This window comes from Salvia splendens, chromosome 4 (genome assembly GCF_004379255.2).
Source record: "Salvia splendens isolate huo1 chromosome 4, SspV2, whole genome shotgun sequence".
NCBI lineage: Eukaryota > Viridiplantae > Streptophyta > Magnoliopsida > Lamiales > Lamiaceae > Salvia > Salvia splendens.
Genome location: NC_056035.1, coordinates 16,462,331 through 16,531,795, shown reverse-complemented (window position 1 = coordinate 16,531,795; position 69,465 = coordinate 16,462,331). Strand labels below are relative to the sequence as shown.

Below are 69,465 nucleotides of genomic sequence, written 5' to 3'. Positions count from 1 at the left end.
TATATTTGATAGATCAATGATATGATGTCAACTCAGCATGTGCCTATTATATTTAGCACTAATCATAATAAGTAATGGAAGATGGGAGACAAAGCAATTGAGTTGCACACCTTTTTGATCTTCAACTCCAATTATTGTTAACATTGTCAAAACCACCAAAACAAATATTGGGATTATTTTTTTAGATTATTGTGAGCGAGATAATTTCTATGTAATATAAAGAACTTCTCCCACCGACATTATGATGAGAAATATTCTACTAATAGTGACACAATGGACGATTTGAGACTACCTATTGTACAAGTAAATTTAGCCACGACTATGTAATGTTAACCAAACTTTTTTATTTTACTTTTACACTGGATTCGCCTTTTTAGTTGGGTAATTATTATCCCCATGCTCATTGCCCACATCTTGATTCGCAACAATTTAATTAATTCCCCACCCCTTTATTTGAGATTGATGATTTCTAAAACTATGATTAAGGAAAAAAATTTATATACTGGAGTACAAAATATGTGTATTATGTTTGGAAACATATCTAAAATCATTGAACGCTAAACTGCTAAATTAGTTTTTGGAATTACAATATACTACCAGAAACTTATAGCTAGGCCATTTATTTGTTTTACTCTTTTGAAAATATGGATGAAAAAGCAACCACCAAAACTAAAAGAGTTCAAATAAAAATAAGAATGTGTATCTCAATATTATATAAAACACAAAAAGGATTAGCCTTATTAATTGCACACAAAAAATCGTCTGCATTGCCAAAACACATAAAATTGGAGCCATTTTCAGTATGGAAAACTTTTAAAATCACAATCTAGTAAAAATGAATACCTGAGTCAAAATGAGGACAAGGATTTATAAATCTACATCATTAATTTTAGGAATCATACTGTATTACTTTCCTTCAATTTCTATAATTAAATTAAACATAAAAATTTAATAATTGAAAAAACTAATTATCCCTTTTTCTGTTTATAACTAAATCAAACGCAATAATTTAGTAATAATTATGAATCAGATACTCTTCAGTCAAAATCATGACAATATAATTATGAAAAGCTTTTTGGAATATGTATGCATTTTGGGACATATCTCTTTCCTTTATACTATCACCGAAAAATCAACAAATTATTGGACTTGATCAACTCCTTTTTTCGATGGAAAAAAAAATTCATTTCGAAAATTAATGCTCATTTCCTTATTCAAACAAATATTCTTACATTTAAGCAAAATTAAATACCATAATTTCATGCGATCTCTTTAGTCGTAATTTTTATTTCTTCCATTAAGGGGAATGATAAAGGATCGAATAAAATGTATCAATGAAGATAAAAAAAAATTGATTTGTGACTAACAAAATCGTTATCTTATTAATCCAAGCCTTACAATATTTAACTCTTAACGAAAATAAATGTATTTTAAGCTTAATAAAAAGACGATCTAGTTAATAATTGTGTCAAGTATTCAATTAATAGACAGATCAATTATTGCCAGCCAATGCTGCCTCTGCCCCAACTTAATTATCCAAATTAGACAATCTAAAAATATTTGTCCAGAAAAGCATGCTCCGTGCTCATTTTTTTTCTTAATATATTATAATGTTCATTAATTTGTTGATTAGGTTTACTTTATTTAATGATTTCACGATGATATATTTTGGGAATTTTGGGTGGTTATTATTTTATTTTCTACTATAAATTAGCGGGTTTTATTCAAAGTAATGGTTTGTTGTATAGTTTTTGTGAATATTGTGCATGGGGTGCGTTAGGGTGACACCACTCTTAAAGTGACAACGTGACAACAAGTAACAAGCAATCTACAATACATATGCAAGCAATATGTGATACATAGGCAAACAATTCGGTATATGGTTCCAAGCAATATGAGATACGAAATCAAAGCACTATGGTGACACCGACACCATAGTTAAAATGACAATTTTGGCAAGCAATCTACGATACATAGGCAAGCATTCTGCGATACATAGGCAAGCAACTCGGCCTATGGTTCCAAGCAATCTAAGATACATTGGCAAGCAAGCTTGCCATGTGGCAGACTAAGATTGAATCTGCTCCTAAATCTAACGGTTGTCCTTGGTGGTACAGTGTCATTTTAAATGGTATTGTCATTTTATAGTTTTGACTTTTACTAGTATTATTTGATACTCCATTTATTTCTTTTGATTACTCTACCACAATAATCGAAAGACCCCTGAGAATTTCCGGGAGTCCAATTAATTAAATAAATCGGGCATTTATTTGACTTTTATATATGGAAAAATTGCATTTATTTATGGTTACTGGTCTTGTTCAGTCTTTGTCTAGTTTATTTGGTTAACTAGATTTCGATTGTGTTCCTCATTATTCAACGCAATAAAGTAGTTTTGATTCGGCTATACATGTTTAATTGGCTCACAATTTTTTTGGATTTGAGCGTTTTTTCAAATATTATTTGAATACAGATTCATATTTGAATACAGATTCATAATTAGTTTGCCATATTATTTAGATTTTATTGATAGTACGTCACATCAATTTTATAATACATGTGAACGGTTTGGGACCGTTTATATAGATTTCCCCTATATATAAGCATAATGTATACATTTAAGCAAATTAGTGATTTAGCATCTTTATTAGGGAGGTAAAATATAAGGCAGAGAGCACATGGCAATATTTAATGGAGAAGAACACACAGATAGGAACAAAGCATTAAATGGAAGTCAGTTTAGTGCTCCATCGAAATTAACTCTTTTATTCACTTACTCACATCGTGTTTGCTTATATTTGTCCTTGTATTTCCCAACTAAACAAGTAATTGTATAATGCCCATCTTTTTATCAACATATCAAATATTTATAAAATTATTGTCACCTCACATAAATTTATTCAAAGTTATGTGATGTGACATTAATTTTATAAATGTTAATTATAATATATATATATATATATATATATATATATATATATATAGCATTCTATATTCTAATTGAATTTATTACTTAATTCCTTATCATGTTGCATTGCATCAAGTGATATATTATAGTAGTAATATAAATATACAATCACAATCATGGCATTCTATAGTAGAATCGAATTAAAAGCAAAACTATATAGAAAGTGTGCTGGTTGGATTTGTTGTGTAATGAAATCTAATTAATTAAATAGGCCTATCAATTACTTCCACCTTCCTTCATTCCTTCCACCCAGGCCCCAAGCTATTAATACCACAACCAAAAACTACTTCACCTATCAATTACTCTCATGATCCATTCCAACATTCAACACAACACAACACAACACAAAAATCTCACTTCATTTTCTCTCTCAAACACAATGCCCAAGATAATGAAAATACCATCACTCTTCAAAACCCAAGACCCCAAACAACCATGGCAATGGTCCTCATGCAACAACCCCAAAACCCTTTCCTTCCGAGCAACCAACGACAAGGTTTTCAAGACCATCAACTCCGCCTTCCTCGACACCTTCGATGGCCCCGCCACCCCCGACTCTTGGTTCACCTACTCCTCCTCAGAGTGCGCCAGCACTGCTTTCTCCACTGACGAACACTCTGAGGACAACAACACCGACAATGACAATGACAATGACAATGACAACAAGGCGCTAGAGATGATCATCCGAGACGGGAGGTCATCGGATAGGCTCTTCTTCGAGCCAGGCGACACGAGCTCGAGGCTCCTCGACAAGGAGGCAAGGAAGAAGTTGAGCGGGCCGTTCGAGGAGAGCGTGGCGCTGGCCGTGGAGTCGGACGACCCATACATGGATTTCAAGGAATCCATGCAAGAGATGGTGGAGAGCCATGGAATGGAGGAGTGGGACCTCCTGGAGGAGCTGCTCGGTTGGTACCTGAAGATGAATGCTAAACACAACCATGGCTTTATTGTTGGTGCCTTCGTCGATCTCCTCGTTGGAATCGCCATGGATTCTTCCACCACCACCACAGCCCTTTATCGCTCCGATTCGACTTCGTATTCGTCAGCCGATTCTTCTTTTTCTTCTCCTTGATGTAGTACAATGTTAGCATTTAATTATGTATCTGTCCCTCCAACATATTCACTGTGTATACTAGGTTTTAACAACTAGGCTCTCAGAATCAATGCTTTTGGCTCTCTCCCTCTCTTACACAGATTAATTACTAATTGATAGAAAATTTATGGACCATTAATATAACATCATCATCATATATAGGATCAAATTTGATCCCTTTTCTGTTATTTCACTACTTTCTCATCTCAATTTTACTTTTATAAGTAAGATGCTAGTAAGCTTCAATAAACAGAGAGACAATTGGAACAGGCTGGAGTGGTGAAATAGTCCAATTCAAATTTCCAACTTGATTGACATTGATACAAATAGGGGACCATTTATTGTATATTTATATGGCATGTCTAAAAACACACCAATACTGTATTACATTTCTCCCTTGTCAGAAAAAAACACAACTCCAAAGAAACACTAGAAGAGATCATTTGCTTCTCAACAAATTCAGCCCCTTAGATCGCCAAACCAAATGACAAATATGAAATATTATCCATAGGTAGGAATAGACCATAATATTTTGAATAATTTTAATATAGTATTAATCGACTAGCATAGCATCAATAATTGTACCCAACGCCCTCATTGACATCTACATTTCATGGATCTCCACCTTGGCCTGGGATATTTCAGAAATGTCACGCCATTTTCATGCTAGAGAACAAGGATTGTCAGTCATAATTGTTTTTATATTCAAATTCTGATTCTTTTAGAACTACCATGTTAGAGCATCCACAATGGCGCCTAGCGCACCGCCTAGCCGAGCGCCGGCGCTAGGCGGTCGCTAGGCGAACCATTGGAGGAGCCGAAAACCGCCGAGCGGTTTTCCGAAAATCATTTTCGCCTAGCGCTAGGCGGTCAAAATCCGCTGGGCTATGCGCTGGGCGATCCGCTCGGCTCCATTGCAGCGCCCGGATCGCCCAGCGCATAGCCCAGCGGATTTTTTATTTTTTATTTTTTATTTTCGAAACACTATATATACGCGATTTGCACTTGTATTTTCATTCGCACCACTTGTATTAACGAGTACTCTCTTTTATTTTTTAAGTAATGTACTTTTTGCGATTTTGAACGTAATTTTTTTTTATTAATGTACTTTTTTAAAATTTTTGTACTTTTTTTTAAAAATTAAAATAGTATTATTAATGTTTCTCGTATATGTCTCGTAAATTAAATTCCGTATATTGTGTTATTAGTGATGTGGCTATTGATGTGGCTGGGCTATTTATGATATGGCTAGGCTATGGCTGGGCTATTTCTGATGTGGCAGGAGGATTTTTAGTATTGATGATGTGGCAGAAGGAGTTTGTGGCTAGGCTATGACTGGGCTATTGCTGGGCTATAACCAATGTGGATGCTCTTAAAGAAATTACAATTTCTGGCTTTCACAAATTGATGTGATTGTGTTTTAAGTTTTTAACAGTTCCCATAAATTTGGACAAAACATCATTGGCGATTTTGTTTGTCAGACGCTTTGAAAGATAACGATGAGGTAATACTCCATTTATAAGAAATTGGATTTGACGAGGGGTTATCAAAAATGTGTTAAACCTTACTAATTCAACAGCAGTTAATGGAAATAAAAAAAATAAAATTTGAGATGAAAATATGTGATTGTAGTTGTGATGCACGAAAATTTCGAGATCCAAACTATATGGTGCAATTACTATTTATTCACGAGCAACACATAATTCAAATACAACTAAACTAACTACTCTTCTGCAACTTGACACACACTTCGCCATAAAACAGTGACATTTGAATAAATTTTGAATTCACTGACAAAAAACAGCAGCTTTAAGGATATTGGATCAACATTCATGCAGCAAGATTTAATTACAAAACTACTTAAATGTGATATACGGATTTGAATGTTCATATATATCTATTTTATTTATAAACTTATGACCTGTTGTTGGGGACACTGGTAGAGCAAATGCAATCTTCTACTTTACTAAAGTTTCAAAAAGAGCAAGATTTTATTGTTAATAGATCAAACTTCTTAACTTAAGGACTACTTACAGGTGTGGAGCTTGACTAATGGGATTTAGGAGATAAGTAAGCTCCATCGAGAGACACCTAAATCATATATCCTCTAAAATAAAACAAGAACTATGACCGCTATGACCTAGTGAACGAAAGGATGTACTCTTGATTCTTGATACAAAAATCCATATACTCGTCAAACATACTAGCCCGACTTGTGGGGATAACGTTTTCTTAGTCGCTTAAGAACTAAAACACAGAAGGCAAAAAAAGCTATATGCATTGCATGCAACAAGAAAATGGCCTATGGAGTAATAAAGATCAGTGTGTTTCTGATTCAAACAAATAGCCAGCAGCAATGTCAAGCACAATCAGGCTCGTAGAACTATCAAGATTCAACACTTACCTTGAGACAGGTGAAAGCAGAAATTAAATCCAAAACAGGTAACTAGAAGCCAACAAGTGAAAATAACAAGTACAGACACAAAAGAGGGCTCTGAGCCACAATGACTTACAAGCAGTCAGGTATTTTTGGAATCATTCCACTTGATAGAAGCAGGCAGAATGGCTCATCTTAGTCTGAGTCATAAAACTCTCCTTCGTCGGATGGCTCATCAAAGGATCGAATGTCAAGCTGGTAACGAAGAATTCCACCAATGCCACCAAACCCTCGGCAGAACTGTGATCCTTCCTGGGATCGATTTGTCACAAACTCAAGTGAACAGCCAAAGTTTCTATATTCATTAGCAAACCACTCCAGTAATGGCATTTTCTCTTGAACCTCCAATTCTCCGGATGATGCAGCATCCTTGAAGTTGCTCGGGTCATGCTCTTGCTCCTTGTTCAAGTATTTGATGACAATCTCATTGGTCACAGTATTTTTTAGTGTAAAACGATTTATATCCATGTTTTCCCACACTATCAATGTTTCAACAGCTCCCATCTCCAAAGCTTTTATCGTATCATCCACGGAAAATACATATTTTCCGGTATCTTGACTGATTTCTTCAAAAAATTTCCCTATCAAGCGTTTTTCTTGTATGAACTTAACATTGGACAAAATCTCAGCAGATAATTCAATGGCTTGATTGAAACCATTTTCCCCACCATAGGATACATCTACCACATTCAGTATCTTGGCTTGGAGGCGAGGATCAAACATATCAGACTGACTCAGCTCAGTCTTGAAATCAGCTGACCCAGCAAGTATCAACCCTGATACATTCGGCTGACTGGTAGCAGGATTAATGTAGAATTGAGTAGCAAGCTCTGCAGTCTTCCTCACATAGTTGTGACGCTTCTCCATTCGAAGACGAGCAAACCGAAGAGCTGATTGTCCTCCTCTTCCATGTTTCTTTGGAAGATCAACTGAGAACTTGTGAAGCACTTCTCTTGTATTACCACTTAAGGTTCCAAAAAGGGTCCCATTACCATCCATGACAATAAACCCAAACTTTTCATCAGATTCCAGGAGTTGAGACAATGGCTCAGTATGAAACTTATTGTCACAAAGGTAAAGAGAAGCATTTATGGCCTTAAAAGGTGCAAAGTCGAAGGTGACCTTTTTCTCTTTTCCATCATCTGTTATTATAGTTCCAGTATAGAGCACGAGTCCATTCGGTGGGACTTTATTGTACAACTTAAGCCTCTGCTGCGCAGAGGTGATTGCACCTAGCACCGATTGACGATTCACCCTGCTTTTAATATTTGAAGCTGTTCCATACTCTTCTGCAAGCATTTTGGTGACCCGGGCTATCTGATCACCTGGGGGAATTATAAGGGATATCATGCTGGTACCATTTCCCTTAGCAGCTTCCAGAGCCTTAATCAATTTCTTTATTTTCCATATTTCAATATTCTTATCATTTTCCTGGCCGTCTGCCATGTGACTTGTATAATAAGCTATTCACCAAAGACCTAACAAGAAGTGCAATAGGAAACACTTACGAATTCATCTTCATAAGGGTTGAAAATCCAAAATAAAATAAGATTGTTGAAAAGACACATCATGATTTTCCCTGTCTAACAGAATTCGCCACATGAAATTTGGTAAAATACATCAATCTTAGTTTGCAAATTTTTAAAATAGGACCAGTGGAAAGTTGAATTGCAAATAATGTCTGATTAAATACATGATAAATCAATTCTTTTCAGTAGGAATGTAGGCAGAATACCAGCCTTTGATGTTGCATAAATATAAGCTTCTAACAGGTAACCCAGGCCTGAAACTAGCATATATCTTTTGTTACAATCAATTGAAAAAATGCTTATAAACATGACAATATAGGCTATTAGGCTCAATCAAATTTGTGCAGCTATTAAAGGAAAAGAATGCAGTAAACATGGCATAATCCTTGCTTTTACTGGATTCTGAAAAAAATAGTATTTTCATCTTGTACTCAATGATAAAGTTACCTCCCTTGTGAGCTTCTATGAAATATGAATAAAATTCACTGAAGGCCAAAATTAGAACCATAATTGTTTTAGAGGAAACAAGTTCAAACATGGAAACAGACATCATTACAAAGTCAGACAAAGAACCTCTTGGGAGGCGTTTACTTTGAGTCATGTAGGATACAGGGATAAACTGATAAAACACAGGAATAGGATTGACTATTTGAAGGATAAATAATCAACCAAGCTAAAAATTATTAATCCACTAAAGTAAATAGTGGATTAGCTTGGATTATTTTTATCAAGATTAAGAGCAATGATCTTGTCTACGCGACTACTAAAAAACACGAAAGCCACGTGTTAAGCTTTAGCATTGTGAAAGCAAGTGAATCATGTAGACAAGATCATTGACATCATAAACTATACATATGTATGATTGTGAGCCCAGAGTTGTATGTAAACTAAAAGATTGCACTATACCCCTGTTATACAGTAAATGCACACTACCAAATGCATCAACATATAACAGAAACCTACACATAGCAAATCTTCAATCAAAACTAGAAACATGTCAAAAAACTAATCCATCTACAAAGTTCAATTCTCTTTTCTCTATATCTCTATTTCTATATTTGTTCACAAAAAATTAAAACTTATGTGTATAAATTTCAACATTTCCCTTCGAAAATCCTCCACAACAAAGAGATCTAACGATAAGCATCCATTTAATCTCATCCATCATTAACTCCACGATTCTCTTCTGAAACCATCTCATCCGGGCATGATTTTACCAAATTTTATTCATATTTATCACAGCAGGTAAAAATACTGACCAAATCAGACTGATGCATGGATTGGTAAGAATAAAAAAAAAGTATTCAAAATGAATTCAAACAAAATCAATTAAGCAGCGAACCGAAGTCTGTGAAGTAAATCCAGCATAACATCAAGTCATTTTCACAGAAAAAATCAACACACACCTTTGGGAGCGAAGATAAACAAAAAAGGGTTTCGCAGAAACCACTGTGACCGTCCCCTGCGAAATTGCGGAATTTAATCGGATTAGAGATATATAAGAGTAAATCAAATAAATATAATTGACGAAAAGGAATTGAATGACTAATTTTCGTTGAGATTTCAATCGGGCTTTGACTGAAGGATTTACTCACTTGTCTCTGCTGCGGCTGCTGACGGCGAGGGATTTGGGATTGCTTTGCTTCCCTTTTATGTATCCTAGTTTTACAAAAATACGCTCCTTTCCTTTTTTCTTTTTCTTTTTAAATTTTTATATTTCTTTGTTAACAATCACATAAAATAAAATGTTTTAAATAATAATACTCCTTCTAAATTGATGGTTATTTATTTTTGTTTCTCAATGCAAATAACAAATAAGGTGACTTCACGTGTACCTACAATTACAATTAGACCCTCGTTAGCGGATCCAATAATTATCACTCATGCTGATTTATATGCATCTCAAAAAAAAAAGTCTCAGCATCTCTAAAAGTAAAGTAGTGAACGAGTCTTTCATTCAACCATGTCCATACCTCTTGAGTTAATATACGTATGAATACTATACACTCAGGTGGTGTTCCGTTTCCTAGATAAAATAGTACCAAGATACAATTTAAGATAGAGTTGTGAGATTATTTTAGTCATAGAGGGTTAGCTATTAATAATTATCTCATGATTATCCATCTGAGATTGGGTTATGGTATTGAATCTCATGAACCAAATACACTACATATTTAATCCTGTGATACAATCTTGCAAACTGAACACCTCCTCAAGAGATACTCCCTACTTCCGTCACTAGGAGTCCCAAAAGAGTTTGACACATATTTTAAAAAATATTACTATAAAGCAAAGTGGGTGAGAAAAGATAGTGAAATGTAGGACCTATTTTTATATATTAGTTTATAATAGGATGTGAGTGCAAAGTGAGGTGTATCTACCATTTATAGTGGTGAACCTAGACTCATAATAACGGACAAACTAAAATGGTAAACATGGGCTCCTAATGACGACAGAGGGAGTATATATTTTGAAAAGATAATTATACAAATATTTATCTTAATTCAAAGTTTTGAAAATAATTTTTTTATTGAGATGTTCTAAGTGAACTAAACAAGATATTTGGTGAATGAGAGTTGTATATATACATTATATGTTAAAAATCAATATTGTGAAATAGTATATGGTGAAAGGATTTACAGAATATTTCATTTGAGATACTTTTATAATAGAGTGAACTTTAAATTAGATCTCAGAAAAATGAGTTTGCCACTTCTAAGTCTAATTCGAAAGAAAGAGAATATCATCAAGTCTCTGAAAAATCATTTATAATATTTCAGATTATACTTAACTTCTTCTTTCCGATTAAACACCTAAATCACTTTAGGACATAATTAAAATTATCAAATGGACTGGGCTGAGACAGGCCCATCTCTGAAGCTAAGACTGATTTTAACAAGGCCCGTTCCGTACATTAGGGATTAAGAAATTAAAAGTGATGTAATGGTGAGTGAGGATAAATGCATGGGAACTATACATACTTCTCGAAGACGGTCCAAAAATTTGAATTTCATGCAAAAAAGCGTAATAAAAAATGGAAATAAAGCTAAGTTTGAAACCTTTGAACTCCTTTATTCCATCAATCGATATTTAGATTGCTTTATTCGTTGGCCTCTTTAAGAAAGATGATGATAATACTAATAATATACTACTCGATCTTGAATTTGATCATTTCCCGAACCCTTCAAACAGACATACTGATCACACCCTTCTCTCTTTTCAGTCTCTTCTCTGACTGTTCCCTCTCTTCTTTAACACATCTTTTCTTTTCCTTTTTTCTCTTTTTGGCCAAGCCCAAGCCCGATTCATGTAGTAATTCACATTTTTTTGTATTGCTCTTCACTCCTCATTACTAAAGCATTATAAAATGCAATAAATTCTTTAAATTTTGTGATGAAATATCTTGGATCTGGCCTTGTAATCATTAATTAAGTATTAATATATGCTTCAAATATTTGTTCTACAAAAGATATGAAGTCTAACTTTATATTTACTCATTTTGTCCCATTAAAAATGCAACGTTTTTCTTTTTGGGTTGTCTCAATAAAATTGAAATGTTTTCTAAAGTGGAAATAACATCATCTCTATTTTTTACTATTTCTTACTTTACTATCTTTTTATTAACTCACAAAACAACACTACATAAAATCTCGTGCCGAAAACCTAATATTTCATAATTATTGGGATGAGTTTATATTGTTCATCAAGCCCACCTTTATCCCTAACAAAGAGGAAAAAAAGCTAGAGAGACAACTTAGCTTTGCCTCCCATGGCATCCACTTTTTACACTCTTAACATTTATTTTCTCTTTAAAAAAAAACTTTAGCATTCACACAAAACCAACTATAACAAAAAAGGCACAAACCCAATACCAATTCACCCCTTATATAGAGTTGGAACAACAATCATCATCAATTCCTCCCATTTCAAAACCACAATATTCTCCTTCTCCCTCTTTCCCCACACACAATAAAATCATCTTGTTTTTAAAGATTAATAATAATAATAATAATAATAATAATAAAATTAAAAAAATGAGAAGCGGAGGAGGTTACAGCCTTCACCATTCACTAACAGTGGAAGCCACGGCCATCGTGAAGCAGGCGGTGGGCCTGGCAAGGCGGCGCGGGCACGCGCAAGTGAGCCCCCTCCACGTGGCGAGCGCCATGCTGGCATCCCCGGCCGGCCTGCTGAAGCGGGCATGCCTCCAATCCCATTCCCATCCATTGCAGTGCAAAGCCCTCGAGCTCTGCTTCAACGTGGCCCTCAACCGGCTCCCCACCTCATCCCCGGCCCCCTTGCTGGGCCCACACTCTCATCTCCCTTCCCTTTCCAACGCCCTCGTGGCTGCCTTCAAGCGGGCCCAGGCCCACCAGAGGCGCGGCTCCATCGAGAGCCAGCAGGAGCAGCAGTCCATCCTTGCCCTCAAAGTGGAGGTCCAGCAGCTCCTCATCTCCATCTTGGACGATCCCAGCGTCAGCAGAGTCATGCGCGAGGCCGGCTTCTCCAGCACTCAGGTCAAGTCCAATGTCGGCCGCCACAAGGCCCTTCCTCCTCTCGATCTCACCCTCCACAGGTTTTTAATTCTACTTCTCAATCATTTTTTCCATTTTTCTATACTTTTGTTGATTAATTTGACTTTCTAATGTTTTTTATATAAATTCCAGTGGCATGCATGATGAGAAGAAGCAGATGGCTTGCTGTTGTGATTGTACACAAAGTTTCGAGAAAGAGGCCGAATTAGCTGTAACGAGCGGTTCATCCGGCGCAATGCTGCTGCCGTCATGGCTGCAGCAGTACAAGGATGGCATGAAAAAGCAACTAATTAGTAGCAATCAGGTTAGATTTCAACTTTTTTAATTTTCAACTATGTATGTCATGTAGCTTTCCATTTATTCTAACATATAGTGATACTACTTTAATTTGGTATACATAGGAATCTGACAAAATAAAGGATCTTAGATGGAATCTATCATCCTCGCCATCGTCTCCATCCACATCGGACGAACGCACCAAGTCTCAAATTCTTCTCAACTGGCCGGTGATCGCCAAAGTTTCCAAACCGGAACTCCTATCAAACCCTAATTCAAGCCCCAATTCAGCTTCCTCAAGTGAAGCAAGCCAAGACATGAAGCTCCCTTAAAAATTCAACGAGCTCAATTCGGAAAATCTGAGGATTCTCACAGCTGCACTGGAGGAGAAAGTCCAATGGCAGAAGCACATCGCTCCGGACATCGCAACCGCAATCCTCCGATGCCGGTCCAGGAGGGGGAGAGATAGCTGGTTGGCGTTCCTAGGCGGTGACGATAACGGCAAGGTATTGATGGCCAAGGAGGTTGCTAAGGTCGTGTTCGGATCCGAACACGACTTCGTCACCATCGGCCTCAGCCGATGGAGAGATAATTCGGCGGAGGAAGTGGCGAGCGGAAGGAAGAGGGCGAGAAATGAGCATGGAGGAGAGATTTACGATAGATTTGCTGAAGCGGTTCGAGATAACCCGAGGCGGTTGTTCTACGTTGAAGATGTTGATCAGATGGACTACGGCGGCGTGAAAAGGTTCGAGAGAGCCATGAGAAACGGCGGCGTTTCGATCGGGGATGAGTGTTTGCCGCTCAAGGATGTCATTGTGGTATTCAGCTGTAGTGCGGTTGATAATGGAGAAAGAGAAGAAGAGGAGCATTGTGTATCGTTGGATTTGAACGTTGCGACGGAAGAGGGGAGTGGGATTAGGATTATGGATTCAGTAGACATGAAAGTGATTTTTGGAATCCAAGTATTGTAAATTAGATATTTTTGTTGTATTTCTTACTAAATGTTTACACTTGGTAGGGTTTGTTGACATGTAAGTTCAAATGTAATGTTGATTAACTATGAATTAGTAAAATACTATATTGTACTACTCTTGATTTCTGTTGGGGATCGGTGATGTCCGAACTCCACATTAGTATGATATTGTCCGCTTTTGGCAAAGCCCTCACAGTTTGCTCTTTAGGTACTTCCTAAAAGGCCTCATACTAATGGAGTTGGGGTAACCCATTTATATATTTACAACTCTTGTTCATTCTCCAATGTGGGATATGGTTTGTTTCCCCACAAATTCTTTGCACATGTGTTATATGTATCACAAGCGATCAATCATGAAACAAATTCGTGTTATGCGTACTATAGTATTGTGTGCTTAGTGAATTTGTTACGTGACATTCATAATAAGTTAATAATTGTATACTCATCATAAAATGTCATAATTTTATTGAGTTATGATCTTTTTTTGTAGTCACAAATCTTCAAAAATCTTGTCCATCATTGTTGAGAATCCAAACATAAACTTTCAATTATTACCTCAACATTGGTAAAAATATCTATCGAAACCTCACTTTATTTTACAAGTAAAATTCAAGTTAAAACGCGCCATAATTTGCGTAATGCAGCAAATAAAAAGTAACGACTTCCTTCCTTTTTGTAAAAAAAAAAAAGAAGGAAAAGAAAAAGAAAGTTGCCGTTTAATTTATTGCTTTCCTTGGATAGGAAAACTTGAATTTTTCTTTATAAAAATTAATAAGATAGTGGATGAGACACTTAAACTGAGGCTAATATCGAAATAAGAGCTAGTATTCGATATTTGAGTCACAAAAATCAAAGAGGACCTCTAATTACTTTGGAGTCAACAAAATTAAAGAAGACAATGAAGCCTAAACTTGGATTCTAGAACCAACAAAAGAAATGTTAACATTTTAAGAATGACATGTAGCCTATATGCGAGGGTAAAATAGAATATTTGTCGAAACCAGTCTCAATACAATAAGATCCCAAAAAATTCGATAAAAGTAGTGGTATATGGTTGCACTCTTTCCAAGAGAGTGTGCTTAAATATCATAATCAAAATAATCAAACAATAATTAAAAGAAAATGAATCAACTGGAATCCTCCAACTTTCATAAATTATTGGAAGCGATCGGATGATTAATGGCGCTTGTCTTTGTCAACAGCAGACATGACCTCGAGCTTTGTTCCCATTATTTGTTATGGACTCGACTCAATCATATCATCAACAATTGTGCTTATGATATAAATCAAGATATACATTTTTTATATTAATGATTTAATTGTTAATCAGCATTTAATCTTTCAAATTTCAGTCAGACCGTAATTCTTATTGTGGATAAATGATTCAATTAGTTTACTTTTTGTTTTTTACATTGTAATTTTCTTTTGTTTTAGCTCCTTTTTTCATTGCAATAGATACAATATTTTTGTACATGGCATTGTGTTGCCACCCAATTTTCTAACAAATGTATTAAATGTTTTCCTTTCGGCGATCGGCTTCTCTAGTAATGCCAATATGATGGGATTTAATTAATGCCATTAAAAGGCAAAAGCGAATATAAACAAAAAACAATAAGAGATTATATAAACAATATTTCCTGATCTGTACATGATACATTATATTTGGAGAAAGTTAAAAGTAGTAAAAAAGAAAATAAAAATTTAAAAGTTGTATACTAATACGACACAGTTTAGGAATAGTAAGAAATGGAAGTGTTTAATTTGTATACATAAAAGAGCATGTGAGGGGTGTGTATACACATTTGGCATCTAAAAACAATGATTGAAATATGATCTTTTTGGAAATATGATTAAATTATAATGACAAGTAGCCATTCAAATAGAAAAGGCAACGATCAGCTAATATAATCTATAAATGATTACGAATATAGAAAGTCCCAAATTAAAGGCCCCTAGAAAAGCAAAAGGTGCCACTGAGTGTCTTCCCTTTCGAAGATACTTATATTAATATTTTGTTTAAACCTTACAACTTTGTTAAGGCAGTTCAACTTTTCTCACTATTCATGTTACACTTCCAATTTCTGCCTTCTCTCTATACACAGACATCATATGACTGTCTATGTGTGTGTTGCTTTAGTGAGCATAAGCATTGGCATGGAGAAAAAGTTTCCACACATTGATCTTTTGCAGTCTTTGTTTAGGAAAAGACAAGTGAGAAATGAGTCTTTCAAAAATGGTTGCCTTTCATAAAGCTTATTCCTTTTATTTTGTATTGCAAGTGATTTATGCATGAAAGTAAGGGTTGCCTCGGATCTCCAACCCCCTCTCTCTCTAGTACTCCTATGTATAATCACACAAATAATGATGAATGCCTTGAACCATTCTTAAACGTAGAACAAATGCCAAACGGAGGTCGTTAGATCTTTTAATCCAATGGTGTTGATTTGCACAACAATTTCCCATTATAACCAAAACTATTATTAATGGGTGAATGCAGATAAGTGAAAAAATAAAGCATGCATGGACTCTTCTTCGTTTCATTCATTCTTCCATCAACATGTGAGTTTTTTCACATGTTGAGTCCGGAATGTCGTGAAAACATAGTCTAATATGTATGATTTTTAATCTTGACCGTCATTTTTTCCTCATCCAATGAATAAAATATGTAGAGTTCTAGGTTCTACACTTAAGAATGGTTCTATCTTTAACGCAACCATATATATATATATATATATATATATATATATATAGACGTATTCATTTCCTTTTTGTATCTTTTGTTCTTTATTTTTTTATCTCAGCCCCACGATTTTGGCATCCGACGGTTAGATTGGTGCCACGTGTCATTTAATAATGCAGATTTTCAGTTGAATAATGCACACCGACTAATAATGCACCATTATAGTGTAATAATGCAGATTTTCAGTTGAATAATGCACACCGACTAATAATGCACCATTATAGTGTAATAATGTAAATCATCTGGACCGTTGATGAATGAGATCTAACGGCCCATATTAAGAAGAATAAATGATGTAAGGGATTAATAGGAGAATAACGCTCTCCTATATATATATATATATAGAGTTGTGATCATATGATAACCTCCAAATCATATATATAGGGATATATATATATATATATATATATATATATATATATATATATATATATATATATATATAGGGTTTTGATCCATGCAAAACCATTCTTAATACAAAAATGCAGAACCAAGCATACAAAAGTCATTTTTAGGTCATTGTAAGCTTATTTTTACGTCATTATAGTAAGGATGACATGAAATGATCTTAACATGACCTCAAACCCAAAGTTTATAATATGACCTAAAACTGCTTTACAATGACCCTCCGTGTTTTTGTTTAATTATTGACCATTGGATTGTCAAATCTCATGGTCAGGATTTGGTCTGGATTTTGTATTGAGATCAAGTTTTGTATTGATCATTTTCCTATATATATATATATAGTCGTGATCATATGATAACCTCTAAATATCGTAATAACCCTATAACCAAATCTGGACCACACATATATGATACTCTGAGTGATACTTTTGATAAAATGATACTTTTGACTGACTGATAAAATGATAAAATGATATATGTTAGGTTTATTGCATAGAATGATAGTTTTTCCGGATAGAATGATACTATGAGTTGATAAAATGATACTTTTAGCTTATAAATGTTAGGTTTACTGCATAAAATGATAGTTTTGCCGGATAAAATGATACTTTCAGCCGATAGAATGATAGTTTTGCAGGGTAGAATGATACTTTCAGCCGATAGAATGATAGGTATTTTTGGTGTATAAAATGACATTTTTGTTTAATAAAATGATACTTTTACCTGATAAAATGATAATCTAAGCAGATAAAATGACAGTAACCTTATAAAAATGATACTCTAAGTTGATAAAATGATACGTTTACTGCTTTGTAGGTTTGTATATTATGTATTGTGCCGATTATATTAGGTTTATTGCATAGAATGATAGTTTTGCCGGATAGAATGATACTCTGAGTTGATAAAATGATACTTTTGACTGACTGATAAAATGATAAAATGATATATGTTAGGTTTATTGCATAGAATGATAGTTTTGTCGGATAGAATGATACTCTGAGTTGATAAAATGATACTTTTGATTAACTGATAAAATGATAGGTTTATTGCATAGAATGATAGTTTTGCCGAATAGAATGATACTCTGAGTTGATAAAATGATATATGTTAGGTTTATAGCATAGAATGATAGTTTTGCCGGATAGAATGATACTCTGTTGATAAAATAATACTTTTGACTGACTGATAAAATAATAAAATGATAAAATGATATATGTTAGGTTTATTGCATAGAATGATAGTTTTGCCGGATAGAATGATACTCTGAGTTGATAAAATGATACTTTTAACTGACTGATAAAATGATAATATGATATATGTTAGGTTTATTGCATAGAATGATAGTTTTACCGGATAGAATGATACTCTGAGTTGATAAATGATACTTTTGACTGACTGATAAAATGATAAAATGAGCGAAATTCAGAAATTAAATGAGCGAAATTTGGATACGTAAATTTTATCATGAGCGAAATGACATATTTACCCCCACGCTTTTTTTATGAAGTAAATCTAAGTTTGAATCTAGACCGCGTGATTTTAAAAATGTGTGGTCCAAATTTAGTTATAGGGTTATTACGGAAATTGGGGTTATCATTATAATGCACCCCTATATATTCGTCCATATATATATTCATCCATATATATATTCATCCCTATATATATATATATATTCATCCCTATATATATGATTTGGAGGTTATCATATGATCACAACTCTATATATATATATATATATATATATTCATCCCTATATTCATTCCTATATATTCATCCCTATATATATTCATCCCTATATATACATATATAGGGATGGAGTTGTGATCATATGATAACCTCCAAATCATATATATAGGGTTGAATATATATATATATATATATATATATATATATATATATATATATATATATATATATAGTTGTGATCATATGATAACCCCTAAATATCGTAATAACCCTATAACTAAATCTGGACCACACATATTTCTAATCTTGTGGCTGAGATTCAAAGTTAGATTTACATCATAAAAAAAAGGCGGAGGGGTAAATATGTCATTTCCCTCATTTAATTTCTGAATTTCGCCAAATATCACATAAATTGATAAAATGATATATGTTAGGTTTATTGCATAGAATGATAGTTTCGCCGGATAGAATGATACTCTACTTCATAAAAAAAGGCGGAGGGGTAAATATGTCATTTCGCTCATTTAATTTCTGAATTTCGCCAAATATCACGTAAAATGGTATATGTTAGGTTTATTGCATAGAATGATAGTTTTGCCGGATAGAATGATACTCTGAGTTGATAAAATGATACTCTGAATTTTTCCAAATATCACGTAAAATGATAAAATGATAGGTTTATTGCATAGAATGATAGTTTTGCCGGATAGAATGATACTCTGAGTTGATAAAATGATACTTTTGACTGACTGGTAAAATGATAAAATGATAGGCTTATTGCATAGAATGATAGTTTTGCCGGATAGAATGATACTTTGAGTTGATAAAATGATACTCTGAATGATAAAATGATACTCTGAATTTCGCCAAATATCACGTAAAATGATAAAATGATAGGTTTATTGCATAGAATGATAGTTTTGCCGGATAGAATGATACTCTGAGTTGATAAAATGATACTTTTGACTGATAAAATGATACTCTGAATTTCGCCAAATATCACGTAAAATGATAAAATGATAGGTTTATTGCATAAAATGATAGTTTTGCCGGATAGAATGATACTCTGAGTTGATAAAATGATACTTTTGACTGACTGATAAAATGATAAAATGATAGGTTTATTGCATAGAATGATAGTTTTGCCGGATAGAATGATAGTTTTTGCCGGATAGAATGATAGTTTTAGCCGGATAGAATGATAGTTTAGCCGGATAGAATGATAGTTTTTGCCGGATAGAATAATAGTATATGTTAGGTTTACAACATACAATGATAGTTTTGTCGGATAGAATGATACTCTGAGTTGATAAAATGATACTTTTGACTGATAAAATGATAAAATGATACTCACAGCAGATAGAATGATACTTTGAGTTGATAAAATGATACCTTTGTCGGATAGAATGATAGTTTTGCCGGATAGAATGATACTCTAAGTTGATAAAATGATACTTTTGGCTTATAATGATAGTTTCGTCATTTTTTAGGTTGAAGTATCATTTTATCGGCTACGAAATTAAATGAGCGAAATGACAGTTTTACCCCTCCTCTTTTTTTTATGAAGTAAATCTAAGTTTGAATCTCAACCGCATGATTTTACAAATGTGCGGTCCAGATTTAGTTATAGGGTTATTACGATATTTAGGGGTTATCAATATAACGCACCCCTATATATATATATATATATATATATATATATATATATATATATATATATATATATATATATATATAGGTGTGATCAAATACAAACTATACAAACTATGTCACCGGAGTGTACAAACTCTGTCACCGGAGTGTACAAATTATGTCAACGGACTGTACAAATTCTGTCACCGGGGGTCGATGTCAATGGAATGTACAAATTATGTCACCGGGGGGATGTACGGAGTGTACAAATTCTGTCGACGGGGGTGTCCAAATTCTGATTTTTCGATGTCAAAATGTTGACATTAGAAAAATCTCTTATATTAACCGTTGATTAATTGTATTAAGTGAGTATGATTAAAGTTTGTATAGTTTGTATTTTAGAGAGTTTGTATTTTATCACACCCCTATATAGGGGTGCATTATAATGATAACCCCAATTTCCGTAATAACCCTAAAACTAAATCTGGACCACACATTTTTAAAATCACGCGGTCTAGATTCAAACTTAGATTTACTTCATAAAAAAAGCGCGGGGGTAAATATGTCATTTCGCTTATGATAAAATTTACGTATCCAAATTTCGCTCATTTAATTTCTGAATTTCGCTCATTTTACCATTTTATCAGTCAGTCAAAAGTATCATTTTATCAACTCAGAGTATCATTCTATCCGGCAAAACTATCATTCTATGCAATAAACCTAACATATATCATTTTATCAGTCAGTCAAAAGTATCATTTTATCAACTCAGAGTATCATTCTATCCGGCAAAACTATTATTCTACGCAATAAACCTATCATTTTATCAGTCAGTCAAAAGTATCATTTTATCAACTCAGAGAATCATTCTATCCGGCAAAACTATCATTCTATACAATAAACCTAACATATATCATTTTATCAGTCAGTCAAAAGTATCATTTTATCAACTCAGAGTATCATTCTATCCGGCAAAATTATCATTCTATGCAATAAACCTAATATAATCGGCACAATACATAATATACAAACCTACAAAGCAGTAAACGTGTCATTTTATTAACTCAGAGTATCATTTTTATAAGGTTACTGTCATTTTATCCGCTTAGAATATCATTTTATCAGGTAAAAGTATCATTTTATTAAACAAAAATGTCATTTTATACACCAAAAATACCTATCATTCTATCGGCTGAAGTATCATTCTACCTGGCAAAACTATCATTCTATCGGCTGAAAGTATCATTCTATCCGGCAAAACTATCATTTTATGCAGTAAACGTAACATTTATAAGCTAAAAGTATCATTTTATCAACTCATAGTATCATTCTATCCGGAAAAACTATCATTCTATGCAATAAACCTAACATATATCATTTTATCAGTCAGTCAAAAGTATCATTTTATCAACTCAGAGTATCATTCTATCCGGCAAAACTATCATTCTATGCAATAAACCTATCATTTTATCATTTTATCATTTTATCAGTCAGTCAAAAGTATCATTTTATCAACTCAGAGTATCATTCTATCCGGCAAAGCTATCATTCTATGCAATAAACCTAACATATATCATTTTATCATTTTATCAGTCAGTCAAAAGTATCATTTTATCAACTCAGAGTATCATTCTATCCGACAAAACTATCATTCTATGTAATAAACCTAATATAATCGGCACAATACATAATATACAAACCTACAAAGCAGTAAACGTGTCATTTTATCAACTCAGAGTATCATTTTTATAAGGTTACTGTCATTTTATCCGCTTAGATTATCATTTTATCAGGTAAAAGTATCATTTTATTAAACAAAAATGTCATTTTATACACCAAAAATACCTATCATTCTATCGGCTGAAAGTATCATTCTACCTGGCAAAACTATCATTCTATCGGCTGAAAGTATCATTCTATCCGGCAAAACTATCATTTTATGCAGTAAACCTAACATTTATAAGTTAAAAGTATCATTTTATCAACTCATAGTATCATTCTATCCGGAAAAACTATCATTCTATGCAATAAACCTAACATATATCATTTTATCATTTTATCAGTCAGTCAAAACTATCATTTTATCAACTCAGAATATCATTCTATCCGGCAAAACTATCATTCTATGCAATAAACCTATCATTTTATCAGTCAGTCAAAAATATCATTTTATCACTCAGAGTATCATTCTATCCGGCAAAACTATCATTCTATGCAATAAACCTATCATTTTATTATTTTATCATTTTATTAGTTAGTCAAAAGCATCATCTTATCAACTCAGAGTATCATTCTATCCGGCAAAACTATCATTCTATGCAATAAACCTATCATTTTATCAGTCAGTCAAAAGTATCATTTTATCAACTCAGAGTATCATTCTATCCGGCAAAACTATCATTCTATGCAATAAACATATCTTTTTATCATTTTATCATGTTACGTGATATTTGGCGAAATTCAGAAATTAAATAAGGGAAATGACAGTTTTACTCCCGCGCTTTTTTTTATGTAGTAAATCTAAGTTTGAATCTCAAAAATATCATTCTATGCAATAAACCTATCATTTTATCATTTTACGTGATATTTGGCAAAATTCAGAAATTAAATGAGGGAAATGACAGTTTTACCCCCGCGCTTTTTTTTATGAAGTAAATCTAAGTTTGAATCTCAACTGCATGATTAGAAATATGTGTGGTCCAGATTTGGTTATAGGGTTATTACGATATTTAGGGGTTATCATATGATCACGACTATATATATATATATATATATATATATATATATATATATATATATATATATATATATATATATATATATATATATATATAGTCATCTCTATATATTCATCCATATATATATATATAGAGTTGTGATCATATGATAACCTCCAAATCACGTAATAACTCTATAACCAAATCCGAACCACACATATTTTCTAATCTTGTGGCTGAGATTCAAATTTAGATTTATTTCATAAAAAAAGCGCAGAGGGTAAATATGTCATTTCCCTCATTTAATTTCTGAATTTCGCTCCATTCTTTCACTCTCTCTCAGTTCGATTCTCTCATCTTCTCAGCGATTTTGTTTCCATATTTTCTTCCGATTTGGTTCATCATTCCATAATCTCTAGATTTTGTTTCCATATTTCTCGCTTAAATGTGACCGGGAAGATGTTTTCAATTTTTCTTTCTTATTTTCATTGATTACCTGTTCAATTGCTGTCAGAATTTGCTTCGATGGAGTCTATAGCAAATAACGAAGGTAACAATCATTATCTATTATTTAGCTTATTGATTGTGTTCATATTTTAATTTATTGATTGTTTTGCTTCATGTATTGAATTTGATTTTAGATTAATATTAGCTGTCGATTGGTTTATGTTTCTGATGTACTGAACTTCTTATTTAATTATATTATGTATTGGAGATTATGTGTTAAGATGATACTTTTGGCTTATAAATGTTAGGTTTACTGCATAAAATGATAGCTTTGCCAGATAGAATGATACTCTGAGATGATAAAATGATAGTTTTGCCGGATAGAATGATACTCTGAGTTGATAAAATGATAGTTTTGCCGGATAGAATGATACTCTGAGTTAATAAAATGATAGTTTTACTTAAACCTGACAAAATGACATATAAACTGATAAAATGATACTCGCAGCATATAATATGCCAATACCCTGATAAAATGATAAAATGATACTCGCAGCAGATGAAATGATACTTCTGACCTATAAAATGACAAAATGATAGTTGCAGCAGATAAAATGATACTTCTGTCTGATAAAATGATAGTTTTGCCGGATAGAATGATACTCTGAGTTGATAAAATGATAGTTTTGCCGAATAGAATGATACTCTGAGTTGATAAAATAATAGTTTTGCCGGATAGAATGATACTTTGAGTTGATAAAATGATAGTTTTACTGATTTGTAGGTATGTACATTCCTGTTTGTGATGATGCTTTGAAGCCAATGATTGGTATGAAATTCAATACATTAGTCGAAGCAGCTGATTTCTATGAACATTATGCTCGTTCAGTTGGTTTTTGCATTCGTAAACTGGGCAACAAATCAGTTCATGGTATTCTCAAGTGGCAGTATTTGGCTTGCAGCAGACAAGGCTCTAAGAATTTTATACCTGGTCATCCATCCCAATCAACTGAAGTGTCTGTTAAGAAGCGTAGGTGTCGGTCATTTAGGTGTGAATGTCTTGCTAAGCTCAACTTGAGATATTTTTCAGATGGCATGAGCAAAGGGTATGAGGTTTATCAGTTTGTTGAGTATCATAATCACTTAATGGTTGCGGATGAGCATAGGCATTTTATGACGGCCAATCGCAGTCTGGATCCTATCCATCGGAGGTTTATGGAGGATTGTGGCAGGTGTAATATTGGTCTCACTCTCACATTCAAACTTTTGAAGGAGATAATGGGTGGACCTGAAAATGTTGGATGTGATATTATTGATATTAGAAATGGTTATCGTGATATTATGTCCAATATTGATGGTTCAGATGCTCAAATGATTTTTGATTATATGCGTTCTCAAAAGGAATCATCTGATGCCTTCTATTATGAAATTGAGATAGGATCTCATGGAAAGTTAACTAAACTCTTCTGGGCTGATGCTATTTCAAGACGAAATTATCATATGTTTGGAGATGTAATTTCATTTGACTCAACATACAACACTAACATGTATATTACTTTTGTTGCTAAAAGACATAAAATGATACTTTTTGCTGATTAAATTATATTTCAGTGGATAAAATGATACTTTTGGCTGATAAAATGATAGTCATAGCTGATAAAGTGATACTTTTCTGTATGTATGAAAATATAATTCATTTTTATGTTATGTTCTGAAGGTATTGCATGATTTTTGCTCCATTCACTGGAAAAGATAACCATTCCAGAGCAGTTACATTTGGAGCTGGCTTGTTATCAAGTGAAGGTAGAGACTCATATTCTTGGTTGTTTGGCTGTTTTGTTCGATGTATGGGGGTAGCACCCAAATTGATTATCACTGATCAAGATTGGGGGATGAAACTTGATGTTCAACAAGTACTTTTACAAACAAGGCACCAATGGTGCATGTGGCATATTATGGTTAAGGTGTCAGATAAGTTGCCCAAATCCTTGCTTGGCAATGAAGATTTCAAAAAAGAGTTGAATGCATGTGTTTGGTCTGATTTGTTAGAGCCTGATGAGTTTGATATAATATGGAATGATATAATGGAACGGTACGGATTAGAAGACGTGCACTGGTTTGGATCGATGTTTGAAGATAGAGAATTCTGGGTTCCTGCTTATTTTCGAGATTTTCCCATGGGGTCGCTTCTTAGGACTACATCGATGTCTGAATCAGAGAATAGTTTTTTTAAAAACTACACAAAGCCTCGTGCAAATCTTGTACAGTTCATCAATTTCTTTAACTGTGCTGTGGGAGATCAAAGGAATGCCAATTCACGATTGAACTACTTGGATTACTCAACTATTCCTGATTTGTCAACCCAATTGACTATTGAGAAGCATGCATCTACAATCTACACTGATTCTATTTTCAAACATGTACAACAGGAAATAAGTATGGTATGTGAGATTGTTTCTATAACTGTTGAGGATAACATCAAGATGCATAAGGTCAAGGACCAATATGGTAGAACATGGGATGTTAAGTATGATTGTAAGCCAGACACATTTGACTGTAGTTGTAAGAAGTTTTTCAGAATTGGTTTGTTATGTTGTCATATATTTTGTTTGTTGAAGAATAAGTCTGCTAATCTCATTCCTGAGAAATATTTTGGTCGAAGGTGGTTGAAGAGCTCTTTACTAAAGACAACCCATGGTCTACCATCTAAGGAGCAACAACCATTTGAACGTGTGCTCCATTTGTAACTTTATTTGTAAAAACTCTATTTTTCAGTCAGAGAAATGATAGTATTTATTGTAATAATGTTATCTTTTACCTTGCAGATTTGGATGAAAAGCAAGAAGTTATGAAAAAGTTGTTCTCCAACTTTTATCGATTAGTCCAAAAGTCTGAGGGAAGTATGGATCATCTGTCTTTGTTATGTGCTGGTCTTGATGATTTGGAAGAGCATATATTTGGAAATTGTGCAATACCTTCAGCCATTGATAAGAAAGAGAAGGTTGAGGAATTTTATGGAATGACAGTACCTGATGTAATTGATGTACATCCTCTAGACGTTGTTAGAACCAAAGGATCAGCTAGTGACAGGGTATCAAAGAGGGAGAGTGCAATAAGGAAAACAAATAAGCCTCTACGACGGTGTGGTAAATGTCATGAGATGGGTCGTCATGATTCAAGAAATTGTGGTAGAGTCAATGAGAAGACAGATTGAAGCCATTTTATTTTATATAAAATGACACTTTCAGATGATAAAATGATACCTTTCAGCTCATAAAATGATGCTCGGTTTGTTTAATAAAATGATACATTGGGCTTATAAAATGACACTTTTGCTGATAACATGATACTCTTTTTGTTAACAAAATGTTACTTTCAGCGCATAAAATGATAGTTTTACAGGATAGAATGATACTCTGAGTTGATAAAATGATAGTTTTGCCAGATAGAATGATACTCTGAATTGATAAAATGATAGTTTTGCCGGATAGAATGATACTCTGAGTTGATAAAATGATAGTTTTGTCGGATAGAATGATACTCTGAGTTGATAAAATAATAGTTTTACTGATTTGTAGGTATGTACATTCCTGTTTGTGATGATGCTTTCATAGAAATGATACATTGTTGATAAAATGACACTTTAACCTAATAAAATGATACTCTAAGCAGATAAAATGACAGTAACCTTATAAAATGATATATAAGCTGAAGAAATGGCATATAAGCTGATAAAATGATACTTAAACCTGACAAAATGACATATAAACTGATAAAGTGATACTGTAACATGAAAAAGTGATATATAAGCTGATAAAATGATACTCGCAGTAGATAATATGCCAATAACCTAATAAAATGATAAAATGATATTCGCAGCAGATAAAATGATACGTCTGACCTATAAAATGACAAAATGATACTTGCAGCAGATAAAATGATACTTCTGCCTGATAAAATGATAATCTTGGGTGATTATATTCGAAACCACTATTACAAAACACTAGTATCAAGTCATACAAGTTACTATTACAACTACTAGCTCTCTTTAGGGGGTGCAAATTCTCTAATCATCTTTTCAACATCGATGTCCCCTTTTTTGCTATCATTCTGAAACTTCTTTTGTATCATTGTAAATGTCTCCAAAGCCATCTTGTTAGTATCTCCAATAAGCAATGCTTCAGTATATTTGGCACGGAGTTTTGTGAAAGACTCTGTCCCCTTCTTCGTTAAACCCGAATCCAATTACGAACATGACCACCCATGTAAGTCTCCATATGGCGCAGAACATAAACTCCACAGTCAACTTTATTTGTATCGTTCTGCCATGACATTTTCATGTGTCTGATTTTTGACTGTTTGACAATTCTCCCCATTGATGAATTAACTCCATTTCCAAGATAAATTCAGAAGAAATGTTTCTATTCAAATAACACAAAACATACTTGAGGTTGATTAAAAATGATATTTATTACTGGTAAAAATGATATTATGTTCCGTACTAAATGAAATTCAATGCATTTTAACTAATAAATATTGAATGCATTTAACTAAACATACCAGAATACTTGGTGCATCTCCATATTTCTTCTTAATCAACTCTTCACTAATCAGAGCATTGTCAATCACATCCATCATTTGCATTTTGAGATTGAAGCACATGATATAAAAATGTTCGTACACCCAGATCGGAAAGAATATCTAATTTTCAAAACATTATATACAAATGTCATTTTCAAAAATATAGATATATTGTTCTGTAATGTATATCTCATTATGACTTACCATGTCATAATTTTCCCATTTGAAATTTTCAATCTTTGACACAAATTCATTTAACGTTGAGCAGAATCTTTCTTGAGCCTCGGCTTCAGTCCAATCAGATTTCCTTGCAGTAATATTGTATACCTGTCATGTTTACATTTTTGTAAAAAATTTAACTTTTAATGTAACACTATTATTTATTTACTCGTTTATTGTACCGTAGGTGTGGTGTTGATGAAAAGACGACTCGGTGATGCCTTTGATTTGAATTTTTCATGGTAGTTGAGGTACACAACCCATGCGTCTATGATGTTGATACTGAAGTGTGTACGTGGAGCAAGGCTGTGGAAATCAATCTTGAACATGCTCATCATGTTGTTCTCATAAACTATCTCATAACTGATTTCAAATTCATATTTAATGTTAGTTAAAAGAACTTAATAAGAATATAATTATGTAATTCAAAACTTACTATTCGCTTTCTTCATGTGTTATCAACTAGTACACTATTTCTTTATCTTCTTTATTCAGTTTTCCTTTTAGATTTACTGCTCTGACATTGTAGGGAGAGCACAATGCTTCAACAATTTTCTTTGTTGTTCTGACCACTTTCTCCTTTTCAACTGAAGGTTCTTAGGAAACCATCTTCTTCCCTTTAGCCTTTTTCAAAATTTCTTCTCTCTCTTTTAAAACTTCATCATCTCCTATTTCACAATGTATCTCCTATTTCAAAAATATAAATTTTTATTGACATAAGGGATATTATTTTACTCAATGGAACTCATATTATCAGCCAACAGTATCATTTTATCAGCCAAAAATCTAAAACTATCATTATGAAACAAAAATTTCATTTTATCACTGAACCTATCATTTTACCCACTAGAACTATCATTTTATTCTCCGAAACTATCATTTTATCATTTTATGCAAAAGTATCGTTTTATCATTTGAAACTATCATTTTATGATGCAAAAGAATCATTTTATCACTGAACCTATCATTTTACCCATTGAAACTATCATTTTATTCACCGAAACTATTATTTTATCATTTTATGCAAAAGTATCATTTTATCATTTGAAACTATCATTTATCCCCTTACACTATCATTTTATGATGCAAAAGTATCATTTTTCAAATAAAACTGTCACGACCGCCCTCACTAAGGATAGTAAAGACGGGGAAATCGTGACTAGGGAAGGGACGAAGGAGCAGGGAAGAAAAAGGGGAAAACAATAAGAGACAACATCTTAAACAAAGCTTCAAAAGAAGAGTTTTAATCGATTAAACAATTAAGGAGCGGGTTAATATCTTAAGGTAAATAATGTTAAAAAGTAGTGTGGGGCAAAATGAAAGACTTTAACAAGAACGATTCGAAACACGGCAGCGGAAAAACAAGTATCAGAGGAGAGTCAAAGGATGACGCCCATGTTTGAAGACACGACGCATTCGAGAATTCCTAAAGCTCACTCAACATCCGCCGCAACATCACCCCTCAACCTGCACATAAAGAAAAAGGATATGCAGGGCTGAGTACTTGTTGTACTCAATGGGCTCATGCCGAAAATATTTTATAACAGTTATGTCATCCATACCTGTGAACTCGAGTTTTTACGTTTATTTAAGAAATATCACGAGTATCACAAAAACACTTTTCACAGACCGGCCGGTCAAAACAATCTCCCCACTTTCTCATCAATCAATCAATCACATCCTTTTACCATAGTGCGACGAAAGTGTGGCCACACTATTCACCCACGAGACCGGCCGACTAGCAAGGACGGCTCACGATCCCCTCTGTGTACACAGACTGATAGGGTTTGCGGCCCTACTCAGACCCGAATTCATTTATCATAGCCCTATAGCCTAATGGAGCGAACTCACAAACTAGGCATCAAGCACAATCTCAACATAGCCCTATAGCCTAATGGAGCAAGCTCAAACGAACTAGGCATCAGGCAACAATCTCAACATCAAAACAATCACGGCATGACATAACACTTTAAACCACCCTTATAGCTCCACAATCATACTTTGGAAAAATAAAAGAGTTTAGTTAAAGAAAGTCCACCTCGTTCGCTTAACAATTCACAATCCAACTTATGGCAACTCTCGTTCCTCGAGTTCACGAATACACAATCACCCTTGTCAACGACAACACAAGTCAGCCTTCCACAAAAACATATTACCATGCATGTCCTATCGTTTCTTTCACCGTTCTCTCAAAATTACCCAACCCAACGTTCGTCACAAAGATGGAAAAACACACCATAGTATATTTCGACGTATCTCACGCGATCACATCATTAAACACGTTCCTTGGATATACATGCATCATATAATACTTTTAAACTTGAAAATAAATATCCTTTTATCAAAGCGGAAAACTGGCAGAACTGCGCGACCATTTTATAAAAATCACTAAATATTCACCCGACCTCATATGAAGCTAAATTTTGGTCACAACACAGAATACACATTCAAGTTCATCCTGACAAATTTTCACACTGAAATCACGTCGTTTAGTCAGTCAAATCAATAATTAAACTCTTTGGTCGGAACATAAAATTTCTAACAGCACTGCGCAGTTCATTTGAAAATTTTACCATAAATTCATCCAATGCGTAAAAAGGCTGAAAATTTTACACGACTTAGAAGACACTTCAAATTTTACACGACTTAGTTCAAGAATCACATCAATCGGAGGTCATTTGGTCAGTCAAAAAGGAAACGAAACATTCTTGGCGAGAACACAGGTTTCTGGCAGATTTGCGCAGTCAACTTCAAAAAATTATTAAAAATTCATTTTTCGATAAAAAGGGCTGAAATTCACACGAGACACGGAAAACACCTTGAAGTTTACTCAGTAAAAATTTCATATCAAAATTCGTTCGTTTGATGAGTCAATTACAGATCAGAAGCTACTGGTCGTGCACCACAGATTTCAGGTTCATAGTTTCGAAAATAGGGTTTTCATCTTCCATCAAACAAACCCCAACTTTTCATGCTGGAAAACACATAATCATGCTTAAAAGGTTCTCATAATCATGTTTGCCCATAAACTCACATCATTCACCAAAGATTCAAATCAAACTTCACAAAATTGCATTCAAAACGCATACATAAATGCAAACACAAATTCCCCACCGATTAAATCCTTAGATTTGAAATCCCTACACTCACTAGATGCATGAGGGAGTCGAAAGAATGTTTGGATGGAGAGGAATGAAGAATAGAGGTTTGATTGTACCTTTCTTGAACGAAACAATCGGTAGAAACGAATATAACTCTTGATTCTTCAACAAACTCTTGGCGAATCGAAAGGATCTTGAGTAGAGTAGAAAAACAAGTGTGGGAGAAGATGGAGCAAGGGGAGGGGCGTGTGATTTGAGAGGGAGGCGTGTGAGATGGGTTTAGGGTTAGGTTTTTGGTTTTATTTATAGAGTTAGGAAATAATATATCCCACAATTAATTGAAGATTTAGGAAAATAAATCAAATAAAGATTTGAGAGATTTGGGGGGGAGAGGGAGGCGTGAATTATGGGGAGAAATAAGGGGAGGATTTTTGAAAATCATAGCTATTTAATTAGCTTATGATTTAATTTGGTATTTCACGGAGTAGAATAAAATAATACGGAGTAGAGAAATTTGTAAAATCCTCCAAAAATAATGAGAAGTGGGCGTGTGGTTTAAGGTTCCTCCCACCAGAAAAATTTCCAAATCTTTAATAGAATAAAGTAAGGCAAGATTGGCTAGAATATTCCAATTCATTCATGGAAAGAAATAAGTAAGAAATCAATTATAGAATACTTAATTTCTCCTCTCCCAAAAATAGGAGATTTCAAAAATCATGGAAAAATAAATAAGAATATTTTGATTTAGGATTTAATTTAGATGAATATCCCAAAATAATTAAATAAATCCAAGAAAGAAGATATTACTTCCAATAAATAGAAATGCCGAAAAGAATTTGAATAAGGTAACTGGCACAAATATGCGTGATCCTATTTAATTAAATCCCACCAATTGGAAAACGTATCATGTTATTCCACATAACTCTCAACCATTAATTTCACATCGTTAACACAACCTCATAGAAATCAATTTCCAAAAATGCATTTCCAAATCAACATCCACATTAATAAAACGAAAATAAGCCATCAAATAAAAAAAGTCAAAAATTTTCCGGGGTGCTACAAAAACAAAACAACCAAAAAATATCATCAAACCTAAAAACAATCATTTTATGTACTTAAACTATCATTTTTAAAAGTTACCTCATATTCATCATTGAGAAAGAATTGAACTTCTTTCTCTAGAACTTTTTCCTTCTCTTCTCGAGCTGCTTTATTAGCCATTTCCTTTTCGCTTTCATTCTGTTTCTCTTGCTCGTTTTCCTCATCATCATCTTTTTCCTTCTCCATATCCTTTTCCCGATTCAAATTTTGATTCTCATCAGGAGTGTAGTCATATTCCGATATCAGAGTGAAGGTAGGGAACGCATTCCTATTTTTCAGTATACATGTCCTCTCAGCAGCTTTAGTTAGCTCAATCATGATATCGATCCATTCAGGATCATCAATTTCATCATTGCTCATAGCATGTGTCATTGTTTTCTGACTTTCTATAACATTCTGCACACCTTCCTCTCTCAATACCATTGCATTTCTTGTTGTATCACAGATTATCTTAAAGCTATTAAAGTTCCTGAGTTCATCCGGCGCTGCTTCAAGGACATCAACCATCTTCAACATTGAGGCTTTACAATCCCTGGCAGCTTCCTTCCATTTATCTATGAAAGTCTTTTCTTGACTTCCACTGGTTGTCCCCTCTTCATCATGATCATTCATCTTCAAAGCTTCTACATCTTCAGGTTCATCATCTTCATCTTCAGATTCATCATCTTCATCATTCTCTTCATGTGGTTGCTTTTTATATCGGTCATGCTTATGACCCAGACCAAAATCTGAATCATTCAGTTCTACTCTTTGTCTTTCTTTCAACAGTTCGGCAGTCCATCCTTTAACTGTTGGATAACATCTTGGCACCATTTTTTTTTCATAGACAATTCTGTCCGCGTAACAAGCCTACATTAACAAAAACTAAATATTAGTTTTTCTGTAAATAGATTCATAGACAATGGAAAATAAATATATTCTTACCACTACAAAGATAACTTGTCCGGTAAATATCTTTGCTGTGTTGTTTTTCCATCTCTTTTGTGCTTCATGCAATTTAGATATGACATAGCTACATCAATTGTATTGTTTGATCTTCTCAACATCAGCTATGTAATCTAAAATTTGTGGGCTCACATTTCTATCAACAGGAGTGTTAATCAAGGCATACTCCACGAGAACCATAAAATTCCATTTGAACCACTCACCACCTTCTTTGTCTCTCTCCATCTGCTCTACAACATACTTTGGCACCATTTTTTTCTCTCCACCTTTACAGAATCTAGCAATTTGAGTTTTGATGTTGATATTTTTCTGAAATTTGATCCTCTTCATAGGTAAAGATCCGATCCGGAACTCAAGAGTTATGTGAACATCTTCATCATCTAAAAACAGTGATTCCCTGCTGTTCAATTTAATTGATGAACTTTTAGGGATAAAGTTGTAAATTAAATAATATGTCAATGCTCTTGGGAAACTTCTTATATTGAAGTTTAGGAGTGCACCAAACCCAATCTCTCGAACAGCTCTTCTTTGATTCTTGTTTAGAGATTCAAGCATGTCAACGAAGAAGTCAGTATTCCTTCTTCCCGCCAAACTCTTAATGACCGATAATCTTGAACAACTATTTCCATGCCCTTCTTTGAAGCTTCCTTACCATTAGTTGCATCATCATTCTTTCTCTTCTTCTTATTTCTTATATTTTCTATTTCATCTGCTAATAGTCTATCATCATTATCACGAATGTTCTTTCCTAATAAACAAAAGATTTCAGTGTGTTAAACGGTTTATGTCATTATATAAAGCAGAGAGAGCATAACTTGTCACTTAAGTAGAACAAAACACTACTCACAAAATCAGCACTAAAAAAACTGCTTCTAAACCAAAGCATTTTACGAGAATCTTTGGCAAAATGATAAAATCGAGCAAAAATAAAAGTGAAATAAGTAATAAACTTCATCCAACCTTTCTTTGATGATGCTTGAGCGTTTCCCTTCGACATATTGCAGAATTTGGATGATTTTCCTTCGAAACTGAAGAAGCAAGGGTTTGAAATGCGTTTCGGAGGGTTTGAGTGTGAGAGAAATTGAAAGTAGCGTTTAATTGATGTTTTCTTCTTACGCGCCCAATTTTATAACGAAATGACAATTTTGCCTTAATATATCCGAAATATGATAGTTTTATTTGATTAAATGATAGTTTTGTCGGATAGAATGATACTCTGAGTTGATAAAATGATTGTTTTGCCGGATAGAATGATACTCTGAGTTTATAAAATGATAGTTTTGCCGGATAGAATGATACTCTGAGTTGATAAAATGATAGTTTTGCCGGATAGAATGATACTTTGAGTTTATAAAATGATAGTTTTGTAGGATTTAATGATACTCTGAGTTGATAAAATGATAGTTTTGCCGGATAGAATGATACTCTGAGTTGATAAAATGATAGTTTTACTGATTTGTAGGTATGTACATTCCTGTTTGTGATGATGCTTTGAAGCCAATGATTGGTATGAAATTCAATACATTAGTAGAAGCAGCTGATTTCTATCCCTGTTATCATTTTATTATTTAAAACTATCATTTTATCCCCTGAAATTATCATTTTATAATTTAAAACAATAATTCATCATGGAATAAGGTATGAATTGATGATACAAAACCAAGTATGAAGTAAATTCAAAGTAAATTCATCATGTTGTCATATGTAACTCTAAATCTACACTAAAAAACTATAGAATCTAAAAAAATGAGAATCTCTGGCAAAATGATAAAATCGAGCAAAAACAAAAGTGAAATGAGTAATAAACTTCATCCAGCCTTCCTTCGATGATGCTTGAGCGTTTTCCCTCAACATATTCCTGAATTTGGATGATTTTTCCTTCGAAACTGAAGAAGCAAGGGTTTGAAATGCGATTCGGAGGGTTTGAGTGTGAGAGAAATTGAATGCACCGTTTGATTCACGTTTTCTTCTTACCTGCCCAATTTTATAACGAAATGATAATTTTACCCTTAATATATCCGAAATATGATAGTTTTATTTGATAAAATGATAGTTTTGTTAGATTAAATCCAGACCACATATTTTTAAAATGTGTGGTGGAGATTTAGTTATAGGGTTATCACACAAATTGGAGTTATCATTATAACGTGCCCCTATATATATATATGGGGAGCGTTATTCTCCTATTCATCCCCTAGATAATTTATTCTTCTTAATATGGGCCGTTAGATCTCATTCATCAACGGTACAAATGATCTGCATTATTACACTATAATGGTGCATTATTAGTCGGTGTGCATTATTCAATTGAAAGTCTGCATTATTACACTATAATGGTGCATTATTAGTCGGTGTGCAATATTCAACTGAAAATCTGCATTATTAAATGACACGTGGCACCAATCTAACCATCGGATGACAAAATCGTGGGGCTGATATTAAAAAGAATAAAGAACAAAAGATACAAAAAGGAAATGAATACATCCCTATCTCTCTCTCTCTCTCTCTCTCTCTCTCTCTATATATATATATATATATATATATATATGGGAGCACTATTCTCCTTTTCCACTCTAAGATCCTTTTCTCTTCTTGCTAATAACCGTTAGATCCTTTCAATCAACGGACCACGTTAATCCTTAATAATTATTTCCGCGTTGCATTATAGAACCTTTCGTTGTGCATTACGGGGGTAATATAGTAAAGTTGGGAAAATGGAACCGCCATATTTTTGGCAATCGCGAATTTTAAGCGATTTTCTATCACCCGACTCTTCATTTTTCTCCTTCTTTACTCCAGCAGCCGATTCGACTCTCCCCACTCCCTCCACTCTCTAAAACCCTAGTCGTTCGCCAAAGCTGAGGAATTGACAGCCTCCGCCCCAGATTTCGGTGATTACACTCCACCGGTGGTTACATCTGCCACAAATCCACAGGCGTTGACGCGTTTCGTCGAATATTCTACAAATCTCGCAGGTATGTAAATGTAAAACGTTCAACTTTGCATATGCCTAGGCTGTTGCAAATCGGAATTACCCACTTATTCGTCTAGGGTTGTCTCTGATTATTAGTGCTGGACATTGTGTTGGGTTAACCACGACTCGATTCAGGTATCTTATATTTTTTGGTTTATGCCAGATTTCAACAAATCTTGCATGTATGTAAATGTAAAACATTCAACTTTGCATATGCCTAGGCTGTTGCAAATCGGAATTACCCACTTATTCGTCTAGGGTTGTCTTTGATTATCAGTGCTGGACATTGTGTTGGGTTAACCACGACTCGATTCAGGTATCTTATATTTTTTGGTTTATGCCAGATCAAATATGCCAAAAAGAGGTCGTCCGCGCTCTCAAGCATCACAGGATGCAGGTATATTTCACTCGTTGGTTGTGCTTTTCAATATCGTATCTGTTGTTTGTGAGGATTGCTACTTGCATGTCTATTTGTTTCTCATTATACATTGTAAAAAGGGGATTACTGGACCATGTTATGTAAATGTGTTGAGGTCAATTGCTTCGTTAAAATTTTGTCTGTGTTTTCACTGTTTATGAATATGCATAGCATTATTTAGATGTCTAGTTTCATGACTTGCAGTAAAGAATGCATTTTAGGGGTATTTGGATGTGTAGTGCTTAAGAGTATATGCATATATTGGTTGTTCGGATTAGTGCATTATGTATATGTTTGGAGATTCATTGTGTGTTTTAAATTGTGCATTATGTAGAGTAGATAGTGTGCTGCAGAATACAGTATGTAAGAATTCTGTGTGCATTTTTTACGCTAGACAGTGCATTATGTATCATGATGTATGCATTATGTTGCTTTTAACATTGGTCATTGGTTGTATTGGTTTGTTGCCTCAGATTGTTGCAGAGGAATCTGTTTGATGATTAGATATAAAATGATTAAACGTGCATCCACAATGATCATTATTTGCTTTATCTTATGCATTATGGGTAGGGTTTTATTCATTATTTGTTCCTAATGCATCATGTTTGTCTTGCTGTAAGTAATTATCCCGACTTATTTCTTTTGATATTGTCTTTTTAAATATGTAGTGCATTATGTAAGAGAATAATAGCATACGTTGCAGTATATGGTGTATTTTAGAGGTGTGTGTAGTGTATTGTGTGTTTTACAAATTAGTTTTAAGACAAATAGTTATGTGCATTATTGAACTTAGCCTCTGCATTATTTACCAGGATATATGCATTAAAGTCTGAATATTAAGCATTACTATTGGTATTAGCTGTGGTGGTTAAGAAAAACACCTAAGTCATTATTTGTTATGACTTAATGCATCGTGTTTGTTATGGGTATGGTTTTATTCATTAATTGTTCGTAATGCATCATGTGTGTCTTGCTGTACGTATTTATCCCGATTTATCTCAGCTGATGTTGTTTTTCTAGATATAAGGTGCATTATGTAAAATAATAATAGCATATGTTGCAGTATATGGTACATTTCAGAGGTGTATATAGTGTATATTGTGTGTTATACAATTGGTTTCAAGACAAATTTTTATGTGCATTATTGAACTTAAACTGTGCATTATGTACCATCATATATGCATTATAGTCGGAATATTAAACATTAGTATTGGTATTAGCTGTGGTGGTTAAGAAACATACTTAAGTCATTATTTGTTATGACTTAAGCATAATATGTTGTTATATATGCATTACTCATTCTGTAAACTCTGTTCATGATGTGTTGTTTGGGCCATTTCAGATAAGCAGCTTAGAGTAGACATAGAAGATGCGGTCGATGACATTATTCCCGTGGCGCTTGCAAAGAAATTTAGGCATAGATTAGCCGAGAGACCGGCCAAGTTCAACTTTGAACAGTGGGTCGAGAATTATGGACTGTAGGGATTGATGGTTCGACTATAGAGTGATGGATGTTATTGACTTCCTTGATTGCTTGGTTGACTTTTTACGTTGGAACTAACAGCTTTCCCAACTTTGTAGTAGCTTTTTGATATTGGACAATGATTTTGGGAAGATGGATTATGAATGGAGTACATGCCATTATTCATCCGTATACTGTGTGCCTAACGTTTTTGATGTTGTCTAATTTTATTTAAAAAATCCTCATCGTATTCCACGTAATGTAAATTACACAGTAACTAATGCACGGCATAACACAAATAATGCACTTAATCAGAAATGTGTTCTGTGCAGTACGTGTATTTATGCAGTGCATTATGTATCATACAAAGGCATTATTTACAATATATTATGCATTATGAGAGTTATCCTGGTTATATGCGTAAGTTGGTTTTTTGGTTGTCCTTAACAGGCGTGTACTTGTTTAGTTTTTTGCGTACTTTTGTAATTGGTATATTACATTAGTGAAGCATCACCGTCCATATCAGCCACAAAAAATTTGGCATTACTTATGTTATGTGATGCATTGTTTTTGGAAAAGTGGATATAGTTACGGAGAGTAGATATGTACATTATTTATTCAAAAGAGTGCATTATGCATCAACAAATGTTGCGTGCCTTATTGTTTTGATGTTGTGCATTTACTTAAAGGATCCTTAATGTATTCCAAGTTATGCAAAATAACACAGTATATAATGCACGGTATAACACAAATAATGCACTTATTCAGAAATGTATTATGTGTAGTACGTTTGTTTATGTAGTGCATTACGAATACTTATTAAACCATTATTTACAATATATTATGCATTATGAGATTTATCCCATTTATATGCGTAAGTTGGTTTTGTGTAGTCCTTTACAGGCGAGTAATTGTTTAGTGTCTTACGTACTTTTGTATTTGGTAGATTACATTTATCCTGGTTATGTGTGCATTATTGAACTAAAAGTGTGCACTATGCATCAACAAATGTTCATTATTTTGCATGCAGTAGGTAACACAAGTATCCATGGCATCATTGAGTTAACTACACACATATATACAGTACTCGACTTATATATAATCCAATAATTAACCAAAAAATTCTACTAATGCAACAACCACTTGTTTCAACTTATAACAGTACGTCAACAAATTTGAACAACAATACTAATAAAGGCCAAACAAAAGCTGTGATGCGCTGTTTAAATAACATAACTCAAGTTGTTCTTTTACCCTTGCGCGCATCTTTCTCCATCGTCATCTCTTTAAGCAGTGGACAGTTCCTGGAGTCATGATGACCCATCTCATCGCACGCCTTACACCGTCTAAGAGGCCTTGTCGCATCCTTTATAGCCTTCTCTCTCTTCGAAATCAGACGACTCGCAGAGCTGCTGGCATGGCCCTTCGTCTTCATGACATCCGGATGATAAACCGCAACAGATTCAGGCCTTACCATTCCATAAAACTCTTCAACCATACGCCTCTTCTCAGCAGCTGAGGTTGCCGGAGTACCAGTTTGAAGAGAGTTACCAAGTTCTTCAACGCCACCTACAAATGCACGTGATACATCGATGTCGGTCTCAAACCGTCTAAGAAAACCATAAAACATTAAAATCGCCTGCTTTAGGGGTGGCAAATCGTGCGTGTCGGGTCGTTATCGTGTCGACACGATAACGACACGAACACGATAACAACAAACACGAACACGACCCGTTAAGAAAACCTCAAACACGAACACGAACACGACACGAAACCTTCAGACACGAACACGACACGAACACGACATGAACCCATTAACGACACGAACCAATTTGGGTCAACACGACACGATAACAACACGTACACGAGATTACACGATAACGACTCGATAACAACACGACCTGATAACGGTTAAACCTATTAAAAATGAAAATAATAAGAATTAATAATATTAAAATATTATTTGTTAACGGATAACACGAACACGACACGAACACGACACGGACACGTATTGTTAACGGATAACACGACGACACGAACACGACACGAAATTTTCATGTCCTTAACGGGTCGACCCGATAAGGACACGAACCCAATAAGCTCTGACCCAAACCCATTATTTTCGTGCCGGTTCGTGTCGTGTTATCGTGTCGTGTCAAAAATTGCCAGCCCTAGCCTGCTTAGACATAGTTTGCCTATCGTCAGAGGAGGAATGGGTATGCACGGGATCCTGCAACTCCCCATGTACAGCCTTGGCTAAGGGAGTCTTCATCCATCGGTTGTCACAGTATTTATCCGGGATTTTTTTCACCTCATTGTTCTGAAACAAGAAAAATATATGGCTGCACAAATAACCATGCCGACCAAATAGTTTGCATTCGCACGAGTAAGTATCATCAGTCTTGTCATGACGAACGAAGTATGCATTACGCTTGCTATCGCCAAGCTTGTATGTGTCAACCGTTTCTCCGGACATAAAACCCAGCACACGACATCTGTCATTACCCTCTACAATTTCTTGTTGTATTTTCTTGAACATACTATCGGTAAACAATGTGGAAGCATGTTTCTCGAACGGCAGATTAGTTGCTAGTATGGGTATGGCAGTGGCATCGTGGTAGTCCAAAGCTGTTCTACTGTTCCGCTGGAATTCTATGGCGTGGTTGAAATTCAAGTAGAATTCGGCTATGTTAGCTCGGGGCTTCAGAAAATTTTTGTAAAAACTGTTCTCTGATTCAGATATGGACGTAGTCCTAATCATCGATCCCATAGGAAAATCTCTGAAATACGCCGGTATCCAGTACTTCCTATACGCATACAATGTGTTGAACCAGTCGATGTCCTCTAGCTGATGATGTTCGACCAATCTATTCCACTCCTCCTCGAATTCGTCCGGCTCAACTAGGTCCGACCAAACACAAGCGTTAAATTCCTTTTTGAAATCTTCATCCCGCAACAATCTGTTTGGTACCTTGACAGCCAGCTTATGCATTATATGCCACATACACCAACGGTGACGTGTGCCAACTAGGACCTCTTCAATCGCTGATCTCATACCCAAATCTTGATCGGTCACAATCATCCTGGGTGCTACACCCATCCAATCTACAAAATGTATGAACAACCAAGCAAAAGCCCCCGTTTTCTCGCTGCACACCAATCCGGCTGCAAATGTCACAGGACTACCATGATTATCCTTTCCAGTGAAAGGGGTGAAGATCATTCAGTAACTGAGTAAATCATATTAACGTGGCATCAGAGATGTAAACATATCATAATGCAATGTGCGGAATTGCATAATGCAGTGACGTACAGTAATAATGCACACGGTATAGAACAGTGATATAAACTACAAGGTAACCAACACATTAGTTAGTTTCAACCTGTTTGTGTTGTACGTGGAGTCGAAGGACACAATATCACCAAACATGTGGTAATTCTGCTTCATCAAACCGTCGCACCAAAACAGAGCAACCAACTGATCGAATTCGTTAACTTCGTAGTGATAGGTGAACGCCTCGGACATGTCCTTCTTCTTAGCCATATCATCCAACACCATTTGTACATCAAATCCTTGTGCGTATGCTTTGATGTCCCGTGAGACATTCCTGATATCCCCAACAGTGCAACCAACTAGGTCAAACCCACCAAGAATTTCCTTCAATAACTTAAATGTGAGCGTGAGTCCTATATTAGCCTTGGAACAGTCGAGGATGAATTTATGATGTACATCATCCAACTTCCGATTACTTGACATGAATTGTTGATGTTCCGTTTCAACCATGTGATGGTTATGAATCTCGTTGAACTCCTCAATTATGTAACCTGACAAGCAATCTTTCGAGAAATACCTAAACGATATACTAGCCGTACAACCACACCGCTTAGATAACTTCCTACGCTTGATAGTGAAACCAGAACGTGCATTCAACTGGTCATCTTCATCACCCTTCTTCCTTCCTTCCCTATTGCATACAACACGATACCACGTCGTGACATCATCAACCTTCCTCATAGCTTGTTTGCGCGTATCAAAGCCAACAGCGCGGGCATATACCTCGTAGCAAGCGAAAGCGAATTCCAAGGATTGGAATTTCTGACCTACAACAGGCTTCAGATCGGGAGAACATTCAGGTACAACGACCACTGTACATAATTAAAAAAGGGGTCAGCATAAAAGTACCACTTTGCAATGTAGTAAGCAGACAATTAATGCACAATTTTCATTAATTTAATGTGTAAGATATTTAAATTGGACAATTACGTGATTTTTGTATACGTAAAATGCATGATATTATTAAACGTTGTTTGTAATGTGTACGTACTATACCCTACCCCCTAGCCTTATTAAACCCTTAGGGGAAAACAAGAAACGTGTGCAAAAAATAAAAAATAATAACTGATATTTAAGCCCTATACAAACGACACATACTAGCGGTCCTATCTTAATTGGTACAACATACACATTGCAAATATAATCCATTACGCATATTCATTTGGTGCATTATTTGTACGAACATTATTCAGCATACAATGTGCATTGGACACTTACGTGATTTATGTATAGGTCAAACACAAACTATGCTTAAAAGTTGTTATTAATGTTTACGTACTATACCCTAGCCCCTAGGCTTATTAAACCCTTAGGGGAAACAATAAACGTGCGCCAAACATCAAAACTAATAACCGATAACTAATCCCTAGACAAACGAGACATACTAGCGGTCCTATCTTAATTGGTACAACATACACATTGCAAATAAGATGTTATGCATTATACAGAAAATATAATCCATTACGCATATTGATTTGGTGCATTAATTGTACGAACTTTATTCGGTATACTATGTGCATTGGAAACTTACGTGATTTATTTAAAGGTCAAACACAAACTACTCTTACACGTTGTTAGTAATGTTTACGTACTATACCCTAGCCCCTAGGATTATTAAACTCTTATGGAAACCAAGAAATGTGCGCCAAACATCGAAACACAGACAAAAAATTTAGACCCTATACATTGCTGCTCAGGAATTATGCATTATATATGCTGAAATATTCATTATACGTGATCAATTTGTGCATTACATGCATCGTTTTAACCAACTGCTGTAGATATACCGAGAGCGAAACCCTGAAGGAAGGCGTCAAATTCATCGCTGATTAATTACTCTATCCTGAACATTGCTGTTCTTAAAAAATCACAGCGAGCGATCAAATGATCACAGCAAGCGATCATATAATACCATGACAACACACTACACGAATTACTTGCTGATTAACTATCAAATAATCAGACTGCTACAACTAGTACCCTAACATCCGAAACAAAAAAACAATACGGCTAATTCAGAATTACCTTCTTCCATTATTATTGCCAAAAACGATTGCTACAACGCCAATTAGACAAGCTTGAAAGACCACTTATTGATTCACGTCAAAATTGAGAAATGTGAGAATTGAAACCTTGTTGCTAATAATCGGAATAAAAAACCTGTACGCCTGACTAAAACCCTTCCTTCTTCGACGTGAGATGTGAAAAAAGAACGTGAATATCTTCAAGGAGAGAATCATGGAATTTCCATAACTGCAACATAATAATTTACCAAATCTGCCCTTTTTAGATATTTAATTGATTATAATTTAATGTGATCTGCGAAATTTTGCATCCATCGGATTGATGTAATTGACGGTAGAGATTAAGAAGGAAAAATGAGGAAATATAGAAAAAGGAAATGAATACATCCATATATATATATATATAGTGTAATAATGCAGATTTTCAGTTGAATAATGCACACCGACTAATAATGCATCATTATAGTGTAATAATGCAGATCATCTGAACCGTTGATGAATGAGATCTAACGGCCCATATTAAGAAGAATAAAAGATCTAAGGGATGAATAAGAGAATAACGCTCTCCTATATATATATATATTCCTGATCAAGGTAGGTCTCATGACTGGCTGGTAAAAAAGAGCATTTCAAATACAATAAAAAGTTGTTTTCCCCATTTTTTTTCTTATTTTTTCCCTTTTGTTTTGTGGGAATTAGGATATGGTTTGATGATACTGTTCACAATGATTGTTTGGTCATTCTAGCTTGTCCAGCAGGAGAGGATGTGATGTGATGTGATGTGATGTGATGTGCATGTGCACCCCATATCATATAGACTAAAGTCCCAAAATGATCCCTAACATTTGACCATTTTATCTTTTTGGTCCAAAACTTTATCTTTTGGATGTTTTGGTCCTGCACATATGAAAATTTGATCATTTTGGTCCTAAACTAACAGATCCTTCAAATATTTAACGGTCAACATGTTTAAGTCTGATTTTGACCCATTTACCATCTTTAAGTATGATTATTAACTCTCAAATTATATCTTTAATTATTATATTAGACATTATCATTTTAAAATACAAAACAAATATATTAAAGAGTGAACTGCATAAAATAACCCTGACCTTTTCAAAAGTTTCACTCCAGACCTCTGACTAAAAAAAATATCGCCACATGCCTCTGACCTAAACCATAATCACAAATAAGGTTTTTTCGGACCAAAATGCCCTTCAGCCCTAAAAGGGCTTTATTGTCATATCACCATGGGTCTGCATTGGCGGCCCTGTATCCCACCTGCCACACTGCCTGATTTGACGGGCCGCACGTCAGATGTGTCTCAGTAATGATGGTGCTACAGTGGCAGTTCAAACGACCATTCCACACGATGGCGGCCACGTATTCAGGACACCCTGTGTGAATTATGAAATAAGTTTCAAAAATTTCACATACCATTTTTTCGGCCTTCCATCGTCTACCCGCCTAAAAGTCTAACAAAATAGCAAGTTTTCCCACTCCCGCCTAAAATTATAACCATTGTGAAACCCAACAATTCTCAACATTGTTTTCATCTTCATTGTATCTGCACTCTCCCCGCTGTGAAAACTATCTTGCATGAATGGCGCCTAAACGGAAGCGCGGTGAATCGTCGTCACGCCGTCGAAGCAAACCCACACCCCCGCCACCGCCACCATACCGCCGACCACCACCAGTGGTCATAGATGTGGAAGAAGAAACCTGGGATATCCGAGATCCTGACCTGGAGTTTTTCGTCCCAGAGGATGAATACAGTAAGTGAACTTTTAATACTCTGGTTGTGATTTACTCTTACAAAATCGATTTTGTGTGAATATATTTTTGCTCATCCGGATACTGATTTTGTTATTCAGGCTCCACAAATGTATTTTCGTTGTGTATTTATTTTTGAGTGATTTGTTCTGTGCGCTTATTGTCCGCCTTAATAGGGGATGCACCTGGAAGATTTTCAATTGCTTTCCATCATGGAGGTTCATTCTTCAGTATGAATGATGCGAAAAAGTATGTTGGTGGGCAATTGACGTACTTCGATCTCTGTAACATAGAAAAATTCCAGCTTATAGACCTCTCGAGCATGGTACTAAAGCTGAAGTATGATAGGAAGATTATATGTGAGTTCTATTACTGTGATCCGAAGTACAGTCATGAGTGCACAGGGGTTTTAATCGGAGGCCCGTTGTTGCCCATTGTCGAGGAAACACATCTGCAGGATTTCCTCAAAGTGGCGTCTACAACGACAAAGTTAGTTCACATCTACGTTGTGGAGATAACCCGGGCTCAAGCCATACTGAAAAAAATGAAGGATGAGGCGCAAGAGCTTCTTAATTTAAGGGCTTGTAAACCCCCCGGAGTCATCATTGAAAAGATTGAGGAAGCCACACCGAATGTGCAAAGGCAAAAGCCTATACCGAAGAGGAGGCAACGGTCTCAGTTTCAAGGGCAACGACATGAGCCTTTAATGATTTGCTGGTATGCTAGGGATGTTGAGTTCGAGGAATATCTGACGAAAAGTTTAGAAGATGATCGTGCTCAGAGAAAGATGGCCGACGAGGTAGCCAGGCAAAATTTGGCTAAAGCATTTGAAGCCGTATCCCCTGAAGCACCGGTTTCTGAGGTTGGAGAAGTATCAATACACGACATGGAATTTGTTGCAGAAAAAATATGTCTAGTTGGCTCTGTCGGAGAAGCAGAAGTTGGAGGTGGAGACTCTCATGCACACGTACAAGAGGTATTGACATGTGTGATTTACATAATGATTTAGTACCTCGTTTGTGATTTTTATTGTCGTTTGTAATTTAGTCCTGCATTTGTGATAATGCACTTTGCAGGATGTAGTTAGATCTCCACCTACTGACCATTCCAATCCGATTGTCGACGTCGCTGAACCGATGACTGAGACTGAGGATGTAGTTAGATCTCCACCTGCTGACCCTTCCAATCCGACTGTCGATGTCGCTGGACCGACGACTGAGGCTGAATCTGTAGTACACCAACCAGATTCGGCCGGGCCAGGATCATTTGCAAATGAAGATGTGTACCGACCAGTTTTGGACCGTGGTAGTCAGCCACAGCCAGACATACGGGTAGACAATGATTTCATGCCAATCATTGAGGACATTACCCATGAATTGTTCATGGCCGCCGCTGACACCGACACCCAATTGCAAGAGTCAGCTCCAGCTTCAGCTCCAGATCCAGTTCCAGACCCAGCTCCAGCTCAAGCTCCAGATGAGGCTTGTGCAGAACCCATACCCGCGGCAGGAGATGTACCCGATGTGTATTGTCCGTTGTTCGATTATGTTCCTGATGGATGTCATCTTCATAACGAGGGAATTAATGACGATGATGATGCTGATGAGGTTGACCATTTTATCTCTTTGGCCAACATGTGTCGTGATGAACAAATGTTTACTTCATACTACGAGTCGTTATGTCAGCAACAACAAGGAAGTGCAGAGCCACACACCGAAGCACACGGCTCTGCCCAGCAGTCTGGTGAAGGCAGCGGAGGGTCTAGGAAAAAGCGAAAGTTCTCCCCTGTTGTTGAGAAAGGGAACTTGTCATATACAAACCCCCTATACGAGCCAGATGCAGTAGATGAGCTACAAGATATCCAAGATCTAGAGGACTTGGAAGGCTTGCGTAAAAAAGGTATCAAGTACACCCCCTTCAAGCTGACAAATGAGGTTCCAAATTGGAAGCCCGGTGATTTCTTTAAGGATAGAGATTATTTCTATCAGGTCATTCGCCAGTACGCGATAATGACCAGACGACCTGTACACGTAGCGAAGAATGATGGCAAAAGGCTTCGTGCCATTTGTAAGGGAAAGTCATGTGAGTGGTATGTTTATGCAAGGAAGATCGAAGCCCACAACAATACTGATTTTGTGGTAGTGAATATGCAGAGAGACCATGCTCACACATGCTCTCAAGTGTTGGATCAGCGATGGCTGACGTCCAAGTGGCTAGCCGAGCGATACATGGAGAAAATCAAGGCAAATCCCCACATCCCGTTGGCGGCTGTACGGCAGTGTGTTGATGAGGAATTCGGACTCAAAGTTGGCAGGATGAAGGCGTACCGCGCAAGAGATAGTGCACTGGAAGGCATTTTTGGCAAGGCAGGACTACAGTATCGGAGACTATTTGACTACAAAGCATAATTGGAACGGACACACGCTGACTCTAGTGTGCATATACACTACGAGAACTTCAGGGATCCTGAAGTTGTGGGCCCGCGATTCTTGAGATTTTATTGTTGTCTTGAACCGCTGAAAAAAGGTTGGATGCATTTTTGTCGTCCAATTATATTCTTGGATGCCTGTTTCTTGCGAGGCATGTACAGAGGGCAACTTATGACGGCTATGGGAATTGATCCAAATAACGGTTGGTGGCCTATTGCGTGGGCTGTGACGGAGGCTGAGAGCTACGAACAGTGGAAATGGTTCCTCACCTATCTGGCAGATGACCTCCAAATACACGAGAATGCCCCAAGATTTGTATTCATGTCTGACCAGCAGAAGGTACGACTAATGTGATTTCATTAAAACGTGTATACTTCAAATGTGATTTCAAAGTAATAGTATTATAGTTGTGATTTGGCCTATGCAGTAGTAGTTTGAGTGTGATAAAGCGATTTTCTAGGGCTTGTACTAATTTGTTGGAAGCCACATTTGATAGGGTCTTGCAAAAGCAATCCTCGAGGATTTCCCACAGAGTGAGCATCGCTTCTGTGTACAACACATATACAACAACTTCAAGAAGAGATTCATTGGGGAGAATTTTAAGGAGATGCTGTGGGAGCTTGCGTCGAGTACAACCCCCGAAGAGTATGTGGAGCGAATGGATGCACTGCGGATTATATATCCCCAGGCACATCAATACCTACTCGGTGTTGCTCCTAAAGAAAAATGGGTGAAGGCTTTTTTCTCGCCGCATGTTTGTTGTGATATAATCCTGAACAATATATGTGAAACCTTTAATTCGAAGATAGCAATTGCTCGGGAGCTGGCCATTGTGACCATGCTGGAGGAGATCCGGACAAGTCAGATGGAGAGGATACAGATTAGAGGCCAATGGATCAACACATACGATCACCCACTGCCGCCCGTTATCAAAGAGATAGTGGATAAGTATTTGACGAGGGCTTCTTCTTGGAGATAAACTTGGAACGGAGAGGCTTCGTACCAAGTGTCGGGACCGTCAGGTCAGTATGTAGTCAACATGCGTGACTTTACTTGCTCTTGCAGATTATGGCAGCTGACTGGGATCCCATGCACTCACGCCATCGCAACAATCAACAAGAATGGGAAGAATGTAGCAGACTATATATCCCGCTACTATTTACGGTCCACTATGACGCTTCTGTACGAGAATGTCCTCTACCCAATCAATGGGATGGGTAATTGGCCGAAGTCTTCAGATGTTGGATTTGAACTGGCACCCCCGAGGACAAAGCGACAATGTGGACGGCCAAAGAAACTGAGGCGTGAAGAACCCCAGGTTCGTCAACATGCGAATGGATCAGAGTCTCTGAGACAAATCTATGTAGTCAGGTGTCGTCGGTGCGGACAAGATGGGCATAACCGAAGAACATGCACTAATGATCCCCGCGTAGATGCCCGAACCGAGGTTGGCCAGAGTTCACAGCCCAGTGAGACCAATACGCCAACCACGACGGACGGCGGTGACAGGCCTGCGGCGTCCAACCTGGAGGTATTTGTCTAGATCTCTTTTCATTTCATAAACATTGCAAGTAGTATTCAAGAGCAACCTTACACTTTTAGAACCCTAAAATCAGGACAATTTGAACTGTTTGTTGTTTGTTGTAGACCAATACGACTGTTCCAAGGCCTAGCACACGCCGGACCAGGACACAACCGCAGCGCTGTGGCCGTCGAGGGGATCGGGATTGAATACGCGATCTTGTCTAGTTTGGGAACCTTAAAATGGGAGAAAATGGTGTTGGTTTTTGTCGGTGTTTTGTAAACAATGGTATCTGGTATCTTGTATTTGCTACGCATGTGGTATCTTCAAGGCTTTTTTGTCAAACATTACTCAGATTTCACCTACGGTGGTTGTTATAGATCATCCGCATAATGCACTTGTATTTGCAATGCATGTTATGGATCCAACATTATGACCGATTTTTTTTGGGATATGCTAAAGGAGAAGGCCTTTGTACTGCATATGTCAACTATGTACGTATGGTGGTATTTCGGAGAAAGTTTTCAACGTGGTGTGTTATTTCAACTAAAGTGTTGTACGCATTGTGGTATTTCATCATAAGATGCGTACTTCATTGGTGATTAACTAAAACTATAACTAAAACTTGAAATGTTTAGCTACAAAATTCAAATGTTTAGTATCTACCTAGGCGGGAACCCCATTCGACTGTGTGAAACTTATTGTTGGGATATACTTACATTAGAAATTCAAATGTTTAGAACTAAAATTCCCATCATATTGGAAGAAAAAAGTGTTGCCATCACATTAGAAAAATAATTACAAAGCATAAAAACAATATTACAATTTTCAGCATTCGGGGCGTTTTTTTGGTTCTAAAAATTTCTAAATGAAGACCTGCACACTCCTCGGTCTTCAAGCTCAATTTTCCCTTCAGATCTTCACATTCGTCACTTTTCAACCGGAGTTTGTCTTCAAGCTCACCATGAGCAACACTCTTGCATCGGAGCTGTTCTTCAAACCTGTCTCGTTCGAGCTTGATTCGTTGAAAGTAAGAGTCTTGGCTTGGCGATAGACCCGCATCTAACCAACGGAAGAAACGGCAATCATCGTCCTTCCAGAATGGACACCGATAGTAACGGCGGCCAGGATTGGCCGTCGTCCTTGACGTCACAAGCTCAGCCGCGACATCGTGACTACAGAGAACAACAGGTGGACGAGGCCATTCCCAATTCCAACTTGAGCCGAACGACTGCGAACTTGAAGACGACATTCAATAGCCACCTGAATTGGAAATTCAAACCCAAACAAAATGTCATTATTTATGAAATTACTTTCCACAAAAAATTGCACCCCAAAGCCGAACACACATAACCCTTAAATTGAAAATGAACTGACATAAGCCGAACACGCATCAGACGAAATAAAATGGGGGATGAATGAATTGAGGTCAGAGAATATAACATAATTTCATATCCTTAAAATGTAGAGGAAATTACAAACCTCGACCCAGCCAAACAACCAAAAACGACGAAGAAACTGAATGTCGCCTAATGTGAGAGAATGAAATGAAGTGAGAGAAATAAAGTGGGAGAAGTGAACAAGATAAATTCATTCAAACTATAATGAACACCGCAGTATGTGGAACATCACATTTGAGTTGTCACTTTTGCAGCCTATTGTCTGCAAAAGTGACCATGACGGCAGAGTAGGCCTGCAAATTGACTGAAATTGACTGAAATGCCCTTCAAGGCATAAGGGCCTTTTAGTCCGAAAAATTACTACAAATATCTCATTTGTGATTATGGTTTAGGTCAGAGGCATGTGGCGATATTTTTTTTAGTCAGAGGTCTGGAGTGAAACTTTTGAAAAGGTCAGGGTTATTTTATGCAGTTCACTCTATATTAAAACACAAAATGAGCTGTGGAGCTGTGTTGGGAGTCTTGGGGAGTGTTTGCTGCTGTGATTTCTTGGTTTCTCTTAGTGAAGAACATGGCTTCAGAAAATGGAAGCGTTTCGGCTTGAAACCCAATAGAGAGAAGCAAAAATTGGGTCTTTTCGAGGAGCTGCGATGGAGGCGGATGGAGAGGTGGAAGAGGAGAGGCTGACGCACGGCGGCCTTGGCGTCGCTGTTCTAGTTAAAGCAATGGAGGGCATTTTATGGGAAGGAGGTGGGAAATGGGAATGAGTGGTTATGATGATGAAGGATAACAGAAAATTGGGATGTAGATTTTTTAAACTGCTCCCTGCGAGCATAGCGAAGGGGGTCTCTTGGGCGATGGATTTAGCCATGCCCATGGCGATGGCGGTTTTGCCGGTCCCGGGCTGGCCGGCGAGGAGGACTGCGCGGCCGGCGATTTTTCCTTCCTGGACCATTTTGACGATGACGCCGGCGGCTTTCCGGGCTGAAGTCTTGGCCGACCATGCCCTCGGAGGAGGAGCTGGCCTCGAGGGCGGAGTCGAGGCCGAGGCCCCGGATGTGGGAGTGGGCGCCGATTCGTTCAATTCGGGTTAGGTCTCGCGTCTCTAAGAGCTTTATCTCCGCCATGGCTGAACTACGGAGACAAGCGATAGAATTTGGGTGGAGATTTAGGGATTAGAGGGAGAAAGTAGGAACTTGAAAGAGGAATTTGTTAGCTTGGTGAAGAGCTTTGGTGGAGATTTAGGGTTTAGGGATTTTGATTAAGGATAAAATTTGTGTTTAAAATAAGAAAAATATTAATTATTCTAATTTAAATCTCTAATTTAGTCAAAATTGTTTAAACTGCCGTTGACCGTCATCTTTAAACGAATCTGTTAGTTTATGACCAAAATGATCAAATTTTCATATGTGCATGACCAAAACATCCAAAAGATAAAGTTTTGGACCAAAAAGATAAAATGACCAAATGTTAGGGACCATTTTGAGACTTTAGTCTATCATATATATATATACACAACACAAATATAAGGAACTAATTCATCTCATGCGGAAACTAAAAAGAAACAGCAATTTGACATTAGAATAACACCCATCTTTAACTAACTTGAAAGCATTGATCAACCTATAGAACAAAAAAAATAGGAAAATAATCGCAGGCATCAAGCTTCGAGTTAAGAAAATTAAGAAATAGGAAAATTACATTCGAAAAGGTATGCTATGCATACACCTTACAAGAAAATTATCCACCAAAGACAAATGATCTATCAAATTACTTGGCTATACAAAATTACAACACAAATAGTTGCCAATTCTGGTTAATAATGATAAACAATAATACATATTATTGACACTTTACAAAACAAATGCTTTCATATATCCTACATCAGCAACAATACACCTTATCTGAAGGAGGCATCAATAGAGCCCATTGTGGAAGAGTAGAGTTCACATATGATCTAACGCTTAGGTTCGTTCAAGGTTTTGCCCTCGAAAAATTCACCCAGCATGTGTTCAAGATCCTCAGGTGTGTATCTGATGTATTTCTGGGGATTCTTACCATTCTCAACCAAAGGCCTGTTCAATATCAAAAGGGCATCTCAGTAACACAAGACTCATAGCTAATGTAATTTTGAAATTAACTCTAGTTTTGATGCTGAGGAAATTATAGATTGATTAGAGAGAAAAATCACGTTGCAATTTTATTGAAAGAAAGCCAAGAACCCACCCAAACCGTTTAATGAAAGATCGGTAAGCAGGAAGCAACACTTCAGCAACAGCAAGCCTCAAAGATTCTCGAAGCTCAGTGTCTGGAACTGTCCATTGAGATTGTCTTTGATGAAGCTCTTCAAATTGCACGTTGAATGTCTTTAATCTAGAGGGACGTACAACAGTGATTAGTCAAACCAGTCAACTATAACAAAACATCAAACTAAAAGCACCTGTCCTTGACAATTGCTCTAGAGACTCCACTACTATTTCCTCCATCGGCACCAACCGAACTACCACCTCCTGATGATGTCAGGCCTTGAACAGAGAGACACTGCAGAATCTGTGGAACACATTAAGTTGTAATTTCAGATGGACGCTTCTGTGGAAAAATTTGTGAATTTTAAATGGATCATTGTTCATCAAGTAGTTATTAATACTCCCATAAATAATATTCCCTCCGTCCCAGTAGAAATAGGCTGAATTTTCTTTTTTGTCTCTCCCATGGAAATAGTCCATATCTATTTATGGAAACCTTTTCTCCTTCTCTTTTACTTTATCATTTATGGGCCCCACCATCCACTATACTATTTCAACTACTTTTTCTCCTTCTCTCTTACTTTACCAATTACGCATTAAATCCCATGTCATCCCAAATGGTCTATTTCTATGGGAAGGAGGGATCACGACAAGTAAACTTTTAGCAACACATCCCAGCAGATACTCCATCCGTCCCATGCTCGTAAATTTGAACATGAGTAATTAGTGTAATTAAATTAAAATTTTAAGTACAATAAGGCAACACTTATAAAGGAAACACGAACTGACTCTAATATCTTAATTAAATACCATAATTTTTATCTAAAATAGAAATAGTGCAAATAGTTTAGGACAATCCGAAAATGAAATGTGCAAGTAGCATGGGACGGAGGAAGTATTATACTTAAATATGCTAAAAAAATTTGAGCAATTTCACCAGTCTTAGCTAACTTGTCTCTCACATGGGGGAGAAAGAAAAAGAAAGAGCTCAACCTTTGCCCATGCAATCCGCTTATATTGGTTTGCATGTTGTTGGACAACTCTCCTATGTCTCTGAACCCAATCATCCCCTAACAAATCTTTGGCTTCAGACCTACAGTAACCAGAAACAAGCAACAATTTTACCAATCACAAGAACCAGCTAATAGCATGGTTATATCTAAATACAAGTCTCATATTTACAAACCTGCGTACAGATCTGACCATATAATGGATGTTGTTCATCAGAAACAAATGAGTCAGAGAGGTGTCTCTATATTGCTTGGATTTCCCATCCAAATTGGTTTGGAGAGCCTGCATGATTCGCATTGTGACAGCAGCAAGCTGAGAATTTGAGTCATCTTTATTTTCAAATTCTTGGAAAAGTTGCTTCAGTGTTGATTGGTAGCTGAACATGGTAAAAATAAGTACACTCAAAATCATCGGGTGCCCATTATCTATTTAAAAGCCAAAAAACTGTAGTCTTGGTAGATACAATAGGCATACTTTGGAATAACTTACTCAAACAAGAACTTCACATAGTTTATGACATAGCTTGTCAGAGGGTGGACAGTCCCATCAGCAACAGCAGTTTTAGTAGCATCCTTTTCCACTGCTTCTTCAAAGTCGCCAAAGGTCTCTTGTGCTGTTTGAGCAAGCCTTTTTGTCAATCCTAAGGCAGAGTCCCTGATTTCAGTGCAAGCTTTGCCTCTAAAAAGTGCTTCAATCTGTCAAAACGATTCATCATTTGCCAAAATCAAGACATAGATGTTATACAGTTGTTGTTCTATTGAAATTTATCCTTACCTCTGAGTGAAGCTCTCTCATAATTTCATACATATCTAAGAGAACAAATAACTTTTCAGGGGATCGCTTGCTTTTGGCAATTGCATCTCCAAAACTAAGTAGTACAGCAACACTCCCAGCAGTAACTTCAGCAAAGCACTGATCCATGAGGGGATCAAATCCTTCAAAAATTTGATCGCAAACTTTACGCTCTCCAGCAAACAGCAACTTAACCTGTATGAGGATGATTGTATTAGTTGTTTCAGTTAGATCCAATGATATGCACATAAGCATATTTCACTAGAAAAAAGCATCATGAACAAAATGGCTTACAGCTATTCGCATAAAATGTATCCAATTCCCAATCTTAGCTTCTAAAATTTCCCATTGCATCTTTTGCACATCATCTTTGCTGAGCTTTTCCACTCCCAGTTTGCGTAGGCTTTCTTCTAAAACAACAGCACGGATATCCCTACATAATATAATGCAAATTTATTATACGGAGGGAAACATGAGTTAGATACAGATAAATCTAAGCTGATACAACTCTATGCATGTATGTGAAGCTGTTTTCGTTATCCAAAAAAGTTAGCAGACTGAGTTGATGGAAAAACTTACTGCCAATATAAAGTTGTACAGCATCCTACAATATCAAATGTGTGGGATCCTTAATACAATTAATATCTCTGAAGTTCAGTTTACTGGAAAATTTATCTCAATGAAAACTTAATAAGAAAAGACAAACAAAAATTACCACCACACTAGCTACAAGGCAGAAAATGAGACTTTTACCTATATGTTTTTTGTAACTGCTGTTGATTCCCAGCTTGTACCATCTGCAATGCTAAATCATGCAACAGAGGTAAAATTCGAGGTGGAATTAAAGCTGGTGTAGTGTATGCAGAATTTTCGGATGTATTATTCTGATGATCGTGGTGGCTATTTGATGATGGAATCTTGCCAGTAGAATGTCCAGGTGATTCTGATGGTCGCATAGAATTGGGAAGGCACTCAAAAAGTCTTTCAGGTTCAACAGGTTTGCTGGAAAATTTAAAATTTCTTAGATAGAACACATATAACATGCAAATGAACAGTCAAATATATTTGTGTAAAATAATATAACAAGTGCTCACAAATGGGCAGCAAAACAAAAAAACAATGAAACTGGAGCATAAGCTAATGACAAGGGTCCACCTGATGAGCTATATCAGTGAAATATATACTCTCAATCGTGAAAATGAATTAGTGCAGAAAAGCATGCTTTAATAAAGATCATACATAAAAGGCTGGCAGAAAACTGACGTTTATTGATTAGTGATATGTTTCTTCCAGATGATCAACTTATTTGTCTACTTTGGGATTATATCATACCTGTCCATTTCTCTTGAAGATATCTATGTTGGGTAGTACTACTATATAATTAATTTAGATTTGCTACAGAGTTGTGGGCCTGATGCCATCAATTCTATTATATCCTAATTAATGCGGACTAAACTTAAGTCTTATGTTTATTACAATCAAGCAAATATTACATATTGATCATTTTATTTCCCACAGTTTTGGTACACACTAAGTCAAATGCAATTACCACAATAATATTTCTGTGATTCTGTGGTTTTAGTGAACCCAAAGTATGCATCAAGCAAAGGAAAAAAAGAACATTAAAACATTGATACTAAGTGTTTAGAGACATAAAAGGAAGAACTAACCTGTAAGACAATAACAGTTGTTTGAACTCCTCTTCTAGCTTTGATATAGCCTTGGCAAGTAAATTATTTGTGTGGTTGAGGACTCCATCACTACTCTTAAAACTTCTGTTGTTGCTGAAAAACTGGACATTGTTCCTTAACTGCTCAATTGCTTGAAGATAACTTTCTAGGTCCTCATGTGGGCCCTTCAATATTTTAGCCTCAGCCTGTAGACAGACACACAGAAAAAATAACTTTACAGAAGCATAAAAACCAGTGTCCGCAAATAATAACTGAGGTTGAACATAGCAGAAAAAGATATATCCAAAGTTAAAAAGGGTATACTGTAAACCCTGTTGGATTTTCATAGCAAAAAGCTCTACTAGGTGATCTTCTAATACATTGGTGAAACAAAATCTGGATAACTTTCCCTCAAGAAAATACTCCTGATAACTGATTTTGTGTAGGTTTTTATCAGATGCTGCTTAGTCAAAACAATATTGCTATAAAATTCACAAGCTACTCACACTTCAGTGTCGAGCATGCAATCCTTTCGTATAATATAGCATAACAATGCATTCTATAATATTCACCATTAGTCAGTCAGGGAATCAAAGATAAGTATGACTATTAATTTTTCAAACCATTTTCCTCTAATATTCCTACAGACACTAAGGTAACACATTTTCAACCATCAGACTGCCATATCCATTCCATATGATATCAACTTGATTTGCTGCTCCACCTCTTAGCTTCAATTCAGCAAGTGATATGTAATAATAACAATAATAATGAACATCAAAATAATAGCAAGTGTAAGAAACTAATGCCCTTTATCCTTGTATCCTTAACATTTTAATAATATTGAACTCGGTAATAAATTATGATGGTATCGTTAGTTGTGAAAGGATATAAAGGCTATTCCGGAGATGATGCATATGTCTCCTCAAATACGGAGTCTTACCTGGCGAGAAAGATCAAACTGTGACAAGATGACCTCAGCAGCCTTCAAGGTTTTATCAATATTCTCATGAGCTCTCCGAATAGCATGTGTTCTAAGCTACAGAAAAGTAGTGAAAGAAACTAGTAAATAACATAAATTTATAACATGCATATCACTTACACATTCCAAATATTTATAAGGGGAAAAAAGTGTTTCCCAAAATAAGTTTTGTTTAACTATTACAAACAGTAAAAGAGCCAACAACAAACATAAGTGAACATTATATCAATGCAAAATGTGATCAAAATGTCCTGGAAGATATTTGGAAACAGCATTGAAATAAAATGTTGTATCAAAATTTCAGGAAGATTTGTGACACATGCACCAAGAAATCCTCATATTTATATTACCAAATGCCAAGTCGTCCACAAAATAGCAGAGGTTCACTAAATTCAAGTAAATATGTTTCCTCGTGAATTTTGAAAATAAATCAAAATGCAACGGTATGTACTAAAATTTGCATGATGTTCCCACTCAACAATATTCTTCAAGTTTAGGTTGAAATTAAGTCATTTAAGCAAGGCTGCAAATTTAATCTTTTGCGCTCAATTGTTCTTTCTTATTACAAATAAATGGCAATTAAAACACTGACAAGTCCTGACTCCTAATTGAACTCATTTCCAAATGAGTTAGGGTTCCATATGAGTAATTAAAAAAATGCTGGAAGTGAAGATGACATAGTAATGTATTTACAGATATTCCAATCGGCAAGTAGAAACATTCAAATATCTAATGCAAGAGAAGACAAGATAACACTGAATAACAAGAAACCAAGTTTAAGATTATTGAATTTTCATTAAGGTGAAGATTCTACAGTTTCTGGCTCAAAACAAAGAAAAAAACTAATCTTAGCCTACAAAGAAACTGAGCACATTGACATTGCTAAACCCGACAAGCATAGATTTCTAAAACTTAAGCAGTTAAGGTCCTACTGTTTAAATAAGCATGAAAACCTTTAACTGTCAAAGGTAATTATGTTCGGAATTCGAATACTAACTTCAAATACACGATACAATTTGCTAAAGATCTCATATTAGTTGATCAGTTTAAATCATTACAAAAGTATCTGGGAAGCGAGAAATTGGATCTTCTTTCTAGTTCATTGCGCACTCATCATTTCCAACCAATTAGAAGGATTAAAATTCAAAACTTCCACTCAGAAATTAACTTGCCGAATCACGAATGGAACGCATTGGCAATCATTAATAGCGCAAAAGATGAGAAGAATTAGAGAAAAAGTGAGTTGTACTTGAGTTGGACGCATGGCGGTTTCGAGAGCGGAAAGGCGGTGGTCAAAAGATCCCAAAATAGAGACCATATTATCTGTGATGGACTGACTCTTCAGCAGAGCTTCCCTCATCTGTGCTGCTCTGTCACTCAGTGTATCCGCTCCCACTGCCACAACTCCTCCGCCGCCTCCTGCCCCGCTTCTTCTCGTCGGAATCCCCATTTCTTCTTTTTGTCAGCCTGAATTCCTGTTCTGTTCAGTTGGGGAGAAGTCTAGAGAGAGAAACACGCAGTAGTGTTCAAAAGGGTGAGATTTTTCTGTTTGGGAAAATTTGTTTTGACATATTGCATACGGGACCTCGTATTTGTGTGTATTTATCTTTGTGGAAGCTTTGTTATGAATAAATATGAGTACAAAAAACCAAGAATAGATGCTATTTTGATCATTATAAAATTGTGTATGGTTTAATTATCTTCTTGCAATCTTTAACTTCAAATAGCGACATATAAAAGGATACATAATTAAAAATAAAAAGTTTTACTATGAAATTACCATCCAAATTGTATTACGGAAAAGATAATCAACCTAAATCATTGTCATATGTGAAAATATCATCCAAATTTGATTCGACGTGAATTAAATTAGGGTAGAAGAAAGCGGCAAACGAATTTTTGAAGGTCTCAGAAGCAGGAACGACGCGCGCTAATAGGTCTACATAAAGTAACATAATTGTCTCAACCACTCACAACCCACGAACCCTAGTAACTCTTCCTTTGAAAAAAAAATGTCAAGAAATCTTGAGACTATGTCCGATTCTAGAGAAGAAGACGATGAGGTCGCTTCCGAGGAAGAGTCCAACTCTGGATTGGAACTCCAACAGACTCAATCTGCGATTGCAAGGCCACAGTTGCCGCACATATAAATTTGTTGTACGTAAAATTTGGTTATGGTTTAAGTGAAGTTTGAAAGTATCGATTACATGTAAACTATTATCATGTATGCGATGCAATGTCTCCCAAAATTTTATTTACGTTTAAGAGATATTCAGAGATAAAAAAGCTTCAATGTCAAATTATATGTATATAGTTAAGAGTGGATATATTGAACAAATGAATAAGTAAAATAAAAGAAAAACAATTGAGTTGAGCGGTTGCATAAACTAGGGCTGGCAATTTTCGACACGACACGATAATCTGACACGAATCCACACGAAATTATTGGGTTGGGGTCAAGTCTTATTGGATCCGTGTCTTTATCGGGTTGACCCATTAAGAACCCGATAATTTCGGGTTGGATTCGGGTCGGATACGGGTAACCCATTAAGAAATAATATTATTATTTTTATTATTATTTAAAAATATATATATTACTTTAATTTTTTAATTTCTTATAAATTAGGTTTAAATAGTATAAAATGAATTTTAATTGTGTAAATTAGGTTAAAAATTAAGGTTTAATCGTGTAATATTAGGTTTTAATCGTGTAATATCAGGTTTAGGTTGTTATCGTGTCTTGTCAACCCATATTATATCGTGTCGATAACGGGTTCGTGTCGGGTGCGGGTCGTGTTCAGATTTGAAGGTAACAGGTCGGGTTCGTGTTCGGATTTACAGTTTTCTTAACAGGTCGGGTTCAGGTTAGGCCTTATTGGGTTGGGTCATTATCAGGTTGACCCGATAACGACCCAATCCGCACGATTTGCCAGCCCTAGCATAAACATACAATTAAGGAAGGTTCCTATTACAGTTCAAAATTTTAAATTGAAATGTCGCATGAGACATTGATTAGTGACTGCTGTAAAACATTAAAATTAATTGCTAAAACATTCATGAATTTATGAAAAACTGTTAAATATAGATATAAAATTGATACTACAAGTTGTATTTTTAGTCATTCAATTCAATAAGAAAAGTAGACCTATGGTATTTTTCCTGAAATTCAGACACTATAATATTTATGAATTACTACTAATTTTTTAATTTCTCATATTCAGGTTGATGATTTGTATCGATTTTCAAAGCTATTTCTCAGATTATTTTACAAAACCTATTTATATAGATATATTTCAAAATAAAAGGAGCAGAAATAAATAAATGTGAAGTTGAAGGGGCAGGATGACAATACAACATAGTTGTTAATGATGAGGTGGCCTACAGTTAGTTGATTTGGTTTGGACAGGTAACAAGTCATTTCCCGGACAGGGTGGCCGAATTTAATTATTTTACTCTAATCATAACGGCAATAATCAATCTATTAGCATAAGAATTAGACCAATATCTTTTTCTCAGAAATCTCGAAAATTATTCCAAAATCATATAAGAAGCAAATACTAAAGGAAAAGAATCAAGTGAGGCGTTTCTATTCGGACTTATTTTGCAAAAATAATACTAATAAATAATCAGAGTAGAGATAAAATAAAATAAGTAAGATAATAATGTATGTATGACTTTCTTTTATATTATTATCTCTATTACTTTACTTTCTCTCACTTGAATTATTTATTATCATCTTTGCAAAACAACGGCTAGAAAGAAACGTCTCACTTTGTACTGGGACAGATGGAATATTTGATAAAAGAGTGTTAATTTTTATCTCTAAATTAAAACAAATATTTGTATTACATTGAGGTAAGTGCCTTAAAAATTCTCTCAGTATATAACAGAACAATTAGTTGTAAGCTACCATTATTGTGAATAAAGCTGAAAATTTTAATCATCCAGATGTTGAATTTGTAAAGATCACGAACAAGAACGAACAAGAACGGGAAATAGAGAAGCAAAGAACATGGTATTTTACATGGTCCAGCTTACGCTTACATCCACGGGCAAAACGTTGTGACTCCTTTACTGATTTGATCTGAAAACGAAGATGAATACAAGCACTCGTGCTCACTATCGATTACAAGATGATTCACTCAACTCTCTAAGAACAAAGACTATGAAAAACGCGATTCAAGACGCTCTCTGTTTCACAAGGTTGAAGAACTCTTTTTTTCATCTCTAATCTATTGCGTTGCGTTTCATCGAGCACTTTATATGCGTGTTGTACACAACTGAGTGATCCATAACAAATAACTCCCATCTCCGAGTTAGTTACTAACCACCAACGGCTACCTCACTCAGCCTTGAACTATCTTGAGCTATTCTAACGGTCATATACTTAAGCCTTGGCTCCGTGCATTTGCTCAGCCAAAACACTAACAAATCCTCCACCTGGTTGATCAAACCAGCTCGCAGTCACCAACACCTCACCATTCATATTCCTCCTTTAGAACTTTCGGACAAGACCCACCAAATCCAAGCAATATCTGAACTTGGATGTTGGCAATGCCTTTGTGAGTGCATCTGCTGCATTGTGATCAATACTCACCTTCTCTATCCTTACTTTCCCTTTCTCCACCTCATCTAGTATGAAATGAAGTCTCACATCCATGTGCTTACTTCGCTCATGGAATGTCTGATGCTTTAATAGGCAAATTGCGCTACTACTATCACACAATAGCATCACTTCCCTGCTTCAAGCCAAAGTCTCCAATGATCCCTTTGAGCCAAAAACTTTCCTTCGCAGCCTCAGTAAGCGCCATATACTCAGCCTCGGTGGTCGACAAGGCTACCACAGACTGAAGCCCTGACTTCCAACTCACTGCTTCACCAAAAAGAATGAAGACATAGCCAAACTGTGACCTCCTATTGCCTACATTTGCTGCGTAGTCCGAGTATTGTCTACTTTTGCTGCATAGTACGAGTCACAAAACCCAACTAGTGCATCCTCATTGACTCCACTTCTTGCTTTGAATAAGATCCCAAGATCATTGTGAGCCTTCAAATACTTCAAAATTCCCTTCAAAGCCAACCAGTGCTGCTTCCCCGGGCGGGCCATGTACCTACTTGCTACACTGATTGCATGAGCAATGTCGGGTCTGGTATAGACCATGGTGTACATAATACTACCCACAATATTAGCATAAGGGATCTGACTCATTTCCATTTCCTCAGCCTCACTTTTTGGACTCTGATCTTTGCACAACTTCACCTGCTGTGATATGGGAACAAAAACTGCCTTGCTGTTTTCTGTTTGAAACTTCTTTACTACATTGCTGATGTAGTTCTCTTGAGACAACCACAATGTTCTATTCTTCCTGTCTCTAACTATATCCATCCCCAATATTCTTTGAGCTTTACCCAGATCTTTTATCCCAAAACCCTCAACCAGTAGCTTCTTCACCTTCTCCAATTCTTTCATGTCAGGCCCAGAAATGAGAATATCATCAACATACAACAATAGATATGTCATGGACGTTCCATTACCTCCTCTAAAATATACGCAGATGTCATACTCAGACTTCTGGAAACCTATCTTTTCCATATGTTCATCAAATTTTAGATGCCACTGTATGTTTGCCTGCTTCAACCCATACAAGCTTTTCTTCAGTAAACAAACTTTACTCTCATTTCCATGCATTAGAAATCCCTCTGGTTGATCCATATATATAGTATCATCTAGATCTCCATGCAAGAAGACTGTTTTTACATCAATTTGCTATAACTCCCAATTGTTTTGAGCAGCTACTGCAAGCAAGATCCCGATTGAGGCATGCTTCACCATAGGTGAGAAGACCTCATTGTAATCAATGCCCTCTTCCTGTGTGAAACCCCTTGCCACAAGTCTAGCTTTAAACTTGATCTTATTTCCAGCCTCCACCTTCTTCTTGTACACTCATTTGCAGCTAAGTGGCTTCTGTGTAGCTGGTCTATCTACCAATATCCAGGTTCTTCTATTTCCTCCACTGTGGCCTTCATCCATTGTTTGCTCTCATTTGAGTCCATAGCTTCCTTGAAGTTTGAGGGCTCCGAATACTTAATTTTTTTTGCAATGCACAAAGCATATAAAACATACTCAGCATCACTGTACTTTGATGAGGGCTTCACATTTCTTCTAGCCCTGTCTCTGGCCAACATATAGTCCCTCAAAACATTCTCTGAGCTTGAGCCTTCATGCTCAGGAACACTCTCTGCAGCTGCTCTTACTTCTTCATCTTCAGATGGCACTGCAATCTCAGCAGAATCTTCTCCGACTCCACTCTCTACCTCCACCTGAACCAATTTCTCTTATTCCTTTTCTTTCTACTTAGAGCCAGCCTCAAGAAAAGGCATCCTATTTTCTTCAAACTGAACATCTCAGCTAATAACAATCTTCTGCCTATTTGGCTCTATGCACCACAATCTATAGCCCTTCATCCCCTTCTAATAGCCAACTATGACACATCTGAGAGCTCTAGCTTCTAGCTTACTTTGCCTGATGTGAGCATAAGCCATGCACCCGAAAACTCTCAAGTTTGAGTAGTCTCCATTTCTTCCATACCACTTGCTGTCAGGAGTCTCAAAACCTAGCAGATGAAGGACTCCTGTTGATCAAAACGGCAGCCATTGCTACAGCCTCTCCTCATAACCTTTTAGGCAATCCAGAGCTGAAAAGCATACATCTTACCCTCTCCAAGATGCTCATGTTCATTCTCTCAGCCACCCCGTTATGCTGTGGATTACATGGCACGGTTCTATGCCTTCTTATCCATTTCTCTCTGTAGTACAGATCAAATTCTTGGCTCAGAAACTTAAGGCCGTTATCAGTTCTCAAATACTTTACTGAACTTCCCTTCTCAACCTCAACTTCCTTGCACCAATCTCTAAACTTTGAGAAAGTCTATGATTTCTCTTTCAGAATGTAAACCCACAGTCTCCTTGAATAGTCATCAATAATGGAGAGAAAATATTTACCTCCTCCAATAGTCAATGGTGTAGCTGGCCCCCATAGGTTACTATGAACATACTCTAGTGGAGCTGATGATGAAGTGTGAACTCCTTTAGGATTATACCAATTTCTTGCTTTTATAGAATACACTCTTCTCAAACACCCAATTTTCCTGACTCATCTTTAGGTTGAATCAGTTGTTTCTTGATTAACTCTTTCATCCCATTTTCACCAAGATGCCCCAGCCTCAAATGCCATTTTCTAAGATCAGCTTTCTGCACAACATTCACACTACCAGAGATCACCTCCGCCACAAGATAATATAGGCTGCTGCTCTTTCTTTCTGCCATCATAACTACTTCTCCATTCTTCATGACTTTCATTATTCCACCAAGCAGAAACAAAAGAGCACTCCTTCTTCTCCAATATTCCAAGAGAAACAAATTCCTTTTTTATTTCTGGAATGTATCTTACTCCAGTGAGCAGTCTCCTTGAGCCATCATGCATCTTGAACATGATGTTCCCAATCCCTTCAATGCCACAGATTTGGTTGTTTCCTAGCAGTACTGAACCCTTGCTATCTGATCAGATTTGGTTGTTTCCTAACATGACACATATGCAGACTGCATCCTGAATCCATAATCCATGGACCCTCCTCATCAGTCCCGGCTACATTCAGAGCTTGAGGAATCTCAAGATCCTCAATACAATTTGTAGTCACCTTGGCTCCTGCCTCCTTTGCTTGTTTCCTCTTCCATGAGAAATAATTCTTTTTCAAGTGGCCACGCTTCTTGCAATAATGACAAGATCTAGTTTCCTTTTTGGTTTCTTGGCCTCTTTTCTAATGTTGAGGTTGCTTTGACCCATTGAACCTCTTCTTGAATTGCTTCTTCCCTTTGAAGCCTTTAACATTTAAGCTTTCTGCCATAGGATCTACTGCCTTGACCCCTTACTTCTGCAGCTCCTTGCACTTAAGAGCAGACTGAACCTCCTCAAGAGATATAGTAGCTTCTCTCCCATAGAGCATCGCATCCTTCAGCTGCTCATAGGACTTAGGCAAGGCATTTAGTAATATGATTGCCTTGTCCTCATCCTCAATTTTGACATATATATTCTCAAGATCGTCTATAGCTTTGTTAAACAATTCAAGCTGTTCATCAATGCTCTTTTCTTCACTAACCTTGAATGAGTATAACCTCTGCTGCTTCATGTAGAGGCGGTTTGCCAACACTTTGTCATGTACAGAGACTCCAACTTCATCCAAACGCCAGCCGCAGTTGTTTCTCCACTAACCTTGAATGAGTATAACCTCTAAGAACCTTGTCACCAAGATTCAAGATTATAGCGCTGTGAGCTCTCTCGTACATCTCATCCCTCTTGGCTTTCTCCACCGGATCAGTAATCTCCTCCTTCGATTTCTGATCCTTCAATGCCTCCGCGAGACCTTGCTGAACAAGCATTGCCCTCATCTTCAATCGCCACAACCCAAAATCGTTTTTGCCCGAAAACTTCTCGGCCTCATATCTCGAAATCGCCATCCTCAAATGTCTGTTTCCACAGACGGCGCCACGTTGTGAAGATCACGAACAAGAACGAACAAGAACGGGAAATCGAGAAGCAAAGGACACGGTATTTTATGTGGTTCAGCTTACGCTTACATCCACGGGCAAAACGTTGCGACTCCGTTACTGATTTGATCTGAAAACGAAGATGAATACAAGCACTCACGCTCACTATCGATTATAGAATGATTCACTCAACTCTCTAAGAACAGAGACTATGAAAAACGCGATTCAGGACGCTCTCATGTTTCACACGGTTGAAGAACTCTCTTTTTCATCTCTAATCTGTTGTGTTGTGTTTCATTGAGCACTTTATATGCGTGTTGTACACAGTTGAGTGATCCATAACATATAACTCCCATCTCCGGGTTAGTTACTAACCACCAACGGCTACCTCACTCAGCCTTGAACTATCTTGAGCTATTCCAACGGTCATATACTCAAGCCTTGGCTTCGAGCTGCGTTTGCTCAGCCAAAACACTAACTGAATTCCATATATTTTGTTATATTTGTGCGTCATTCATTTTTTCATAACAGGAGAGCCAAACAAAAATGTTTAACCAAACTTTATCGATTTTTAAAATACGTAGAGATATACAAGAACTAAATAAAAAATCGTTTATAAAAGGGAACATCAAATTTGTATTCGTAGAATTCAAGGTTATATTTGAAAATTGAACCTCCAAGACATTTGCGTAAAATCCATATCTACCTTAAAAGTTTAAAACTTGAGAACAAAGGAAAGGAAGACAACGACCGAATTGCATTCACTATACTGGGAAACTCAATGCGAAATGGCAAAGTTAAAAAAGAAATGAAGAAGATAGCAAGATTATTGACTCTTTCCAAATTTTAAAAAAAATTAATACTATGTGTTTTGACAAAAAATGAAATTGAATAAAAACAAAATCTTAGTATACTTTGTGTATAAGAATTTAATGAAACGAAAAATTGTAAAAATGACCAAATGAAACAAAATCCGTTAGTAGAAGGACCTACTGAACCAAAAATTTATAGAATTTAATAAAATTAAATGTATTAGTGTAAGGATCTCTAGATGTGTATTGTCATAATTCTATGGAAATTGCACTTTTTGGTTCTTGAATCTACATTGCTATCAGTTGTTGAAACTGTTATACCTTCTCTCTTTCATATTGCTCTGATTTATTCAAGGAGAAGAATTTGCAGCACAAAAATGATGGAAGAAAATTCAGGATATTCTCATCACTACAGATTCACATGTCATATAGAATAATACGAAAATGAAAAGAAACATATGATAACAGACATAAACTTTCGTTAGTGTTAACCTTTTTTAACTTTTAACAGCATCAGTTCTTCACCATGGCTTGACCTTGTCCCCAGACTTGCTGTAGAGATCATATTTGCAGTAGAAACAGTGAACAAACTATGTAGATTCTCTGAAACATACAGCTCAAGAAAGGCTAAACCCTCTTTACTTGAGATTCTCACTACATATGAATAGACCAAGTCCAGATGTACAGTTAATCCCTATAAAATCAGCTCATTTCAAACAATAGTCTGCATAAATCAATATACCCTCAATGCTACCATCTAAAAGACATTCTACATAGCCAATAGTAGTAAAAAAGAATTCAAATAGGCAAACATCAATTTACCAAATCCTCATTCCTTTTTCCACTATCCAGATATTCAAATCTCAACCAAAATTTTGGACAATTTCCTGCAAATGAGTCACAACTTCCTCTGCAACAATCTCAGGGGAGAATCTCCCCTTCATGTCGACCCTAGCTTGCACTCCTTTAGCCTTAGCCTCATCACTGTTGCTCACAACACGCCTCATCAAGAATCGCAGCTGATCAACGGATGGCTCCACCCACAAATGCCCCTTGAAGGGTCCATCCTGGACCTCACTCATCCTATCAAAGGGCAACGGATAGCTATTCTGCTCCGTCAAGTACTCAGTCAGGCCAGACCAGTTGGTGGCAATCACAGGCAATTCCATTGCCATCGCCTCCACCACTGGCCGGCCCCACCCCTCACCTCTAGATGGCAGCACGAATGCATCAGCCACCTTATACAACCTCGGCAGATTAACCTGAGCTATGTGGCCATCAATCACATAAACAGGTGCCAATCTATCATCCAAACTCAATCCCTTCACATAACTAACAATCTTCCTATCAAAATCACTCTCTGTGTGATAGGCATTTGTCAGCAAACACAGAGCAACACCATCTTCTTCTTCACCAAACTCCTCCAAATATGCCCTCAATAAAACATCCCACCCCTTTCTATGCTCCCATTTGAACACACTCAAGAAAACAAAATGGGCTTTTGGGGTAATTCTTTTGTTGTTCTAGAGTATAATTAACATTCCCCAAGTGTACTGGACTTTTTTTTTATTCCGGCTTTGGGAGAGACGCATGAGGGTCATGCGTCTCCTTTTAATGAAACGCATAATGGAGATGCGTCTTTTAGAAAACATTGACTGTTCACTAGTGAACCATGACGCTCATGCATGGACGGAGCCAGGAATTTATACTATGAGGGGCAAAAATATACATAGCAAAATTCAAGTATTTTAGATGGGGCAATTAATGAGAAATTAAACTAAATAAATTTTATATTATATAAATTATATATATGCGAAGAAAATGGAGGAGGGGCATTTGCCCCTTCTTGATACATGCTGGGTCCGTCCCTGCGCTCATGCGTCTTTAAAAAAACCGAAAAAATTGAAAGACGCATGAGAGTCATGCGTCTTTCTAAAAGACGCATCTCCATCATGCGTTTCATTAAAAGGAGACGCATGGCCCTCATGCGTCTCTCCCAAAGCCGGAATATAAAAAAAGTCCAGTACACTTATGGAATGTTAATTATACTCTAGAACAACAAAAGAATTACCCCGGGCTTTTGAGATAAACGTTTGTGATCCTAACACAACCCGGCTCACGGAATCCAAGCTCAAAGGCTCGACCTTTAACGGGTCGAAGAAAGAAGAATCGACTGGCTGGATGATCTTCCTCACCTTCAATGGATCAACCCCACTTTGAGTAAATGTAGCAACATGGAAATCAGTAGGAACCCACACATAATCCATCCAATTACACCTCCCAGCATGCTCCTCATTCACCCTGTCAGTCTCTGATACGGTTAATCCCCACATTCCGACGGAGCCAGACAACGGCCCCACAGAGGAGGAGGAGGAGGTAGGGGATATACATGCGCCGGCGATGACTTATGAGACGAGGGAAAGAGGGAGGCCGTCGCCGAGAGAGAGAAGGGAGCAGAGGAAGTCGGCGAGAAGAATCAAGCCGCATTTAAGGTTGGGGGAGTACGTTTCTAAATAAGGCGCGAGGAGAAGACGCGTAGAGTAGGATCTGTTTTGCTAATCTTTTAATTCGGTTATTTATTTTTATTGTTTTTGGTTGAACTATTGGGTCGAGCAATTTATAAGCTCCGGTCCGGGTTTTCTTTGTTGGTTCTTTCCCGGCCCGTAAGTCGAACCAACCCTAGG

The 69,465-nt window shown here is 36.2% G+C and overlaps 6 protein-coding genes and 1 pseudogene across 6 annotated transcripts in view; 2 read left to right on the top strand and 5 right to left on the bottom strand.

Annotated features, from left to right (window-relative positions):
* The first annotated feature begins 3,200 nt into the window (after positions 1–3,200).
* On the top strand, positions 3,201–4,200 carry LOC121800073 (transcription repressor OFP13-like). The gene has a single exon (XM_042199633.1). It carries the CDS (start codon positions 3,276–3,278, stop codon positions 4,038–4,040), a length of 765 nt encoding a protein of 254 aa, XP_042055567.1. The 5' UTR covers positions 3,201–3,275; the 3' UTR covers positions 4,041–4,200.
* Positions 4,201–6,371: 2,171 nt separating this feature from the next.
* On the bottom strand, positions 6,372–9,720 carry LOC121798873 (eukaryotic peptide chain release factor subunit 1-3-like). The gene is made up of 3 exons (XM_042198108.1): positions 9,623–9,720; positions 9,434–9,489; positions 6,372–7,976 (listed from the first exon to the last, which is right to left on the bottom strand). The coding sequence occupies exon 3, from the start codon at positions 7,942–7,944 to the stop codon at positions 6,634–6,636; it is 1,311 nt and encodes a 436-aa protein (XP_042054042.1). The 5' UTR covers positions 7,945–7,976; positions 9,434–9,489; positions 9,623–9,720; the 3' UTR covers positions 6,372–6,633.
* A 2,246-nt stretch (positions 9,721–11,966) lies between these two features.
* On the top strand, positions 11,967–13,882 carry LOC121799815 (annotated as a pseudogene).
* A 26,515-nt stretch (positions 13,883–40,397) lies between these two features.
* On the bottom strand, positions 40,398–41,465 carry LOC121800730 (protein FAR1-RELATED SEQUENCE 5-like). The gene has a single exon (XM_042200240.1). It carries the CDS (start codon positions 41,463–41,465, stop codon positions 40,398–40,400), a length of 1,068 nt encoding a protein of 355 aa, XP_042056174.1.
* Positions 41,466–41,591: 126 nt separating this feature from the next.
* Positions 41,592–45,162, bottom strand: LOC121800729 (protein FAR1-RELATED SEQUENCE 5-like). The gene is made up of 4 exons (XM_042200239.1): positions 45,120–45,162; positions 44,882–44,997; positions 44,766–44,772; positions 41,592–42,388 (listed from the first exon to the last, which is right to left on the bottom strand). Exons 1-4 carry the CDS (start codon positions 45,160–45,162, stop codon positions 41,592–41,594), a joined length of 963 nt encoding a protein of 320 aa, XP_042056173.1.
* A 7,234-nt stretch (positions 45,163–52,396) lies between these two features.
* Positions 52,397–58,993, bottom strand: LOC121798871 (exocyst complex component EXO70A1-like). Its single transcript, XM_042198105.1, has 12 exons — positions 58,675–58,993; positions 57,387–57,482; positions 56,444–56,649; positions 55,527–55,775; positions 55,068–55,206; positions 54,756–54,968; positions 54,471–54,676; positions 54,157–54,357; positions 53,964–54,063; positions 53,165–53,274; positions 52,951–53,097; positions 52,397–52,799 (listed from the first exon to the last, which is right to left on the bottom strand). Exons 1-12 carry the CDS (start codon positions 58,873–58,875, stop codon positions 52,682–52,684), a joined length of 1,986 nt encoding a protein of 661 aa, XP_042054039.1. The 5' UTR covers positions 58,876–58,993; the 3' UTR covers positions 52,397–52,681.
* Positions 58,994–67,549: 8,556 nt separating this feature from the next.
* LOC121800728 overlaps positions 67,550–69,465 on the bottom strand; it is an 8,066-nt gene continuing 6,150 nt past the window's right edge. Inside the window, exons 3-4 of the mRNA XM_042200237.1 lie at positions 68,853–69,090; positions 67,550–68,279 (exon numbers count right to left, since the gene is read on the bottom strand). Coding sequence (XP_042056171.1) covers positions 67,645–68,279; positions 68,853–69,090 — 873 coding nt within the window. The 3' untranslated portion in view covers positions 67,550–67,644. The remainder of the gene's footprint in view (positions 68,280–68,852; positions 69,091–69,465) is intronic.

Coding starts and splice junctions, on each gene's coding strand:
- LOC121800073 (XM_042199633.1), top strand. CDS start 3,276: ATGATCCATTCCAACATTCAACACAACACAACACAACACAAAAATCTC.
- LOC121800729 (XM_042200239.1), bottom strand. CDS start 45,162: ATGAAGATGAAAACAATGTTGAGAATTGTTGGGTTTCACAATG. Junction 44,998..45,119: donor AATTGTTGGGTTTCACAATG/GTTATAATTTTA, acceptor TAATTCACACAG/GGTGTCCTGAATACGTGGCC.
- LOC121798873 (XM_042198108.1), bottom strand. CDS start 7,944: ATGGCAGACGGCCAGGAAAATGATAAGAATATTGAAATATGGAAAATA.
- LOC121798871 (XM_042198105.1), bottom strand. CDS start 58,875: ATGGGGATTCCGACGAGAAGAAGCGGGGCAGGAGGCGGCGGAGGAGTT. Junction 57,483..58,674: donor CCGCCATGCGTCCAACTCAA/GTACAACTCACT, acceptor ACTTTTCTGTAG/CTTAGAACACATGCTATTCG. Junction 53,275..53,963: donor AGCGGATTGCATGGGCAAAG/GTTGAGCTCTTT, acceptor TGTGTTCCACAG/ATTCTGCAGTGTCTCTCTGT.
- LOC121800730 (XM_042200240.1), bottom strand. CDS start 41,465: ATGATCTTCACCCCTTTCACTGGAAAGGATAATCATGGTAGTCCTGTG.